Raw genomic sequence first — 72,089 nt, 5'->3', positions numbered from 1 at the left:
ACAAAACTTATTTTTCACCTCTAATTGGAAGCCTTTGTGGCTATTTTTAGCTTATTTTTATTCTTTTCTATTGGCCCACTCATCGTTCTATGTCCTCTGCTCACTCTGCAACAACCCATTATTCTACTCCACAACATTCACTAATACACATTCCACTCAACATTCTATGTCCTCTACTCACTCTAAACCAACCCATTGTTCTAGGCAACATCATTCACTAATATACAACCCACTCAACACCTTGTGTTGACTGCAACTTCATACTTATTCTCTTGGCCCACTTCTATCAACAACATAAATTCAACACTCAACTCCTTCTATTCCATAGGATCTCTCCGCATCTCACATAGTAGCACTGACTTACTCTCGATCTTTTTCCTCTGCATAAGCACTCTGAGCCTCTCTTTATATATTTCGTGGGCTTGGCCTCTCCGCATCCATGCACACATGCCAATAGAGCTCTCCACATAGCTCACTAGAAGCAATGTTGCTTCCCCCATGTAGGAATTTACAAGGTAAGTTCCTCAGAAAGAACACCAAAAGGACACCGCTCACAACCAGATCTCAAATCAATACACCAGTATTTTTGACGTGGTTAAAACCCTCAAAGTGCAAGGAGGGAAACAGTCCACGGCCTATCCCAACGTGGGTACTACAGGAAATTTATTAATCAAAGAATGAAAATTTACATAAGCTTCTCTCATGCACGGATTACCCGAACAATGACCCTCCATGCGCTTTAAATAGAACTCATGGACCAATCGGGTGTCAAGCCACGGATCAAGTGTCGGTAATACCGAGGAGAGAATGAACCGTCGGATCACTACATATCGTGACCGTCGGATTGTAAGTTACAATATGTACAACGGTAAAGAAACACACTTTACCTAACTCTATACCTAACTCTAAACTAGACCAAGTTGAACTTAACTATATCCTATGTGTCGGAATATCCTAACACCCCCCCTTAAGAACAACTTGGGATAGGATTGAAGGATTTACAAAAATGACACAATAGGAGAAGGAAGGAGGCACTAGAGCCTATCCCCCCTTAGTGACAACTTCCTGAACTCCAAGCATATATCGAAGTTTAGTGAACTTCGCCTCTGTGAGAGCCTTTGTGAAGATGTCTGCAACCTGATCATCTGTTGGACAATATTGCACTTCAAGAACATGGTCATGAATGAGCTTTCTGATGAAGTGCATGTGTAGTTCAATGTGTTTTCTGCGCTGATGCTGGACTGGATCTTTGCATAGCTGAATGGCACTTTGATTATCACACCAAAGTGTGGTTGGATGCTGCTGCTCAAAGCCAAACTCTGATAGGATCTGACGAAGCCACAAGGCTTCCTTACTAGCTTCCATGGCACCACGATACTCTGCTTCTGCTGACGAAAGAGAAATGGCAGCCTGTTTCTTACAAGCCCATGTAATAGGTCCTGAACCAAGAGTGAAGACATAACCGGCAGTAGACTTCCAATCATCAGGGTCACCAGCCCAATCAGAATCAGTGAAACCAACCAATAGAGGAGCTGCTTCGGCACTGTAATGAATCCCAAACTGAACTGTACCTCGAACATAACGAAGTATTCTTTTAGCTGCTTTCCAATGACTTTCACGGGGGTTTTGCATAAAACGAGCAACAAGGCCAACAGCAAAGGAAAGATCAGGACGAGTATGGGTTAAATACAAGAGTTTTCCTACAAGTTGACGGTATAAGGTAGCATCAACTTCAGGAGAAATACAAGAGACTGAAAGTTTGACTCCAGACTGAAAGGGAGAAGGGGCGGGCTTACAGTCTTCCATGTGAAAATGACGAAGAATATCACAAGCATACTTGGACTGGGAAAGGAAAATACCCTCCTTGGATTGCAAGACTTGAAGACCGAGAAAATAGTGTAAGTGTCCTAAGTCTGTCATTTCAAATTTCTTTTTAAGGCTGGACTTCACATGGTTTATAAGGTTGGGATCACTACCAGTAAGAATAAGATCATCAACATAAAGAACAAGGATGATAAGAGAGTTGCCCACTTTCTTGGTGTAGACAGTATTGTCAGAATGACACCTAGAAAAGCCAGATTCTAAAAGAAAGCTATCCATTTTGGCATACCAAGCCCGAGGAGCTTGCTTGAGGCCATAAAGGGATTTCTTAAGTCGACAAACAAGGCTGGAGTCTGTTTGTATGAAGCCAATGGGTTGTTCCATATAGATTTCTTCCTGCAAGTCCCCATGCAAGAAGGCAGATTTAACATCCATCTGATGGACTTCCCATTTTAAAGAGGCAGCAAGGGAAAGAACAAGGCGGATAGAGTTCATTTTGGCAACAGGGGAGAAGGTTTCAGTGTAGTCAATGCCTTCAACCTGTGAAAAGCCCTTAGCAACGAGACGAGCTTTATGTTTATCAATTTTCCCATCTGGTCCATACTTGGTTCTGTAAACCCATTTACATCTAACAAGTTTGCGTCCCTTTGGTAGAGGAACAAGATCCCATGTATCATTTGTCATCAATGAATGATATTCTTCATTCATAGCTGCTTCCCAATGTGGATGGCCTGAAGCTTCTGCAAAAGTGTCAGGATCATGATTTACTGGAGCTTGAGCCAGTAAAGAAGAGGCTCTTTCAAACTGAGAACGTGTACGTCGCTGATCTGTAGGATCACCGGCAAGATCACCTGCTGCATCCCGAGTAGCACGGACCCATCTTGGAAGTTGAGGATCCTGAGAAGGTGGGGGAGGATTATCATCCTCGCTTTCATCATCTGAAGAAGAAATGTTTTCAAAAGTAGAAGAGATAGGAAGAGGTGGCACATCCGCCGGACTAGGCTCGCAGGCCGATTTATTTTCATCAAATTTTACATCTCTTCTAATGATAACATTTTTGGACTTAAATGGAATAAGTCTATAACCTTTTACATCTTCAGAATATCCAACAAAAGTACATTTCTCACTCTTAGGTTCTAAAGCTTTATGCTTTTCATCTGGAATATGGGCCCATGCTTCACTTCCAAACACACGAAAGTGACTTACATCTGGTTTAATGGAACTCCAAGCTTCTTCTGGAGTGATATTCTCTAGAACCTTAGTAGGAGTGCGATTGATTATATAATTTGCACAATTAATTGCTTCGGCCCAAAAACTAAGACTGAGTCCTTTAGATTGCAGCATACAATTAGCCATTTCCTTTAAGGTGCGATTTTTCCTTTCAGCTACACCATTTTGTTGTGGAGTGTATGGAACAGTATGTTGCATTTGAATTCCATTTTCGGTGCAAAAGTTGATGAATGTGTTTTTAACATATTCTCCACCATTATCAGTTCTTAGCTTAAGAATTTGATGTCCAGATTGTTTTTCAACAAAGGCTTTGAAGGCCAAAAAAGTGTTAAATACTTCGCTCTTGAGTTTTAAGAAGTATACCCAAGTGCGTCTGGAGAAATCATCAATGAAAGTTAAGAAGTACTTGCAGCCAGAGAATGAAGCAACAGGAAGAGGACCACATAAATCACTGTGCACAAGCTGTAAAGGGGCTGAGGCGTGCCAAGAGGCACGTTTGTCAAAACTGTCCCGATGATGTTTTCCGAGTACACATCCGGAACAAACACCATCTCTGCAAGATACCATAGGAAGACCTGTCACCATATTTTCTTTACATAGATGCTGAAGGGAGCGATAGTTTAAGTGACCAAATCGCTCATGCCAAAGTTTGCTCACTTCATCATTATGAGCAACAAATACTGAGGGAAGATTTGATGACCCAAAGTTGTGAAACTTATACAACCTTGTGGAATCATCAGCAAGACCAGTAGCTAGAATCTGTTTAGGATCTTTTAGATCCTTGATTACAACATCATGAGGTGAAAATTCAACAATTTTACCTTCACCTGAATGAGTTATCTGATAGACAGATAGAAGGTTGCAGGATAAGGTTGGAACACATAATACATCATTAAACTGACCATTGTCTAGATGAACAGTTCCAGTCCCTACAACATTAAGAGATCTATCATCACCAACATATATATTTTTGGTGTTACAATCATTTAAAGAAGAAAACATGGCTTGGTTTTTGGCCATGTGATAAGAGGCTCCAGAATCAATGAGCCACTCATGAGAATGAGAAGAAGAAGAAGATACATTTAATGCATAACCAGACTGAGATGATTGACAACGACATGCAGAAAGTGCCATTCCGGAAGTTGAAGTTGAAGTAGGCTCCACATGGATGTTATGTTTCTTCATTGCGGCTTCCAAGGCTTCCATCTTCTTAAAGCATTTAGATTCTAAGTGGCCATCTCGATTACAAAAGTTACAATGTCTATCAGTCTTCTTCCATTTGTTTTTATTGGTCTTATCATTTTGCTGAAATGATCTTTCATTTTGAGGCTGAGTTGGTTTAGGACCATTCTTTTGAGGATATGACTTCTTAGGATTCTTTGAATTTGGTTGCTGCTGGGCGGCTAACGCTTTCGTGGAAGAGTTTCCAAGATTAAGAAGACCAAGGTGTAAGAGTTTTTCTTGTTCTCTTATTAAGGAATCACAAAAGGAGTCAAAGGAAGGGGCCTTGTAGTCTTTTCCTTGACAAATGAAAGCTTCCCTTGTAGAATGGAAAGTGGAAACAAATACAGAGTAGGCTGGTCCCAACTTAGTAAGGATGGAATAAATAAGGTTACCATCTTCTTTCTTAACTTTAACACCTTCCAAGAGATATCTAAGGGTCTTGAACTTTGACAAGAAATCTTCAATGCAAGAAAAATTATTAGGATCCAAAGTAAGCAACTCATTTTCAAGTTGATGGGCTCTAATTTCATTTTTAATGCCAAAAACTTTAGCGAGTTTTTCTAATGCTTCATGAGGAGTTTCAAGTTCTGCAATGTGGAATCTAAGATCAAGAGAAATAGACATCCCTATCAAACCACGTGTTTGATCTTGTCTGTTTTCCCATTTTGCAGCCTTGTCTTCATCTTTTGGTTTCTTCTCTTGGTCTGTGGCTATTCTGAAGAGACCTTTACTTCTAAGTAAATCTTCCATGTAGGCTACCCATTGGAAGTAGTTAGTGCTGTCAAGAATGACTTGGCATGGACTTTCCATTTAAAAAAAACTGAAGCTGACGATGCTGAAAGTAAGTGGTCCAATGGATAGATCTCGAAAAAATAGGCGGTTTTAAAAAAAACGGCTCTGAAAAAGGCTTCCGGATGAAGAAGTTATGGCTTTTTGAAAAAAAATTGTTGACATTGCCGGCAAAGTGCGCGAATGTGCGGGAATGAAAAAATCCGCCCCCACAAAATGGAGACTTGAACCCAAGACCTCTACTCTCTTAAAATAACTTTGAACCAATTGATCTATACAAAAAATTTGAGAGAGAGAGAGAGAGAGAGAGAGAGAGGGGGGGGGGGCCTTGGTTTGCGTGCTTGCCTTGAGAAAGCTCTTTTTCCCTACAAAACACAAAACACAAAACCCAACACGAATATGAAAAGAAAAACGAACCTTGCGGCTCGAAGTTAGCTTTAGCCAAAAAACTAGAAATTTAAAAAAAAATCTCAAAGTTAGCTTTAGCCGAAAAACTAAATATTTTTCTCAATGTTTCTGATTTTCCGAGATCACACTAAGGTGCAGGGAAAAGAGCATACGCATGAGAAAAATCCTTCCTTTCTGTTTCTGATTTGCCCAGATCGCACAGAGTCGCAGGGCAAAGAGCATACGCAGAAATGAAAGGTATAGATCCGGTTAAAAGAAAAGGCTAAATAAACCGAAACCGAAATAAGCAGAGAGAAAATAACAGTAAACTGCAAAAAACACTGTATACCTCCCGATCTGAAAAATGACGCAGCTATGGCTACCGGAAACCTTTTCGCGTGAAACGAAAGGGGTTCCTCACTGGAACAGATGCTTTGAACGCAACAGAGCAGTCCTCTCGGCCCGAAAGCAGTCAGAAACAACAGATCTAGGAAACGACAGCCGCATGCAGTTCTACCGGCTTCAGATTTGGATCACCAACGGACGCGGCCCTCAAATAGCTCTGATACCATGTAGGAATTTACAGGGTAAGTTCCTCAGAAAGAACACCAAAAGGACACTGCTCACAACCAGATCTCAAATCAATACACCAGTATTTTTGACGTGGTTAAAACCCTCAAAGTGCAAGGAGGGAAACAGTCCACGACCTGTCCCAACATGGGTACTACAGGCAATTTATTAATCAAAGAATGAAAATTTACATAAGCTTCTCTCATGCACGGATTACCTGAACAATGACCCTCCATGCGCTTTAAATAGAACTCATGGACCAATTGGGTGTCAAGCCACGGATCAAGTGTCGGTAATACCGAGGAGAAAATGAACCGTCGGATCACTACATATCGTGACCGTCGGATTGTAAGTTACAATATGTACAACGGTAAAGAAACACACTTTACCTAACTCTATACCTAACTCTAAACTAGACCAAGTTGAACTTAACTATATCCTATGTGTCGGAATATCCTAACACCCCACTCTTGCTCAATTGTAATCTTTGGCTTTGTTTCATTGAAACAAAATGACCGATGTTCTATCTCTGAGCGATCATTTTTCCATTCATGCTACTGAAGTGTACTTTTGCACTTAGCACTCCTTCCTATTGTTGTGTATAATACATGGTCACTACAGCCTCATTAACTACTAGTAATGGACTTTGTTCTCTCACTCATTATTGTCACATTGAACATGAGAATGTGCACCTTTGCGTTCCCATGCTAAGACATAAATCCTCAGTCAACTTGCACCCTCCAACAATGTTGTTGTTTTTTCTCTGAATAAATCTCTTTTCCCTCAAGATATGATATTATTTAAATTCCTCATAACCTGGAAGCAAGCTCAGGGTTGGCTTGTCTCAGCTCATGAAAAATTCCATTATTTCATCTTGTTCAACCATGGACCTATCTGTTCTTCAAGTCGGAAGTTTCTGCAGTTGTCATTATTCCAACGACCAACTCTTTTGTGCCCATTTAATCTTAGTTGTTGACTAATTCATCCTTGAGACACCTCTGTGCTACAATTTAGTAGCCCCACATATCATAGCTTTATTAATATGATGTTATAAAAATGCGAGATTTTGAAATTCTGATCATGGCCTTTAGCCCCTTTTCTTTGCCTCTTATTGTTTTTCCACCATAGGACCAGGTGTTGTGGCCAACGACATAAAACTTAGGTGTTAGGTCATTTAGGATACTATCAAGGGCTTATCTCCTTTTGTTCTTTCTCTATGCCCTTGGTTTTTTGGTCTCCACAACTGAGTGCCAACAACATTGTAAGCTCCCCATATCAAAGATTTTTCAAATTTAAATTAGAGAGGAGTTACAAAAATATGACCTCTAAAATAACTTCCCATGTGGCATCTCCATAACACTTAGGTGCTAAGCCTTGCAATACATCATCTGTTCTTTGTGCTCAATGACCAAATGCAAACAACATCAGAAGCTCTTTGTTTTAGAGATTTCTCATATTTCAATTAGAGAGGAGTTACGAAAACTCCAACCTCAAAAATATACTTCACACATGGCATCTCTATAGAATTTAGGTGCTAAGACTTGTTCTATGCCCTTGATTCTTTGTACTTCATGACCAAGCACCAACAAAATCACAGCTCCATGTATTGAAACTTTCTAAAAAATGCAATTATGAAGGAGTTATGAAATCTTTGATCTCCAATATACTTCGAGGGTGACATCATTCTCATGTCATCAACCCCATGTGGCATCTCCTTAGTGGTGAAACATTTCACCAATATTTTTTGTGTTAGTCCATTCAATAATGTTGAAATTCACTATCATGTGTCCTCCATAGATCCATGTCATGCTCATGTCATCTGCCACCATGAGCTCTTGAGGGCCAATCAACCACTGCCATGTATCATCTATGATGGGAGAGAAAAGGGTCCCTTGAACCTTTATTTTTCAAATGATTTCCTTTATAAATCCCTGCTCCCCGAAACCCTCCATGATTTTCAAAAAAATCAATTTATAAGAAGTTATGAAATTTTGAAATTCTGAAGTTCCAAAATTTCAAGCCTCTAAAATTCCTACCTTCCTTGGTTTTAAGGTTCCAAAGTGTGGGGTTTGAAATTCAACATGCCTCCTTTGTTTAATGTTATCTCAAGTTTCTTTTAAATAAAAATTCGAAGCTCCATTGTTCCAACCTTCTGATATCAAATTTTTCTTACCTTCTCACATCATGAAATTCCATCATCATGAGACTCTGATCCTCTGAAGCTCTGACACTCAGAAGTATCGAGGTTTCGGAATTCAAGGATATTATATTTAGCATGCTTCTCATTTACTAATACTTTGACCCTCTCACATTTCAACCCTCTGATGTTCCAAGGTTCCAAGATTTGGGGATATGATATTCGGCCTGCTTCCAATTGACTAAGACTCTGACCCTCCAAAGTTCCTAAGTTCTGAAATTTCATCTTGCTTCACTAGTTATGAGGCTATAAAATTGAGCCTGCTCCCAAGGACTTCAATATCCTTACTTCGGTTATCAATAAATTTTGATCCCGAGATCCATTTATGGACTTCCATGTACCATTAGGAATTTGTTTCTGAGCATTAACCACCTATATTGTCTCAAAGAGTATCTAGTTTTATCTCGAGAGATAGAGTTTCTTCTAAAGCATGGGACTCCGAACCACCATAGTCATAATTTTGTGGATACTCCAATAGGCCTCTCACAATGATGTCTCTACATAGCACTGCACCAACCATCGAACTCCCCATGAGCTTGATAGACCAAGCACATATATGCTAGCATCTACTACTATCATAGCTCACATAGTAGAAATCAATGTTGTTTTTCCTAACATCATGCTAGCACAAAAATCCATGCTAATCTCATTGACATCAATGCCAAAAAACTTGCTAATTTTTAGGAAATTCCAAATGTAAACTTCCCAACTTCAACTCCCAACATGATTGTTGACATCAATGACAACACACTTACTACCACTAGCCAAATAGGCAATACCAACTATCCAAAATCTCGCCATTTGGAATTGATGGAAACACCTCTTCAGTTCTCCACATTGATTGCCAATCCTCATTTTACTTCCACATATCTGCTTGCATGAGACACCAATGGATTTTATCCTCTTTTGGGCAATCAAAACTTGTTCTCCAATAATATTCTCTCCCCTTTTAACATTAATGGAAAAGGGATACATGATACTTCTTCTCCCCCATCTAATCAATGACTATAGATGACGAGGGTCTATCTTCTATTGTGAATTCTGCTCTATAGACTTCTCTTCAATGGTTAATAGTTCTTATTGTTCTATAAACTCGAAATATGTGATATGCTCCCACTAAACATATACGTCTTCTGCTTTGAATTCCTCTAGTTTTTGACACCTTATGGTTGGTGGCTAAATACTATTGTTTTCAGTCCATCTTTTTCACCAATTAAAGAGAAATTGATACCAACTAAAATTACTCTTACTATGGTTTTTGTTGCAAATTCCAATCATTAGTGATGATTTGAGATTGTTTTTCATTGCCACTACTACTTCATCAACTATCGTTCCTTCCCATAAGCATCTACATAGGGACTGATCTTGTGGGCATGTCTTGTTTGAGTGATTCTTTTCATGCCACCCTTATGTTGTAGTTGATTGTCTTTACACTACATAAAATGTTGTTGTCTACTCCCCCTCAAATCTAGTTAGCTTCACTCCTCCTCTATCTTTCAATGTTTATACTTTTGAAATAAACAAGTACATTATTGTAATCAGCAAGGAAACTTGAACATACCTTAAATAAGCAGATGCACCTTTATGTCTATTCTTTCTAGCATCCTGCATGTGACTTATTCGACCTCCCTTGAGGCCCTTCTCTTTCTTTACTCAAGAAAAATAGAGGATCTACTCCCCCTGAGAAGATCATCTTCCTCCTTCTTCCAAACCTTCAATGGTCAAGTCTTGAGAGGAGACTTACTTTTCAGCTTCCTCTTTTCCCATGTTTGGGATTTCACTTGGCTACACATGGCTAGAGGAAAATTCTCCTTCAATTCATCTTTCTTAACCCATATCTTCTTGCTTCCTTTTTTTCTTACACATGGTTCTACTACAAGAGTAAGAGGATCACTCTTCCTAGTTTTCTTATTATTCATCTTTCTCTTTTGATATTGAGCACTAGAGATAAACTTGTATTCCTCTACTCCACTATTTCTTCTTGTCTTCAAATCCTGAGCTATTACGCTTGCATGCATATGTTGAGAATAATTATTTTTCTCCCCATATATGAAGCCTGTTGCCTCATGCCCAAGGTTACCACATCTGTAGTGTTCGATTTGGCTTAATAATAGGGAAGAGTAGTTACTATTCTTGACAACACTCTTTTCAAGACTTCTATTACTGTTAACACGCATTCTCCTAGCCTCTTTATGCATTGTTAGGTTGATTCTAGCCAAGGAATCACACTTTCTTCCATGTCATCTAAAGTCTATGGCTTATGCCCAAAATTATTGCAATAAAAACAATACCCATAAAAGGGATTTTTAGCACTGAAGAAACATTTTTTTTTATAGCATTTTCCTTGAATGGGAAAGGATCTCTATTGGTTTCTCACGTGCCTTCTATGGCAGTTTTCATTACTTCCTTTCATTACCCCTTGTTCTTGCGGTTGGAATTTCTAAGTCTCACACGTTAGAAACTCTTCATGCACTTTACTAATTTATTCCTAGCTATTTGTTTTGTTAATTAACAAGTTATTTACCATGTAAATACTGGAAATAAATACAAGTACATGCTCAACACATTATAGATCATCAGCTGAAGGAAATAGAAACAAGCACACAAGTGAGACCATTGTTTTTTGACTAATTTCCCTGAAAAAACAAAATGCAGGAAAACTAGTGCAACTATCTGAGGGTTTGATTTATTAAGCAGTTTTAGCATACAATATGGGTGCCAAATCGAGCTCACCCAACAAAGAAAAAAACTCAACAGTAGCACCTCTATACGTGGAAGTAGATATTCCGAATGAAACCCTCAATAAACACTTTAGATTGGCCTGCATCAACCTTTCGAGGCACTACATGAGTCCTCTTGCCCTCTATGGCACTCACGTTGTCCCTCTAAGCACTACATAGCTCCTGGCTGCCTCTGCATTAGCCATGGCAGGCTCTGTGTGAACCCTTGGCTGGTTCTACATCCCTCTCTCTAGATACTGCACTGATCCTCCCGGTGCTATCTTTGCCTCTCTGCTTCTGTATTCACTGCCCCTCAACCGCAAATCTAATCACTCTCTCAACTTTCTCACCAAACCGACCCCAAAAAGTCAAAATATTGATCTCTTGGTGTGTTCCCCAAGTCACCCTCAACCCTCCTCTTATACTTTTCCCATTTACAAATCAACGGTCGAGATTAAGTCCCTAATAAATGACTTAGATTTGATCTCACTTGATGCCTGAATATTTGACCAATCTAACAAATTTTTATATTAATTCACATTAACAATTTATTTTCCCTATGTTTAGACTTACGAACTCCATTAAAAATATTAAGAATTTTAATATCTCCCAAACTTTTTAGAATCTTCCCAAACCCTTTCTGGGTATTAGAGATCTCATGTGTATTAGCCTCTCCACAAATTTATGTGGCTAGAGCACATCTGAGGCTACCCTAAATCAACACTTTCTTGGTTATCTTCCACTGCTCTTATTGTTTTTTCTTGCCAATTTTTGTTTCCCTATCTTCCCTTGTCATTTCTAGACAACAACTTCTTTCGATTTGTTGTTGTTGGAACCTCGAATTTCCTTTTCTTGGGAAGTTGACCCTTCAGCCTTCACAACATTGGAGCTTTTGTTTCTTTGTAACCTAATCTAGCTTTAATGAGAGAATATCTATACTTCACAAACATATTTTCCAAAGCCTTTCTGCTCTCCTCAAGCTTATGGTATTGAGACAACTCTTTATTTGACTTTTCTAAGTCATGTCTCAATGATACTACAACAACTTGTAGTCTCTTACAGTGAGCTTCTCTTTCATATAGCTGAATGGTTAGCCTTCCATTAAATATGCTAGCCTCTTCTTGTTGACCATTTAGATCAACTTTTGTTGGGAACGGGATCCTCCAAGGGTAGTTTTGGGGCTAAGATCCCATATTTTGGTCCAATTTTGTAATCAAAATGTAAAGACTCTGCATTTTGTTGTCATAGAGTGCGTATTTGTTAAAGAGTCATAAGGTTGTCTACCCTTATTTTGGAAATGTAATGTCAGCTATAGAAGATCTACCCATGCTCCGCAGGCCATGGGATTGTATAAAAAAATCTAAGCTCTAAGTATTTAAAAAAAACTAATCAATGATGAAGAATTGAGTCATATCTTTGGAACAAAAGTCTAGGTTGGGTTGTAGCATAGGTGGAGCCTCTATCTCTAAGTGCGCAGAGGCCTAGAAGTCCACACCTTAGTGCATGGACCTCAACATCTCACGGCACAGGGCGAGTTGAGTCTGTAATCATCTTGAATTAGCAATAAAGAGAAGTATTCTATAATTTATGCATCTTTATTTCATGTTTATGAATATGTTATATTGGGTATGAATTTCACTTCTAATTCTTATATGATGCGCAAATTTGTATAACTGTATTGGGTAAGTGAACGCAAGTAAGAACATTTGTTTATGCGAAAGGACTTCATGCCTTGGTTAGGGCTGTGCAGAAGTCGATTGTAACAATTCACAAAGGTACTGAAGGATAGAGAAGATGGATAAGAAACCTACACGAAGGCAGGTACAATTGTAATAAACTGACATGAAAACCATCTCAAGGCTGCAGAAACTTGGTTCCAACATCCCCCCATACTGCTTCGGGTGAGACTTCAGTTTGTGCTCTGTGGGCTGATGCCAAAAGGGCCAGTAGTGTAGGGATTTGTTTGGCTAACTAATACTGAACCTAGGCGAGGCCCCCACAAGCTAAAAAATGCTTCCGTTGCCGGGAACAGAATCTACATAAGAGATGTGTAATGTCGTATCATTGGAATCCAACTAAGAAAGAAGTCAAAGGTTGGTTGGACAGAAGGATTCACAAGTTCACAACACAAGAAAACATAAACCCGCGACTGTTAAAAGAATAGTGGCTAGACAGGTACCTGTATATGGAGATCCATGAAATATTTTTCGTGTCCTTCCATACTGACCTATACGAGTAGATCACAAAGCTAGCATATAGCCAAGGAAGGTGGAAACTTGATGGTCCTATTGTGTGGACCCCAGAGCTAGTGCGAAGGATGCAAGCATCGGAGGATAAGATTGTGCATGTCGTCGATCATTGGCTTGATCGCATTATAGGAGGATTTGTTATTGAGTTTGTGGTTGACACCTCAGTGAGCTATAGCAAGGCAGAGCAACGCTTTTTCAATGGACCGCGAGGTAAGTACGTAAAATATTTGAATACTTGGATTAAAATGTTTTTGTGTGAAAAGTGGGTTATGTAGCTACCTTTATTTTCAGGTCTACGAGAAGTGGAAGAATTTACAAAAATGAAGGAAATAAGGCTCCAGAGCATAGCCCCTTGATTTTACCTCCACGAGGGGACAAAGAAGGGATCACGAAGGTCTCTCCATGAAGTGATATTCAATTGATAAGAAAAGGATTTCTGCAAATTCCACCTCTGCCCACACCACTAATGGCTTCAACTCTATCACCTCCAACTTCACCCATAGCACTTCTGCCTCCACCACAAAGAAAACTTTAAGAACCCCCCCAAATTTATATGTATAATAAATGGGTGAATCTCCATGGTATATAGGAAAAATGGAAGGAAATTTTATCAATAATATAATATGTATATATAATTTTTTGGCGAATCTTTCACCAGGCATGGCAAATATTTTACTCAATTATAAAATCTTGTAATATCTTGGTGAGTCTTTCACTAAATAATAAAACTTTGTAAGGTCCTAGTGAATCTTAGCATTGTGAACTCTTAGAGAATTTTTTGAAAATGTATAAAACCATATATGAGAAGAGCCACATGGTGGAAATATCACTGTTTTTTTCACATTTCCATGAAATGAAACTTGTTTATAAAATTATAGAAAAGCCAACCAAGTACCTTATAATATGCAGGTAAGCTTATAACAGAGTCTGATACATCTACTATGCTTGTCTTCATTCAAGTTTCATAGCTACTATACTTAACACTATGAATCACAACTCTCTCATAACTCAACTCTATAGTGTAATTAAAACCTTTGGAAATTGAATCTGACAGCTCTATAAAAAAGATTAGTGAAATAGAAGATTTTTTGAATGAGTCCACTAATTATCACTGCTAAACAATCAATCCAGACTATGAAGTCTTCCATCTTGATCACAATCGTGCTCACAATCAAGGGAGTGCGACCACCTAGCCTGACATAATGGCCATCATAGGTTCCAATAATCAACAACCACCTTGCGAGGACATCCTAGCTCATGTCTTATGAATTTTATTCATTAATCTTAACTAATATAAATCTTATAAAGATAATATTAGAATCCTCTCCGGATTCACTGTTAATACAAGGGTAAAGGAAATTTTGTAGCTCAAGGCACTAGCCAATACCAACTTTGGTATTTTTGACCCCTTTGTGGGGATGCACCTACCCTGCCCCGTAGGGTTTCTGCCTTGTAACATAGTTCAAGGATCACAAGACTTTCCAATCTTCCTACTCCATTAGACACACTTTATATGCTATACATAGTGAATGGAATAGAAGCATTATAGGACACAAAATTTCACAGAAGGAAGAAAAATCTTAGCCAGTTCAATATCAAAATCTTAACCACTCATTAATAAAGAATAACAAGTAGTGTAATGAATTGTTCCGAGTTATTTATTTACAAGCTATAAAGAATGTAGTGGAATGGAAAATATTACTTAGGCAACCCTTCAATATTTTCTACTAATATGTCTGTGCATGTACATATGAAATTAAGAGCATTGTTGAATACAAAGTTTCCTTTTCTCTTGCCTCCATTTTGACAAATCAGTGTGAAATCAGTGTCACTTTGAATCTCCTTTCCTGTGTGGATGTTTTGACAATGAATGTGAAATCAAAGTCACTTTGAATTTCCTTTCCTGTGAGGGATCACATCCACAGTTGATTAGTAAAATATAATCTACTATATATTATGTTCAAGAAACTGACTGTAATCTACAGTGGAAACGAGACCTCAATTCGTATTCTGAATTTGAATATCTCAGGACAACATAAGATATAAAAATGCATATGGCCTTAGTAGCTAGAAAACAATCACTCCATCATTACAAGACCACCTAGATTTCAGCACTTAATCTAAATAATCGCACTAGTTGTAGTGCTTATTTGCATTAACACCATGGAGAAGCAACAACAATGTTTCAAAGTACACTTACTAGAAAATTTGTAACATCCTGAGAATATTTAATGATAGCATCTGAACCTCATAGCTATGGTGGGGAAACTAGGGAACCCAAATATTGGAAGATATCTCATATCAAATCTGAGAAAAAAAAAAAAAGGGAAAAAATCAAAATCTATAAATTAAGCAATGAATTGTTTACAAATAAAATACAATTCCTTTAACTAACAGTTAAATTGTGGTGATATATTTAAATATTTAGTAAGAGGGTAACTTCAAACCATGGAATATTACCTTTTTCATTACTGTCATCCCTTAGTGACTGAGATTACAAATCAATACTTATGGAAAGATTGTAAGAAATTCTGTGAAATAGTAAAGCGTGACCTCTATTTTCAAGCAACAAAATCAAGATAATGTTACATCAAGAGCCATAATTGATACATAATCAATGAATCAAGTCCTTGTATGGCACAAGCTTGTTTCACAACCTCTATTTTCTAAATAAAAAAATCAAGACATTGTATGTGGTTATTTCCAAAAGGAAACTGTGTTCTAATTTGGAAGGGGATCTTATCAAAAGACATGGATTTATTCAAAGCTACAAAGCCTAATGGGTTACTAAAAAATAAGTTGGAATATGGGATCATGATACTTAAATTGAAAAAATATGCTTTCCTTTTAGAAACATTATAGTTATACAATGTTTTTTGAAAGCATTAGAATTTGAAATTGGGCCTTTCTATCAAGACAAATTTTCATTAGCAAAATGTACTTTCCTACTTGAAATGTTGTAGATATCCAAGAAAAACTTGAAAAGCATAAGAGAACTTAGCATAATGTACTTTCTTTCCTTCCTTAACATTCTTAAAGAGTTGAGGTTCCCCAAGTCATCAGGTAACTTTCGAAGGAAATGACAATTAGTAATAGTCCAATTCACAGCTGAAGATGTGTCACAAATACGAGGGGGCATCTCCTCCAAATCACAAAAGTGCTCCAGGTTAAAATCTAGCATTATTGGAAGCTTAACGCTTGACTGGTTGTTATTGAACCCAGACATTTTTCCATTCTTCACTAAAATCTTAAAGATAGCTTCTCTAAGTTCTACATGACTTTACTATGCTCTTGAAGTGGGGGCACATGCAGGCTCTCCAAGTGAATAGTCTTAAACTAAGTGAAGATAAGGCCGATAGATCATTCAGTGTGGATCTCTTTAACCCATAATGGAATACTATGTATCTCTTGAAACCATAATTGAATACTATTAGGACTTTCGAATTTTTCATGGAACTCAAAAATATTGGAAGAAAGTATTTGCTTCCAAAAAGAGTAAAACTAAAGCCTCTGCTTGAGGAAAATTGATGTCACACCACTAACACTTCTCCATGGAATCTATACAGGTAAACCACAAATGCAGAATTCCATTAGAATATTGTGTTTACTGAATACACAAATGAGATCATTGCATTTCTTTAAAATATCTTTTGAAATCAAAATTACTGAAATTACATATCGATAATCTAGTGGGTGTAGGATAAAATTCACCCATGTCATTCACAGAAAGCATGAGAAAAAACATAATACTATATATAAAACCAAGAAAAATTCAAATTCATCACTTCTAGGGACCTCGTAACCACCCTGCCAATACACAAGTATGTTCCTATTTGCAGTTAGAGAAATTACCCAAATTACAATTTGTTTACTCCAACATATGTTGGAAATTTATATAAGGATGACTAGTGCAATAAATCCATTCCTTTTAGCCCTGGATTTATTTCAATGTAAAACAGAAGTATACAAATATACTTGTCCAATGTCTATGCTTTAACCACTAATTTCCTAAGTCTATTTAATATCTTCATTATCATAAAAACCAACCTATATCCATCTTAACTCCACATCTACCACTCTTAGGGGGATGAAATCTATTTATCCCTCTGAGCACTTGGTAGACCCAGAATTAAGATGGATCTAAGATGATAGAATTTCCCCTTTAAATAGTCTATGCTCACATGAATACCATTGTATTACCATGAGCCAATACCATGGGTTATCATAAACCTGGAGCTTAAAAATTACTATTAGTAATTTATAAAAATTAATAAAATTAATAGTTGAATTTTATTTTATTTTTTATTTTAACCAAGCTAAAATGTTTGACATACATTAACTTACAACATCCATTTTTACTCTTGATCCACCAAGCCCCGAGACGGATCAAATATTTTTTCACTCTATGCTAGTTTGCATATCACGATATTTGATACCTCTCGGGGGTTAGTAGATCTAGAGTAAATATGGATCTATGCTCATTTAATTCCCCCATTTAAATAGGCTACATTCCAGGTGAATACCATGGGTCAATACCATGTGCCATTTTTATTTTTATTAATACTAATATTAGGGTTAATAATGTTTTTTTGCATGGTATTAATAACAATCTAGTACATGGTATTTGTCCCATAGTATTTTGCCCATAGGTTTCACCTAAATATAACGCATTTTTTGAGTGTTCGTAAATATAAGGTGAGTTATGGAGTAAATATAAAAAATGTTTTATTTGTTTACCATACCTCTCGTTTATTTATATTTTTATTAATTTACCATACCTCTTTTACAAATATGGTATTTGGCCCATAGGATTCACTTAAATAAAACCTCTTTCTTGAGCCTTCATAAATAGAACGAGGGTTATGGACTAAATATAAAAGGAGGTTTTATTTATTTACCATACATCTAGTTTATTTATATTTTTATTTATTTACCATACCTTTTGAGTAAGTATAAAAAGATGTTTTATTTATTTACCATACCTCCACTTTACTTATATTTTTATTTGTTTACACCCTTGCATGTATATAAGGTGACTTATGGAGTAAATATAAAAAATGTTTTATTTATTTACCATACCTCTCATTTATTTATATTTTTATTAATTTACCATACCTCTTTTATAAATATGGTATTTGGCCCATAGGATTCACTTAAATAAAACCTATTCTTGAAAATGGGCGAATGGATTCACTTAAATAAAACCTATTTTTGAAAATGGGCGAATGGAAGGTTGTAACTCCTAGTTTCAAGGGCTAAATTTACATTTTTTAACCTCTCCCTTAAAATAAGGTGGGCTATTTGAGGTGATTTGTAAAAATGTGCTATGATACAAAATATTCGCCCACTAAAAATTTAAAACTCCTTAATTTCGCCAAAGCGAAAACATTCACCCCTAAAATTTTCTATGCTCCACCATGACTCAGTATGGCAAACACAGTGAAGTTGCCTTTGTTCGAAGGCTTGGAAAATGAGGACCCGACCAATTCTGTTTCGTTGTGAGGGTTTTATAGGAAGCTCAAGGTGTTACAGATGACCATATAAAGAAAGAGACACTGGTTAGTGCTCTGGAATATTGCGCGTTAACCTGGGATATTAAGTACTCTAGCGATAACCCAAATTCTAAAGTAGCGGACATCCAAGCAACACTGAATAGGGAATTTAGCAGGCCCAAATCTAAAGTGCAGTTGATTGTTGGATTCAAAGAGATCACGATGCTACGAGGTGAGACGCCTTCGGAACTAGTTTAGAGGCTAAAATGTATGATCCACGAAGCCAACATAAATTTGACAGATGGAAAGCATCACGAGTGGTTTTTGTCTTCGCTACTACCACACCTAAGAAGTGCATTTTCATAGTAGAAGATAACGACTCAGGCAGAGGCCCTCGAGATTTCCATGAGACTACACGAGACTCCGATGCAGAATCCTAATCTAGGAGTTCAATAGATCCACGTGTAGGTGAAGAACCTGTGCCTTGAGATGCAAAGCTTGAAGCAGGATAGGACAGTCTGGCCAGAGGTACACAAAGAAGTATGGTGTGTAAAATGAAAGAGTCACTGTCATGAAAAAGACCACTGCCCGGTCTTTGCAAATTACCTTGCAGGAGGAGGACTGATGCCTTTAAGGCCAGAAGCTCAAGAAAGACCTAGCACGACGGTTCCTTTGTGGTGCACTATCTTTCAAATAATCAGAAAGCATGCCACAGATAACTACCACTTGTTACAAAAGTATATGCAAACTCCACAACAGTTATTCTGCAACTTTTGTAGATCGGTGGGACATGATAAGCGTACTTGTAGCAACTATGAATTCATGATGGACATAACTCCCGCCTATAGGGTTTAGGCCAAAAGATGGCCCCTTGACCAGAATGCAGGGATGGCACAAATAAGATTTCAGGGGTGTGGGTGAGGCTGAGGTGAAGGAGAACCTTGTAGAGGTCGACGACAGTTGATTTGGTACAATTGTGTAGGACCACGACACTATGCCCGTGATTGAACTAATCCAACGCATTCATTATGCAAGTATTGCACACTATTTGATCATGAAACATAAGATTGTCCTACACTAATATCTAGAATACGTTTCAAAGGGTCGCTACCACCTCCCTCGACTCAAAACCTATAGATGATGAGGTCTGAGCCACGTGAGGAAGATCTGAACATAAATATAGTGCTCCGAAGTGGAATCGCGACAGAAGATGTCAAGGGGAAACAACCAGAAGACAGTACCTAGGTTCGCAAAGCCCCGACAAAAGAGGCTGAGTTTGATTTGGAGCGCGCTCGAGAAACCTTCATGGAAGCTAAGAAGAGATTCACTGAACCCTCCACTTCGGGAAGCAAAGATAATCCTGAGTCGTAGATGGACCCCTCTATGCTCACTACTTTCCTCGAAACCTGTATGAAGTTACTGCGCAACAGTAAGGCTATGAAAGGGTTACAGGAACTCATCAACAGATGTGCTAGGACTATGCCAGGAGAACCATGCGTACTCTAAAAGATCGGAAAGCATAAAATAAGGACAAGGAGTGAAATGAGACTCACCACCCAAATTGGAGAATACAAGATGGATCAAGTCATTCTGGATTTGGGATCAAATGCGAATGTTTTACGGAAAGAGACATGGGAGCGAATGGGGAGATTTGTGCTGCAATGGTATCCAATTCAGCTAAGGATAGAAAATAAAAAAAAATCATACCCATGGGGTGACTATAAGGAGTAACCATTGATATTGAGGGAGCGAATGAGCTGGAATATTTTGAAGTAATAAAGATTGTTGATGACAGCAACCCCTACCCTGCGCTCTTCGGAATTGACTGGGCTACTAACATGAACGATGTAAGCAATTTGAGGAAGCGAAAGATGATATTTGAGAAGAAATAATTGTGTGTGATAATACCCTTGGATCCTGCTGAAGGATGGCACTATAAGGAACGAGTCCGCGACTATGAGAGTGATGATGATCTGGACTGCATCTATAAGATAAAAGTAGGAGACAAAGATTGGTTGAATGATAGCGTAGATGGGTGGATTACATGGAAGCGCGAGAGTTCTTGCACTTCAGATTCCGACGAAGAAATAGAACGCTGACAGAATTGGTTACATAAATTAACTACATTGAATTGTAGTATGATGACCCGATCGTTACAGTATTTATCGTTACAAGAAAGGAATCTGCCTACTTATGATGGTCTGAATGAGGTAGATACCTGCTTGGATGCATTTGAGAGGGAGGTTCCAGAAAAGCAATGCTTCCATGCCTTGGACTGGGTCCTGTGCACAATGCCCACAAGATGGTGGGGTACGCACAAAGGAAGCTTTGATGATTAGCACGAATGTAGGAGAATGATGTGAGAACGATTTTAGAAACCTAAGATGTGACTTACAGACAAGTATGATGGATCGAATGATCCATGCATGTGGACACAAGCCTATGGAGAAAAGCCCCAACCTGAGGAAATGCACATCTACTCCACGTTGCACTACCTACTCAATAAGACTGTGTTGGCAGGAGGGGGGATTTGCAGATGGCTCTTATTATTCCAGGAGTACAATTTTGAAGTTTTCATGAAGCCTGGATGATTGAATGTGGGACTAGACCACCTGTCGCACATCGACAGTGGGGAACCTACTAATTTGGATGAAGGATTACCTCACGCAGAACTCTTTGTCATGCGCATCATAGATGGACATTTTGAATATATAATACACTTTCTAATAACTCAAACTACACTGAAAGGATACTCTATCTAGCAAAAGAAGGAATTAGTGGTGTGCGTGACAGATTTCTTTGTCATTGCTTGGCATCTATACAAGGTAGGGAATGATGAAATACTGTGAAGGTATGTCCCCGAGTTTGAACGAAGCAACATCCTCGCATATTCTCATGGGGGCGCCGCGGGAGGAAATTATGCAGGAAGAGCAACCGCATAGAAGATTTTATGTGTCGAGTTGTTGTGGCCAACCCTTCATCAGGATTCAAAAGCATATTGTAAGGCACGTGATGTATGTCAGCAGACAAGTAGGGCATCGTGGAGGGATGAAATGCCTTTGAATCCACAAATGATGTTGTAACCCTTCGAAAAGTGGGTAATAGATTTTCTAGGACCTATTCCACCCCAAGGAAAGACATGCGCGAGGCACATTATCACTGCGATGGAGTACTTGAATCGTTGGGTAGAACCGTAGATGGTGAAGGATTGCACAGGTGCAACTACCATGAAGTTTCTATTTGAACATGTACTCACGTGATTTGGCTGTCCAAAGATCTTAATGAGCGATCAGGGTATGCACTTCTTGAATGAGACAATCAGTGCACTAACGGTGGAATTTCAAGTGTATCACGAGAAGATTACACCTTATCACCCATAGGCTAACGGGATAGTGGAGGCATTCAACAAAGTGTTTGAGACTGCACTGACCAAGGTTTGCAATGCTCAGCGAAGTGATTGGGACCTACGAATACCTGTTGTATTTTGGGCTTATCGAACAACATGGAAGAAATTAATGGGACAGACACTCTTTAGGATTATATATGGGGTTGAAGCGGTGATGCCTATAGAATACATCATGCCTAGTCTGCGCATAGCAGTGATCATAGGTATGACCGAGTGCGGAGCCCTGAAAGAGAGGGTCGCAGAGTTGGACGAGCTAGAAGAAGAGATATATTTGGTTGGATTTCACAAGCATGTCCAAAAGCAACATGAAAAGGCCTTGCACGACCGACATATTAAGTTGCACACCTTTAAGGTGAATGACTTGGTGCTGTTGTATGACAGTAAGTTTGATAAATTTCCAAGGAAACTCAAGATGCACTTGTTAGGGCCATATGTTATTAAGGAGATTACCGAGGGTGGCACGGTCCAGTTGGTTAAGTTGAATGGAGATCACTTCTGAGGAAAAGTGAATGACATTCATATGAATCCATACAAAAGTGGCCCAACCATTTGACTATCTGACAAAAGAACAGCCTTAGAATTCCAGGCAGCTGAAAGGAGGCGCGAGACTATGAACTACCCTACTAAGGAACTACATGATTTCAAGACTGTGTGAAGCAACGAAGTGTCACAAGGTCCGCGACAGCGTGAAGATAGTTGTGCTAGCGCATATGTCAGCCAAAAAGTGACTATTAAAGTCACTATTCATGATTTGATGGTTGGGTTGAGGCCCGTTACATAGTAATTTGTCACTGTCTTCATCTCAGTCCCTCTATTATGTCATACATAGAATGAATATGCCCATACCTTTCCACTCATGCAAGAATATTAAGCAAATGCTCTCTAATGCTAAAGATTGATCCTTTTTTACTAAGTTCCCACATCATCACTAGTAAACCCTTAACAAACGTGACGGTCCACTCTCATGAGCTATATGGTTGCGACGTCGTCACAGGTGTACACGTGTTTCTTGTGACGGTCAAATTTTAGGGCTCGACACGAGTATTTCGCGTACCTATTGTGATGATTGGTCCATATGCATTACCTCCTTGAGATGACGTCGCTAGTTCCCAATTCATGACCTGTGATGATCCATATTTGGCGAATTAGTTCAAATAGTCAGCCTTCTGGGTGATTCTAGAACTAGTTGTTGTGTCAAATTGGTTCACCTTTCCTCCTCTGGGATGGTAGTTCCACCTTTTATGAAACCTCCCTTGAGGATAAGCTCCCTCTCCCTCAATTCATGGAGGATCCTCCTCCTATAAAAGCACTCACCATTGCTATGATCATCTAGTTCCTAATTCTTGGTTGCTAGTTGCTAGTTCTTGTTTTTAGCAGATTAGATAGCTTTGGTGTGAGTGTGTCAAGTGTGGAATTGCTAATAGTTTGGTAAGAGGTTGTTGAGTGCCTTAGCTTTTCATTAGATCTTGTGAGTGAGAGAGAGATATTATCCATTTGGGAGACCCATTCTTGAGAGTGAATGTTTGAAGGAACATACCGGCTAGATCCTCTGAGAAGGCTTGCGACGTTAAGGCTTGGTTGTAAGCTTTGTTCTTGATTTATTTTAATGCAATAAATAACTATTTCCTGTATCTTGTGTACAATTTACCTGATATCTTGTGACTCCTTGACTTTATGAGTAAGTAGATCATTGTTGTTCTCAGTTACGTGCTCTGTTGTTTTGTTGTGGTGTTTTAGGTAAATTACTCTTTAAAGAGAAGGAAACAAAAGCTAGAGCAATGCAACAGAAGCTTCACCAAACACCGGTTTTGAGGTATGCCTCCAACAATGGCTATTTAAGGAAATTGATTGTTGTTTTGTTTTGCTCGACTAGACCCACTATAGGGCTAGAGGGGTTCCCCTGTCTGTAGAGGGAACACTTTCCTACTTCACAAGTTGGCAACTCCACTGGGGAGTCCTTTGTATGTTTTCTTCTTGTTTACTTTTGGTTTGTTTTTTGATTTAGTGTCTCTTGAATTTTGGGGGTTGCACTTTCAGTTTTTGGATTACCTCGATCAATCTGGGAATTCCCCTTACTGTTTGGAAGGATAGCCTGGTGTTTTTTTGGGAGTTATCACTTGTTTTTCCTTGTTTTTAAGCTCGTCGCCGAAGTTATCTTGACAGCTGCGATGACATCGCCCTGTCCTCTTTAGTAAATTAGTGTGTTGGTGATTCCCGTCATACAGTCATGATGATTCCCGAAATCGGATCGTCACAGAAGATAGGTGTACCCCTGCGACGACGTAGCTCTATTGCTTTCTTTATCCTTGCAACGATTGGCTCATCGTCACATGTTGTTGGTTAAAGGCTCACAAAGATTCTTGTGCAAGTTGTTTTTCACAACTTTGCCTCCTGAAACCATTAGTCTTGCTTATCGCTTTCTGTTTCCTCTGTCCCATCGCCTTGTTTTGATTATTTTGGTTAAGGCCTGATTCTCTTTGAATTCATTTGAGTGAATCTTGTCTCTTTAACCCTACAACCTAGCTCTTTTCAGTATTTCAAACTGTTTGCTTGGATTACTTGTCTATCCAAGGTTTAGCCATACCATCTTATTGATTTCTTTGAGGCTTTTTGTTGCTTCTTCTCTTACTGATTAATTTTTGGTGTGGATTATTGAATCGATCCCTCATAACCGATTTGATTTCTCCAATACCAATCATAGATCACAATTGTTTGGATCGACCATCTTTACACTTGCTTGTTTGTCTCTCTAAATTCTAAAACAAAAAAAAAATATCAAGAGATTGCATTCATTTAGTATATGGAAGTGAAAGTACATTTGCATTACGAATTTTCATGTGTGATTAATTTGAAAGTGAATCTTAAATATTTCATTTGTAGTATCGATGCACTGTAGGATTGGTGTGCTGATGCATTGTGTTTCTTAGCACTTGCATTTGCTTGTCTTGGTTTTGTGTTGATTTGGGAATGAACTCTCTACCTTTCTTTAAGTAGGTCTTCATCAAAACAATTGATGCTTTACTCATTCTTGTTGCATCTTAGGTATTTCTTATATACATACGGTAGGGCCTGAAAACTGGAACCTAAGCCAAGATCAACTCTAAAATTAACTAAATGAACTTAACAACACATTGGAACTTAACGCACATTGTTTAGAGGTCTAGGCTAGAGACGTGCTCTAGCATCATTAAACCTAGTCACTATTGTCTTCACTTAAGGTTGGGTGATTCCTCCTTCTGTGACTCAATAGCTACTAGTATGGACTTGTGCTCCCCATACTATAGAGTATATATCGGGAGACTCCACTAGATTATCATCCTACGTCCATAGGAAGCCATGTCTGCCACCTTACGAACTGTAACACACCGAACACAACATTCGAGAAGATTGACTGCCGTACGGAATGTCCTTGGTCATTTCTCTTTCATTTGATCACCAAGGTGTATATGTAGTTTTGTGGTTTGTCATTTCACCAAGGATCATCTGAGCACTTGTCATTTCAGGCTCATTAAATATTTTAAGGTGACTAGAGTCATCTTTTGTCCTTTTCTCGACTCTTTAAACATGAAAAGGTCAAGTTTTGTTCCTACGCCATAAAATTTATTCAACCATGATCACATTTTCCTTGTTAACTCTTGAGTGTGTTTCAGTTTGCATAGGATTGTTTTCCCTGCTTGTGTCTCCTTTTCCTAGAACTTTTGAGTTAAAGCATCCTGGCAGAATCACTGATCCCGTCTCCTGTACCAAGTGACCAAGGCTTTGCATCTCCTATCATTTTTGAGGTATCAGCTGTTAGTGATACCCTTCCTGTTATCCCAAGTATCCAGCCGCTTAGCTCTCGTGCCCCAGAAGAGGACTTGTATGATATTAATTGGAACCCTATTTGGGAACCTCCCGAAGAGGACTATCCTATTACTCCTCTTGGTGTTTTGGTCCCAATGTCTTCTTCTGACATGGATGAGATGACCCCCGTCTCTCGTAAAGAAACTTTCATGGCAAGCGGCGAAATCCCTATACCTCTGAAAACTTCGCCCTTCCATGTCACCCCTCTTGGTATCAGATTGCCTTTAAGTTACAATGATTTGGCTGATATCATGAGTTCCAGGTCTCTCCAGACAAGTTCCATGTGGTCTCGTACCATTGCTCCGACCTCGGGAGCATTTATACCCCAGATTCACAATGTGAGTGTCACATCTGTCCCGACTATACCTATTGTTTTTGTGGCTTCTTCAGCTCCCGCTGTTAGTGCTGTCACTGTATCCTCAGTGGTGACCACTGTTTCCGGACCTTCGGTTGTTCCTCCTAGTAGTGGTCCTTTGGTATCAGCATCTGGAATTGTTAATCCCACCAATAGTGTTCCATCTTCTTCTGGTTCCATTCTGGTAGGGTGGATGTATGACCAGTATATGCAAGCTTTTCAGAATCCAGATCCGTAGAATCCGTTCCATTATTATGATCCTCGAGGAGCTCATATTTATTACCTTAGATCTATTCCCTCTCATCCTGCGGTTGAGGTCTCCATTCTGTTATCTGTTTCTTAGGGCCCTACCAGTTATCATGGTGGCCAAGCACAACCTTCAACTTTTCAAAATCCACCCTATCAAGGTCAGTCGTCTTACGGGCAACCTCAAGGCCAGCTTTACCCAGGGCAACCTACTGACGCACAAGGACAACCCTTACAGGGACAACCTTTGGCCTTCACTCGTTCCTCTTTTACTTACTTTAGGAAACCTTTTGGTCAACTGGGCTAGCCTTATATCCAACAACGCCAACCTAGTATCCAGTAAGGTCACCCCTCTAGACAACCAGGTCAGCCTTATATCCAACAAGGCCAACCTAGTGTCTAGCTTGGTCAACCCTTTGGGCAAGTAGGTCAGCCTCAAATTCAGCAAGGCCAACCTTCTACCCAACCTTGTCAACCCTCTGGACAAGTAGGCCAACCTCAAATCCAACAAGTCCAGCCTACTATTCAGTTAGCTCAACCCTCTGGTAAGTTGCGCCAGCCTTCAGTTCAACAAGGTCAACCCATTACTCAGCAAGCTCAACCTTCTAGGCAAATGGGTCAGCCTTAGTCTCAACCAGGCCAACCATCTAGCTAGATGGGTCAACCTCAGTTTCTACAAGGACATCTGTTTGGTCCCTCGCAACCGGGCACTCAAAAACTCGTTGTTTCTCAAGCTCTACCCAGTTACCAGATGCAGTCTAGATTTCAGGCCCAACCTAGTCTCCAAACGCAAGTTGGTTTTCAAACCCAACCTGTTTATCAAACACAGTCTGGACACGAGGCCCAGCTTGGAGCTTAGTCGCTTTATAGTTTCCAGAAACCCCAAGGGCAGCCTCAAATTTCCCCGTATCAAAATTATCAACAGTTGTAGGTTAATCCCTATCAAAATTTTCAACAGCCGTATGCTACTCCTATTGGTTATGTTGGTAATCAATGGGCTACTAGTGGTCCAAACCCGGGTCAGCCATCCAGTTATACTTACAATCCCTATGGACAAAACCCTTACATACAAAACCCTTATGGGCAAAATATGTCCAGGTAAAATCAATGGGGGCAATAAGGAGCTGGATGGAACCCTAATGCCATTACTTATCCATGGCCTCATATGTCCTTCAATCCTCAATTACCTTTCTTGGAAAATTTGGAACTGCCTAATGTGTCCAAATTGACAAATGATCCCATTCTCCATAATCCATATTGGCCACCAATTCCGACTAAAATTCCCAGTGACTGTCCCAAGTTCGATAGTAAGTCTGGAGAAGACCCCAAAGCTCACGTCATGACCTATCACATATGGTGTTCATCTAATTCATCGCTTCACGATTCTATCCGGTTCCATATATTCCAACAGACTCTCACTAGTTCGGCTACCAAATGGTATATTGAGTTAGCTCGTGGATCCTTTTAGGACTTTAACTCACTTGCTATGGTATTTTTAACTCACTTTCAGTTGAAGATTCGATATGAAATGCACACACACCTCTTAATATCTTTGAAACAGGACATAGCAACGCATATCTCCAATCATATTCATGAGTGGAGGAGGCGTTGTTTGATTAAGTTCTAGGTCACCGACCAGCTTCTGACCTACTGGTTCATGACTTATTTCATCGGTCTGATAGCCCGGGACATTGCTATCTGGGCATGTGTTATGGAAGAGCAAGCTATCGCGAGTGATCAGTGTCTTGACTTGATCTATTCCTAGTCCGATACGTTATATGATTATTTTTCTGATGCTTCATGACCAGGAACTTCCAAAGCTCCGTCAACACCATCTGTTGATGGTGTCATTGGTTCTGTTAACTCGTCGTCCAAGAAATATTTTGCAAACCCTGCGAAGCAAAAATCTATTGCTCCAACTGAAAATGCTTCTGAGGCCCCATCCAATTACGGTAAAACTTCTGAAGTTAATGACGTCCAGTCCACCATGGCAGACAAAACTGTGAAAGGTAACAAAGAGGGTAAAGGGAAGAATAAAGTTGATCAACTGAAGTAGGATCCTCCTAAGCCTCCAGCTGAGGACGGTGCCAAGTGCAAACCGAAGTACCCTTGCCTTATCTATGACGAGGATCACCATACTAAAGACTATCCTAGATGGTCTTAGGTTAGTTGTTTGCTCAAAGGCAGCCCTGGAACTCCTGCTATGCTCAAAGATCCTTTTCCCTCACAACAGACTCAAATGGTGGCTGATCAATCTCCATCTTCTTCCACTTTTATCTCTCAAGTCTTTATGGCTAGGACGATCCCTATCCATATCAGTACTCAGACAAAAGAATATCCTCCACCCGCTGGTAAGGAAACTGAAAACCCTTCCAGTGTTCCTTCGTCTAGTACTGGTCCCCTCCATATCTAGCGGCCTAGTGCAAAAGTAGTCGTTCGACCTTGTCCCAAACGAGTGCTTTGAAAGTCTTCTTACAACCCTAATGCTCGTGCTGCACAACACTATAGCATCGTTGAGGACCTAGCCAAAGCTCCTTCAGCTATTTCCACATTAGAAGTCCATGAGAGTTGTCCCTCCCAGTGGAAGTCTCAGCTATCATCCATTAGGGGCATTGACCCAGCTAATTCGGACTTGATCACTTTTGATCTTGATAATAAGGTACCGAGATTGCCTCAACAGATCGCTTTTCTCATTCACGTCATCATTAACTCTAATAATATCCATCGCACCATTATTGATGAGGGAGCCTCCACTTGCATCATGTATGTTTCTTGTTGGAAGGCTATTGGGTCCCCGACCTTGAGTCAGTCTCTGAATACCTTGGAAGCTTTCGATGGAAGAGATTCCCATCCTTTTGGTATCCTCCCGTGCTTGCCTATTACTTTGGAAGGGAAGACATTTGAAGTTGAGGTCAAAGTTGTCGATGATAATTTGACTTACAACCTCCTCTTAGGTCAAATTTGGACATAGTCCATGCGAGTTGTGGCTTCATCTTTATTTCATGTCCTCCGTTTCCAAAAATTGTCACGATTGACCAATTGTCCTTCTTCATCTCTTCCTCTTCTGATGGTAATGTGCCTTTTGTGGAGCACACCTCCATTCTTTATGAGAGTGTGGGTGTGAGGATTTTTAAAGATCCGACCCTTATGGGTGTTTTTTCACTCCCACCTCCCAACATTGCTCCCATCAATATGAGTTTTGTCCATTAAAATCCTTGGGTTCTTCCTCCTATCGATTAGGTAGAATCCTCGAGTGATGTCATGTTGTTGAGTCCTGTTGAGCTCAACTATGTTGAAATTGTTTCTGCATTGGCTTCATCTTCTTTACTTGCTTTTTTGAGTAGGGCTCTCGATGCATATGTACAATCCCCTTGGCTTGGACATAGTGCTTCTTCGGATTCATTACAGGAAATATATCCTTCTGATGAAGCAATTATCGAGACTATGTCTTTCGAGGAACCTCCTTGGTTTGATCAACACCATCGCTCCTCGTTCCTCCCTAGCCACAGGGCCATGACTACTTTTCGTGAGCGGTTTTCTTCTTGTGTCCCCTCTCAACCCCTTCAGATGCCTATTCAAGTCCATGAAGTCTTCTCTGAAGGTAATATGGGGAACATTATGCAGACGATGCCTATTGATATCTATGTCAAACCAAGGATTGTCGAGAATATTGACATTGGGGTAACCTGTACTCCTGAGGAGATTCGACCTTATACTACTCTATTTAGAGAATTTAATGATGTTTTTACTTGGACATATGAAGAGATTCCTGGTATTTATCCTAGTATCATGGTACATGATATCCCTACATATCTAGGTGCCAAACCTGTTCGACAGTGTTTGCACCCCATGCACCCCCGGAAGGCTGCAGCTATTAAAGCAGAGGTTGAAAAACTTCTTAAAGCTGTATTTATTTACCCTATCCTGCTCACTGATTGGGTCTCTAATATTGTCCCTGTCACCAAGAAATAGGGCACTATGAGGGTTTGTGTTGACTACCACGACATTAATCATGCTTGTCCCAAAGATAATTATCCTATACCTTTCATTGACTAGCTCATCGATGATTCTGCAGGAAGTGAAATCTATTCATTTATGGATGGCTTTTTTGGTTACAACTAGATCAATATATCGCCAACAGATCAACACAAAACCAACTTTATCTGTCCATGGGGTAACTTTGCTTATAAAACTCTCCCTTTTGGTCTCAAGAATGCTGGTGCCACCTTCCAACATGCAATTTCCTATACGTTTCATGATATTCGTCATACTGTATAACCATATCTAGATGACCTTCCTGCTCATTCAACAAAGTTCCATGACAATCTGAATCATCTTTGCGAAATCTTTCTTCATTTTTGACACTATCATATCCACCTCAATCTGCATAAATGTGTCTTCTGCGTCGAATCCGGTAAACTTCTTTGTTTTTCATCTCTAAGGAGGGCATCTGTCTGGATCCCCTCAAAGTTAAAGCCATTCTAAATCTCCCTCCCCCTACTTATTTGTAGCAGTTGCAAAGCCTGCAGGGTAAAGCCAAATTTTTATGTCATTTTATTCCAAACTACGCTAAAATTGCTAAAGGCTATACATGGTTGTTGAAGGAGGACAACTCCTTTCTTCGGGATGCCACCGTGCAAGAGTCATTTGAGCAACTCAAGGTGCTCCTTGTTTCTGCTCCTTTCTTGCATCCGCCTAATTATCACCGTGACTATACTCTTTACCTAGCCACCACCGATAGCACCATTGGCATGGTTTTGGTCCAAGACGATGATGATGGTGTCGAGCATGTTGTCTATTATCTTAGTCACAATTTACTTGACACAGAAACTTCATACGCTTATGTTGAGAAGCTTGCTTTGGTAGCCGTTCATGTAGTCCAACATCTCCGTCACTATATTTTATTACGCACGACGACAATGATTTTTGATTGCAACCCAATGATATACATCTTGTCACTTCAGTTGCTGGGGGGGAAATACTCAAAGTGGATTATTATCCTTCAAGAGTTTGATTTTGAGTTTACTACAGCCAAGTCAAAGAAATCGCTCGTTTTCGTTGAACTGCTTTGCTCGCTCCCATCTGCTACTGCACCCTCTCGGTTAGAGGATCGTATTCCAAATGATACTCTTTTCTTGATCAGCACCCTCGATCCCTGATATGGGGATATTATTTTCTACCTCTAAACATCCTCCTTCCATCTTAATCTATCCAAGGATGCTAGGTGATGTATTCACCATCATTCTCAGCCTTATCACATTATCGGGGACACCCTATGTCGTCTCAGCATTGATTCTATTCTTAACCATTGTTTAACATTCGAGGAAACTGAACGAGCCTTGAATGACTACCACTCTAGTGCCTATGGTGGTCGTATGTCTAGTTATGCTATTGCTCAAAAAATCCTCCATGCTGGTTATTTTTGGCCATCTATTTTTAAGGAATTCATTCTTGCCATCCGCTCTTGTCGTGTGTGCCAAATCTACCAATAGAAGATGCGTGTGCCTCCCTCTCCTCTGCACCCTGTCATTATCGTGGGCCCTTTTGCTAAATGGTGCATTGATTATATGACCTATGACCTTCACTCGGCCGGGGGACATGGGTATGTCATCGTTTTCATTGATTATTTTACTAAATGGGCCGAGGCAATGCCTACATTATCTAATGACGGTAAGAAAACGACTCTGTTTTTATTCAATCACGTAATTTCTCGATTCGGAGTCCCTCAGGCTATTGTCACTAATCAGGGCTCTCAATTCCATGGTCATATGATGGCTGAGTTAACAACCCAGGTAGGCTTGTGGCATGATAGTTCGACGCTGTATTATCCTTAAGCCAATGGCCAAGTATAAGTCGTCAACAAGGTGTTGGTCATGATGCTTCAACATACCATTGGTATGCACAAGTCTAACTGGGATTTGATTTTTTTCTCTGACTTATGGGCCTACTATACTTCAGTGAAGGATGCCACCAGATTCACCCCATTTCAACTTGTCTACGGTTTGGAGGCTACCCTTCCGATTGAGTGTGAGCTCCATTCTCTTAAGTTAGTTGTCGAATTACTCCCAAATAATACTCTGGTAGAAGAATGCCTTCTTTACCTAGAGCAACTAGACGAGACTCGTCAGCTAGCCTCTTTAGTCATTGAAGTATAGAAGAAGAGAGTGAAAAATCACTTCAATCAAACTGTCACATCGTTGTTTTGTTGACACACAAATTTGAGCCTATGTGGGATGTGCCTTATATTGTAAAATGCATTTTGCAAAAAGGAGCCTATGAGCTAATTGACTATGAAGGGAACCATCTAGATAAGCCCCACAATGGGCTTTATTTATGCATGAACTTCGTGCATCTGCTGTGTACATACATGTGTTTTTAGTGTGTGTGTGCATGTGTGGCTTGGTGTGTAGGCGTTATTGCCGCTTATTGTGTCTTTTTATTTCTTGTGCAGATGTCTAGTGCACCTTACGTTAGTTTCGCTGATGGTGCATGCCGTAGTACTCAGAATGTTTCCTCTACAGCATGGGTGATCTATGATCCTCATGGTGAGTTAGTAGACCTTCAAGGTGTTTTGTAGGTTGTACTACAAACAATGTCGTTGAATATAGCATTGTCATTGAACTATTGGTTGAGGCTATTAAAGACACATTTATGCACCAAAGCACTCAAAAAATAATGTGTATATCAAAAGAAATAATAGACCACCACCAGCACTACTCGTCTCAGGAGTCTGTGGATCCTAGGTGTCATGTCAACAATATGTCTCTGGTATTGTCGTGGGACCTCCTCGACCCGTGCATAATATGGGCCCCCCTCGGTCAAGCCCTCGAGGTTCTGGGTGATCTCCTCCTCTACATCACTGCCTAGGCGAGGTAGAGCCAACTCTCTATTGTCCTCCCTCCGTGCGGTAGGAGCAAGGCCCACAGGTCTCTCAAGTCCCACATCTTCGAATGACATGAACAAAATGATTAAGACATATACATATTAAAATCCAAAAACATTATAAAAAACAAAACACATAAGCAGTGTGGTGTTTCCCCAAGTGTGTTACCTCCCTCGTCCCATTGTTCGCTAGGTAGGAGTAGCATGTCAGGGTCTCCTTGGAAGTCTGTACCCGCATAGGGCCAATCCTCGACGATGACCTTCTCTCGATGCAACCACTCCCGGAAAAGTACTCCCCATGACACTAGCCAACCGCCACCTCCTCGTGGCATCACATGTGCCCATATGGTAATGTGAGTCTCTCGTAGTCTTGGCACATACAGTTCCATATCTTGCAGCTGAGGTAATGGTACCCGCTCTAGCATGCGTTCTATGAGGATGGATCCATATCTAAATTGTTTGGTCTCTCCTCGTCGGCATTTGGTCAGTTGTCTCTTCATGTTGAGAGACACTGCCTCGGCCTAGTTATACATGGTCGGAGTAAGGCAGTCCAGAGCCAATCTCAGTTGGGTCTTCATTGCCTCATGTTGTGCTTGAGAGCCTGTTGCTCTCGTGATCATGAATAGTACTATTGGAAGGTTCATGTCCTCCACTGTCGAGATCTGTACTTTCCCACTAGTGGTCGATTTGTGTGCCCCTCGGCACACCCGTGCTATCAGAATGTCAAGAGTCTCACCAAAAACCTGCATGCCCTACATGATCAGTCTCTCGCCATGACAAGACAAACCTGTCAGAAAATATATGTCAGTCATGTCAAACTCAATATCCTGACCCCAAATGACAAACTTGCCCTCCGTCGGGTTCTATGAACGAATCAGAAACTCGAGCATGTTTAGCTTTGCTCGAAGGTGTAGTGTGATGAAGAATTTCAATAACCCACAGTCTCATAGGGCTCTTCGGCACTGAGGATCATTGAATGCTCATTCGTCATCAGCATCGTGGGTTCTCTTTTTCCATGCAAATGACATTTTTTCTCTCTGTGTTAAAGAAAAATGTCATTAGAATCGTTTTCATGGGCTAAAGTGATGTCTATATAAAAAATTCAAACTTTACGGTGTTGTTGCGGCTGTTTTAAAACAACGATGATGGCTTGATTTCAGAGTGCATTTTTCATCGAGTCATCATGGGAGTACACCTATCTCTAGCGATGATCCTGATGGTGGTCTGTGTAAATGTCCTCGACTGTCGCTAACACGTGAGGGATTCCTGCGACGACCGAGGAATGAATTCCAAACAAGAGATTCACCAAAACCTACTTAAAAAACACAAAATTGAACTTGAAAACAATAAAAATGTAGCACAGGGAGTGATGTACTTACTTGGCGAAAGTGTCAGGCGAAATGGTCGACCACAGTGCTGGAATCAAGCTCCAAAAATCACACAGGTATAAACATGAAAATTACCAAGGGTAAAAAACTAAAAATGCAATCTGAAAATGAATTACCATAGTCCTTTATATATCTTTTTCTAGAAATTTTAGGGTTTCTTGACTATAGGGTTTAGGGTTTTGCGATATGTTTTGGGTTTTTTATTATGATTTTAGGGTTTTTGACCTAATTTTTCAAGTTTACAGTGCATTTTTGTCGAATGGATCTTATACTTTGTGTTTTCTGTGCAAAAACAGGGGTGGTGGATACATTTAATGATTAATACATGGTTGGTCCATATTGTAAAATTTTTCATAAGTCTTCTTTAAGCTCTTTTCATACTTTTAAAAGAAAAAAGATTGCTGAGTTTTCCATTTTAACTCGTTAAGAAGAATAAAAAGGTGGTCCACTTTCAGCTCTTTTCTAACCGTATAAACACGAAATGATGGCTGGACTTTTGTCATTTCAAGTTCGATTTTGGTTGTGAAACGATGTGCTTTTGATCGCTTTTTTACATTTTTAGATTGAGACCACTACTTATGAAAAGTACTCCTTGGTTGTAATGGTTAAGCGATTCTCTCAAGTATTGTTTTCTACTTTTTTGGGCTCGAGGGACACCAATTTACAAAAAAGACCCCCCTAGAGTTTTCTTTTTTGTGTCTTTTTCAAACTCTCTAAACATGAAAAAGACTTCATGTTTTACCCATGTCAGACTCGTTAAACCCTGATGACATTGGGCTCGTCACCATTACGAGACTCGAGCTTCTCCTTCCTAGGGCTCGTTAAACTATTACTAGGTTGGATTCTTCTGAAGGTAAAACTTATATCACAAGCATATGCTATCCCCTTCAATCTTTTTTTCAAAAATAATTGGGGTACTCGCGAGCAATGGTTGGGGGAAATTTGGGATTCGTTATTGGTTACCTACAGTATCTAGTCACTCTTGAACATCGACACTTTTTCTTCTTGTCAGGTCGGGATATCCAAACATCATCATTGGCCTTTCGGGTTTTGGTTTCCATTTTTCCTCATTCTATCTGATCCATGTTGTCTCCATCAGACCTCTGATCCCTTGGTCCGCAATGCTGCTACCTTTCGAGTCGTGTCTCCGATATGTTCATGAGTAGAACCTTTCTGTAGTTCACGTGCTTACCTCCTCCTCTGATTCTTATTTTCACCATCTACCACTCTTTCCTTGTCTCGCATCATTGATGAGGGAAACATTATGGCCCTCCTGCTATGGATCGCCTCCTATCGACACCAGCTCATTATCTAGGAGGTTGATCTAGAGACCCCCTTCAATACCTTGGATCTTGCATGCCTCAATGGCAAGTTCTCCGCACCTCACGATAAACTTTCATCATTGGTCTTTGATTGGGTGATTCAACGAGTGTTCGACCTTGGATCACTTTTTCACACTCAATGGATTGTACTGATAGTACCTTGAGAAACATTTGCATTATTGGTGGTCTCTCTCGTGCTTGTTAACAGATTTCATTATCGATCGGTAATCAAGCGATTTTCTATCATGCTTGACTTCAACACATCTATTTGAATGCTAGAATTTGTACTATGATTGGTTATGGTTTCAAGACCCCAGACATAGATTACATATGTTCGGGTTGCATGGATTGGTTCATGATTATATGCATGACTCTTTGATTAGATGGCTGTGACCATACCTGAGTCTTTATGGATGGCTGTGACCATACCTTTATCTTTAAAATGGTCTTGTCAACTGGGCGACTGCATCCATACCATAGACCACATTTCATATGTCTTTTGGATGGCTCTGCCCATCCCTCGACTACATGTATTTCACTATTAGAGATATGAGTTGTAATTGCGCCTGCACGTTCTTCATGGTGGTGTTCCAGTCTGGTTATGGTTTCGTAAAGAATTTCACCCCTTCCACTCTCTCGGCTTCATGCTTTAGCGGGCATCTATTACGCAATAATTTGTCATTGTCTTCATCTCAGTCCCTCTATTGTGTCATACATCGAATTAGCATGCCCATATCTTTCTACTCATGCAAGAAGATTAACCATTTTTGACTAAGTTCCTGCATCATCTCTAGTAAGCCCTTAACAAATGCAACGATCCACTATCATGAGATGTATGGTTGCGAAATCGTCACAGGTGTACACACGTTTCCTATGACGGTCGAATTTTATGGCTTGGCATGAGTATTCTGGGTGCCTATTGCGAAGATTGGTCCAAATGCATTGCCTCCTTGCGATGCCGTTACTAGTCCCTAATTCATGACCTGCGATGATCCAGATTTGGCGAATTAGTTCAAACAATCGGCCTTCTAGGTGATTCTAGAACTCGTTTTTGGGTCAGATTGCTTCACCTTTCCTCCTCTTGGATGGTATTTCCACCTTTTATGAAACCTGCCTTGAGGATAAGCTCCCTCTTCCTCATTTCATGGAGGCTCCTCCTCCTATAAAGGCACTCACCATTGATATGATTAGCTAGTTTCTAATTCTTGGTTGCTAGTTGCTAGTTCTTGTTTTGAGCAGATTAGATAGCTTTGGTGTGAGTGTGACAAGTGTGGAATTGCTAATAGTTTTGTAAGAGGTTGTGGATTGCCTTAGCTTTTCATTAGAGCTTGTGAGTGAGAGAGAGATATTATCCATTTTGGAGACCCATTCTTGAGAGTGAATGCTTGAAGGAACATACTGGCTGGACCCTCTAAGAAGGCTTGCGACATCAAGGCTTGGTTGTAAGCTTTGCTCTTTATTTATTTTAATGAAATCAATAATGATTTCCTATATCTTGTGTACAATTTACTTGATAGCTTGTGACTCCTTGACTTTATGAGTAAATAGATCATTGTTTCTCTTGGTTACGTGCTCTGTTTCTTTCTTGTAGTGTTTCATGTAAATTACTCTTTAAAGAGAAGGAAATGAAAGCTGGAGCAGCGCAATGGAAGCTTCACCAAACACCGGTTTTGAGGTAGCCCTCCAACGATGACTATTTAAGGAAATTGATTGTTGTTTTGTTTTGTTGTGACTAGACCCACTATAGGGCTAGAGGGGTTGCCTCTGTCCACAGAGGGAACACTTCCCTACTTCACAAGGCCAAATGGAGTAGGCGGAAGGTATTTAAGGCAAACTTTATGGGTTAGAAAATCCTGAAAAAAAATTAAAATTCTAGATGAATTTTAATTAGGGCCTTATTATTAAATTTTGTCTTGACTCAATGGGTGATGAAGGTGAAAATTATGATGTTATGACACTACTTGAAATCTTAATGAACTAAAAAATACACTAAAAACTTTCAAATTCGATGAAATCCTATTTAGAGAAGAGAAAGAGTTTCTTTGATTTTTTAGAAATGAAATGTAAAAAAATCACAAATTTTCCAATTTTTCTAAAGCAACCAATTTCACTATAATGTAATGAAAATGCAGTCAACAAACCAAATTCCATATTTTCCGAAACATCAAATAAGCCAAATACTCTTTATCTCTGATAACCCAAAACTTTCAAGCACACAAAAATGAATCAAGAGAGTTGGAGAAAACACATTTTTCCCTATGAATGCTTTGATTTAGTGATAATAAAAGTGTAATTGCAAGATTTTTCTAAGATGAAAGCAACAATTTCCTTTATCAAGAAAAAATGACCACAATTCCTTCACAAAATTGCTAGGTCTCAAGAAACCCTAATTTGCAATTCAAAATGAGTTTCAATACAAATAAGGAACAACTAAGGCTTAACTCGTATATTTGAGAGAACAAAATAAGAATATCATAATAAAAAGGATAATCTATCTTGTTTTGATCAATCAACGAATTAATGAGGCAAAACCAAAAGTCATTTCTTCAAAAATACATAATTCTCAAAAATCATTAACAAAGCAATCAATTGAGTTCAAAAGAGACACAACACAATCGAAACAAAGATATTGACACTTCTAGAAAAATAAAGTGACGTCCAGGTTGAAGAAAAAGCTATATTTTTAAAAAGTTCTCAAGGCCTCCATGGGTTTATAGTGGCGAACAGAGCGTATGCGCTCTGTTGCTAAGGAAAAACATGCACAAAACTATGCTTTGTTAGCAAAGAGAATCTGCACAATGGTAAAAAGATTAAGAAAAAATAAAACTTCGAAGAATCAACCACACAAATCTAAGAGGTCATGAATTTATAAAGACTGAAGTCTCGATCAATGAGATAAATTAGAAAGAAAAAATAAAGAAAAAGATGAGAAGAGAGATGCTCCCAAGTATGGTTGCCAATTCTTACACTGGAAAAGTCCCTCTTGCACACAAGAGCGATCTCCCTAGATCCTTGATGAAAACAAGAAACAAGCAAGATAATTGAACTCACACTTTCTCTGAGTTGAACTTGTTTGAATTATAAGAATTTTCGCTAATGGATACACCTCTTACCTATTTCACGAAATGCTTGATGATGATTGCTTGTTGTGATTCGATGTAGCGCTTCAATGCTTTATAAAACCTACAAACATCAACCATAAAAGGATCAAAAGCACATGTGATATAATAATCCAAAGAACTTAACCTAATGATCAAGGAAAGTATGAATTTAATTTGACTTAATAAACATTATAAACAATTTTAAACCATTCATTATTTCAATAAGAAAAATCAATTGGAGAAAGTGTTCATTTGTATTAATCAAAGATTAAGAGCCTTACAACTTTCACCTTAATGCCATGAGGGCCCTCTCAAATGCCTTCAATCTCCGCCATAGATGACAAGATTTCTAATCTCAAACCAAGAGCATAAGTTTGTCTTCTCTGAATTTTGACCTCCTCAATCCCTCTACCCTCTTGTCATTTTACACACGACGAGGAAGAAGTTTTAAATCCAAAAGAGGATGATGAGATTGCTTCATTGAGGGATGGGGTTACCATGAGAAAATGGATGGCTATGCATGATTTGAGGGTTATAGTTTTAATAATCATCACATGGAAGCTTTAAGTTGGGAAATATTCGACCAACTATGTTTCTAGAATGTACTTTTTATTTTTACTTTTTGAATTCACCTGCGTGGGTTTATAGTGGCACAAAACGCTCTTCTCTATTCTCAGAGTTAATTCCAGCGAATGCGCTCGAAATGATAGAAAAATTAGCGCAGGTGGAACTTAACAAGTCGTGACAGTTATTTTCCCCAAATTCCTCATCTACTTCAATATATTTCCAGTTGTTTGACTTCTCATGGATTTGGTTCAAACATGTTCACGGAAGGGAAAAAAACCCATAAACTAATCAAGTGTCATGGTGAAAAAATGACATGTAACACTAAGGGGGAGGTAAGAAAAAACAACCCTTAGGAAATTGATCAAATAAACTTGATAATCATGTCTACTCACAACTTATAATGTTGAAAAATGTAGTTCAACGCCTTCAAAATTTTAGTCATTTCTTGAATTTTAAAATTGAATTTGGGACACCATCAATGTCATATTGGGATAGCTACTTGGAAAATAAAGCACGCCTTCAAAATTTCACATCCCAGTTTTCTTTCATTGCAAGAAAAATCTATGACACCTATTTATCTCTATTACGATGAATAGGTTCACAGAGAGGTTGAATAATTTTTTTCATCCATTGTTACCATGTGGATATTTTGTTATGTCAAAATTATGACTAGTTGCTACAAGTTTTAGAGTTGTAACAATGTGGAGGTGAGTATGGAAAAGTAGAAGAAACTTAAACTTTTGTGTGGTTTTTTTTCATTGAAGTTGTTTTCACACTAGAGTTAATCAAAATAGTGAGTGAAACTTTGATTTGACTCAATCACTCCAAAATTACCATTAGACCATTTCGTGAATAGTACATATGAAAATAAGACACCATAGTCAATCACTAGTTAGAAACATTTTCAACAAGAACTAGCATTTGATAAAGTTCACATAGAGTCATAGAAATCTTATTAGAACTAGTCAAACTTTATATCATGTGCACAAGTTACTTAAAAAAAATCATGCAAATCTCAATGGAGAGTAGTAGATTTTTTTTATTTTATTTTTTTTTTTCATTTTTTTTTGCATTTTTTATTTTATTTATTATTATTATTATTATTATTTTATTTATTTTATTTTATTTTATTTTTTATTTTTTATTTTATTTTATTTATTTATTTATTTTATTTTATTTTATTTTATTTATTTATTTATTTTTATTTTTATTTTTATTTATTTATTTATTTATTTATTTTATTTTATTTATTTATTTATTTATTTATTTATTTCTGAATATGGCTACTTCTATATTAATACAAAAATATTTTACACCGAGGTCATGGCCTCTTGAAAGCTAGCCTGGAGAATCGGCATGTTTACAAGCAATACTTATCAGTATTCAGTGAAAAACCAGTTAAGTGTTGCTATGAAGAACTACCAAGAACTTGACCATGACTTGTGCAAAAAATAAAAAAGAACCCCAATGTTGTACATGGAACTGAAACTTGAAGAGGGGCCTTATGACAACAGTAATTGGAAAATCCAAACCATAACGAATAAGCCGAGAGACACTGCTTGAAACATAAATCTGAGTACTAACTTCAAAAGCAGCTGAGTCTGCAAATGAGGCCAGAGACCAAAGGCTAGCAGAGTGCCTTCTCTGCGGTATAAACTAGCTATTATGATTGGAGCACTTATCGTGTCTGTGAGGTAGGTGATAAGTAAAAAACCTCGAGCACACTGAATTTCCAAAAAACCAAAGAGCACCGACCTGTTTAAACACCATGGGAGGGATTAGGCTTCTCTTTGATGATGTAGCAACCAAACTAGTTATCGTCTTCGTCCTCAGAGGGGTGTGTCACACGGAATGAGTCGATCTTGTGGACAAGATAGACCTTCCTAGAATCTAAAGAAGACCTAATGACAAGAAAACCAACCAGACACTATCTTTCTCTAAATATGCTTTTGTAAAAAATGGTAAACAAGTGTTTTTAGGGCCTACCTCAGGTCCAAAGCAAGTTTGTGGATGCCCTCGCTCCTTCGATCCAAATGCTCCTTTTCGCGAATCTGCAAACACAAACAAGGCAAACAAATTAAATAGCACCTTAAAAACCAATTGCATAAAACATATTTAACATGAAAGTCAAGGAGTCCATGAAACAAATAACATAAGATACTTGTTGAGAAAAAAGAGTTTGATTGTATTAATTCAAAAGAAGAAGAACTTTACAACCTTTGCCTTGACGCTGTACAAGCTCCTCCCAGGGTCCAACAAGATGTCTCCTCTATTGTTGAATTGAGACTTCTGTGATCCATACTAGTTATAAGAAGAGCTTCGGTGTAAATCACATATAGAAAGACCCTTGTCGACGCGTTTCGAGCCAGCAAGTGTGGCTCATTGTCACGACAAGTTGTCCTGACGATGAGCCACACTTGCTGGCTCGAAACGCATCGACAAGGGTCTTTCTTTATGTGATTTACACCGAAGCTCTTCTTATGTCTCCTCTACTTTGACAAGTTTCACTCACTCTCCAATGGAACCAAGAGGTATGTGATCTCTCCTCTCAAGCTCAACCAAAGAGTCTTAATTTCACCAGCATTTACCCTCAAAATGTTCAGCTTCTAACCTCCCTAGTCCTCACCCCAATGCCTGTATTTATAGTGCAATGGAGGGAGGTTACTAGTTCCTCCTTTAGAGGGATAAATCCCTCCTTCAAAGGGATAGCTCCTTTAGCCAAGGGATTAGCTCCTTCTCTTTTGGGATGCATGAACCACGTCAGAGCGAACAATCCACGTCAAAATTCCTTCTAGAAAACTCTAGAATTAACCCAAAGTGAGTTTTTTAAGATAAACTTTGCGCCTTTTGACTTTCACAGGGGTACGCACCCACCCCTTTATAGACAGAGCGTGCAGATACGCAGTTGACACAAACAAAGGGTGCGGGCCCGCAGGTGACAGTAGGAGAAAGTGCGGAACTAGAGTTACTTTGATTTTTAAAGTCTTTCTCTCAATTTCAAGGCTTGACTTAAAGAGCTGAGGTCTTAGACTTGCTTAGGAGGACAGTATAAGTGTTGATAGACCCATACTGACTGCAGATAATCATGATGACGATATTTTTGTGTAACAGATTGCCCCCTAATGTGCGAAGTCTGTAGTGGATGAGGATTTTCAATTATCATATAGGAAGAGTGAAGTACTTTATCATTTCGAGGATTGTCTTGTGGAAAGCCCAGTCGGAACTTGTAAAAACATTCAATGCAAGATATATATATGAGATCATATCATCGCTGAGGTAGGCATTCCCATACTCAGATTAAAACTAACTAGCAACTATCTACTGCTCTGATATAGGAACGATCTTGTAAGACATCACAAGTATATACTCATGTGAACACAGTATGGACGCAGCCATCTGTTTATGAATAGTCCACAATATAATGAATATAAAATTCCTCGCAGCCTGGATGGTGGAAACTAGATCCAGGGTCTTCATTTCTACTTCCCAAAATAGTACGATTCTATCCATGCAAATAAATGTGTTGAAGTCGAACATGGTAGAAACTACTTGATTACCAGTCAATGATGTAAACCGTTAACAAGTGTGAGAGAAACCACCAGTGATGTCAATGGCTCTCAAAGTACCCAGTACAATCCATGAGATGTGAATAGATGTGTTGATGTCGAACATATCACGGAATCCTTTGATCGAAATTCAATGATGTAAACTGTCGTCTAAGGCGAGAAACCTGCCATTGAGGCATGCAGATCCCAAGGTATTGACGATTCTTAGATCATCTTTCTAGATAAAGAGCTGATGTCGATAGAAAGCGATCCATCGTAGGCAAGCCCACAACACAAAATCATAGATCAAGTTGAAGAAATTTAGTTGCAAGGACTGACTCAGGTATAGTCAAGATGGATGACAAATATGTTGCAGATGAATGGATTATTGGCAATAACCTCTTGAACACATAACGACACGACAGATGGTTTGGTGACAATTGACCCAAAGTTAATACCCAGAAACCGGCTGAAGACTTTCAATGTTGTTTGATCAACTGTTAGGCAAAGGATTTCCCAACCCAGGTGAATAAAAGTGTCGTGTTCAAGAGTGGTTACAAAGTATGACAAAAAGACTCACTTTTCTCATTTTTCCCCCACCATTTCTGGCAAGTACCTCTTTATTTTTGACAAGCTTGAGGAGGATAACATTTGCTTGATTATAAGCTCATCCTTCGGATGAGTCCAACTTAGTTTAAATTCGAACCCTAAGAAGGAGTGGTTCATTCCTGTTTGTAATTGAACAGGTCCTTTACTGTGAAATTTTAACGAGTCCAGTATAGGAGAAACTCGGCGTTTTTCAATTTTAGAGAGTCTGAAAAAACTAAAGAAGACTCCAGAGTTGACCATTTTCATAAATTTGTGCCTCCCAAGCCCGAAAAAGTATAAAATAATACTTGAGAGAACCCCTTGATCTTTACGACCAAGGAGTACTTTTCGTAATTAGTGTCACTGATCCGAAAAAAGTAAAAAAGCGATCAACGACACGTCGTTTTATAACCAATATCGAATTTGAAACGACAAAAATCCGGCAATCTTTTTATGTTTTTACGGTTGGAAAAGAGCTGTAAGTGGACCGTCTTTTAATTCCGTTTTAACGAGTGTAAAAGAAACTCTCGGCAATATTTTCATGTTTTAGGAGTCAGAAAAGGGCTTAAAGATGACTCTACATGTTTTTCGTCGAAAATGATAGATTTCGCCTGAATAATCCTGTTATCTTCACAAAAACACAAACATTACTCATACCTATTTGAAATGGATAAAAATGTCGCAAAATACCTTTTCAAAGTGAAACATAAACAAATTTGCAATTTATTTACTCAAAAAACTTATAAAAAGGGGTTTTGACAATTCATTTTTACTGTTTGAGTTTGGGTGAGAAAATAGTGCTTTTGCTCAGAAAACTTCCCATGAAGATTGCGGAAAATCCAACTGTCGGAATCGAACGCCATCTTCTCTAGGTATTCCACATCAACTTACTCTTCATTTTTAATCGTTTCATTTCTTGTTTTAGTCTTTCATTTTATTTTTTGGAGGGTTTTTAGGCTAAAATTCCGCGCGCTGGGACCCGCAGGTGTGACACTGGTAACCCGCGGGCCGCGACTTTTTCTCCATTGGGAAAAAGCGAGGGGCCCACACCTTCCATGTAGACAGAGTGTGTACCCATGCACTGTGTCCAACAGGAGGGTGGATACCCCGCCGCGAGGGTTTTTAACCCAAAAACTCTCAAAATTGGACCAAACAAAAACATTTCTAGCAATTTAATTAATCTTTTTACTTGATGCAGAGAGTACATCATGCTAGATTGGCGCGAAAGAGAGCATGAGGACGTGGATTCTGCCGCATGGAATCATCAACCTTCACTTGATGCTTTGAGGGAGTGCGGCTTGTACAAATTCTGGACCATTCCTGGCATGAGGGCCCAAGTGGCATTCTTACAGTGGCTGGTTGACAGGTGGAGCGTACAGGACCAATGCTTCTTCATTGGTGGCCACCAGCTCGAGATTGAGTCGGCAGACATATATTTTTTGACTGGTTTGCCTAAGAGAGGCGAAGACTTGACTCTTTCCGGGACTAGGCCGGGTGGCCAGTCCGTCGATAGCCTCCAGCTAGAGTTCTGCAACAGCCAGGCTAGAGACAAAGGGATAGACATAAAGAACATATCCTGTCCTGAACTCATGGTGATTGCGTTTACTGTCACTAGACTTTGCGGAGCAGCTGCATTACATATTGCCACTAGATCCCAGATGTGTATGGCAGTTGATTGCTTTCGAGGCACCATCTTCAACTGGTGCGATGCTGTGTTGGCCAATCTAAAAGGCCAACTGACCAGGGCCAAAGAAGGATGACTAAAGACCTTTGGATATGGGGCTTTGGTCATGAGTTTTGGCCTGGAGAGGGTTCCTATGCTGATCCTACAACACCTTACTGTTGAAGCTGGGCTTCCTCGAGAGCCCAAATTGATGCGATGGGTCGCAGTTATGGCTCGTCATCCGGATGAGGGGACAGAGGTTTTTCGATTCAAACCTGAGTATTTCCAATGGCTGGAAAACCAGGTATTTTCTATTCAGGACTTCCCTTACGCTGGGATAGATTTTGGTGGTGACCCAGACATGGCTCTTCCACCAGGAGAGCAGTGGGATGACTCAGGTAAAATCCTTTTCAACATTTTTCCTATTAAATTTTCTTATTTTTTCCATCATCTCAAAACTGATAGTAAAAAATTTGAAATGCAGATGTGGGTCCACAACGACCAGTCGCTCTCCGGCCTTTCGAGAGGAAACAACCAGTTGCACCCTTGCCAGCCCCACAAGACGAATCAGCAGAGGTTTTGGCCGAGTTGGAGGGTCATTTAGAGCGTTTGACAGGAGATATTCCAGAGACTACTATAGATGACATTCCTCATCTACTTCAGTGCTATGTGATTGGAGTCCCAGGACCTTTTAGGAGGTTCCTTTGCAAGGTGGCCTGGGCAGTGGTTTCTTATAGAGATCATCACCAGTGATAGGATGATCGCCTATTGTGGGCACATATGACATTTTTGTTTTTTGTACTTATCATTTTTGCCGATCATAAGGTGTTTTTCAACCTATGATCGAGGACGATGTATTTTTGACACACTCCTATATATATATCACTATTACCGGCTTATCTTGTTAAACATGTGTGATGAAATGTTTTTAAATTTACATGTATGATTATTGCAAATGTCTACTTAACATTCGAGAAGCAATTGCATCTGCTAATGTATTTAAAGATCTTGGAATATGCTGATATTCAATATAATCAAACTCACGTTCCAAGAGACGCACTCTCAAAAACAATCTCAGTAACACTGGATTTCTAATGGCATACACTCTATTAAGCTGTAATACAACGAGTTTAGAATCTAACCTCACTATCAAACTCCGAATCCCAAATGAAATAGATTCAGATAATAACTCAATCACTGCACTATACTCTGCAATGTTGTTTGTTGTTTGACCGAGGCTTACCCCATGCATAGAGACTAACTGGTCAGAGGGCGAATAGATAACCCAAGCTGCGGAAGAAGTATTCCATGTATTACGACAAGCACCATCAACAAATCCAATGTATGTTTGGAGAGGGATCGACATCTGCAATATCAAGAGTAAAACCACGATAAGCCAGAATAATGACGAAAAACACTTTCTAAGATAAGCACACTTTTTAAACTAAAACACACCAGCTAGAAAGAAAAACTAACCTAACTAAAAAATATCTCCATACCCTTTCTTTTAAGCATAATACCTCTTCAAATAAAGACCATTTCTGGGTTTACCTAAAGAGTCCCCGTCAAAGTCTACCAATTCATAGGCCCCTTTTGCTAGCTTTCGGCTGACAATATAGGGCCCATGCCACATAGGAATGAATTTTCCAGCGCCTAATTTATCATTAGCTTGATCATACAATAACACTAGGTCTCCTTCAGAAAAATTTCGAGGGGTCACATTTCGATCATACTGGGCTTTCATACGTTTTGCGTGAGTCTCGATTGCCAATGCAGCATTGCGTCGATTCTCATCTAATTGAGCCAAGTATAACAAATGCTTTTCCTCTTTAGAAGTAGTTGGAAGTAACTCGATGGCCATTTGCAGTGACGAGATTTCGCATTCAATGGGTAACACAGCTTCCAGACCATAAACTAGCTGGAAAGGAGTGAACCCTGTTGATGTTTTCACTGAGGTTCGATACGTCCAAAGTGCTGAAAATAGCATGTTGTGCCAATTTGACAGATGAATCCCAATGATTCACCAGATCATGATGACTAGAACTTTGTTGATGGACTCAACCAGACCGTTAGCTTGTGGATAATAAGGAGTTGAGCTATCGCGACGCAAACCAAGCTGGCCTGTAAGTTCTGTCATCATAACGTTTTGAAAATGGTGCCCATGGTTAGTGATAATCGCTTGTGGGACACCAAACCTAGCAATTATATGATTGAACACGAAAATTGCAGCTATCTTGCCGTCTGCCTCGAATGTAGGCATCGCCTCAGCCCACTTAGTAAAATAATCTACCGCAAGGATGATATACGCATGCCCCCTGGCCGAGTGAGGGTTACATGTAATAAAATCAATATCCCTTTTGGTAAAAGGACCAACGACAATTATAGGGTGGAGAGGAGCAGGTGGAGCGCACATATTTCGATCAAACACTTGACAGTTGTGGCATTTTCAGACCGCGCTAATACAATCTTTAAATAAGGACAGCCAGAAGTAGCCAGCGCACAATATCTTTTGGGTTGTGGCATACCTAGACATATGACCGCCACACGGTCCAGAGTGACAGTCATTTAGAACCCTTTCAGCTTCCTCATGAGTTAAGCAATGTCGAAAAACTGAGTCCGCCCCATGGCGATAAAGAGTATCTCCAATAATTTTGTATTGTTGGGACTGGAATCTAATTTTTCGACGTTCCGACCTTGAAATTTCTGGCCGAAAGGATTGGGTCTGGAGATAGACGATGATATTCCCATACCATGGATCTAAAGTGCTGATTGGAAACAAGGATTGGTCCGCAATGGGCTCCTCTGCCACAGTTTCCGTGTCAGCACGCGGGAAGTCACACATTAATTCCGCAAAAACTAAAGATTTCTTAGACTTAGATTTCTCGAATTCCAAGTCGAACTCCTGCAGGATAACAATACATTTAGAGTAATTTCCCCCTAGCAATTGCTTGGTCAAAATGTAGATCATAGGGTTGCAATCAGAAATTACTGTAGTTTTACGTAGTAAAATGTAGTGACGAAAACGTTGGACAGCTTGAACGGCTGCCAGTGCCAATTTCTCCACATGTGAGTATTTTAGCTCAGTTGGATTTAACGTGCGACTAAGGTAATATATCACATGTTCACTTGCGAATTCATCTTCCTGAACTAACACCATTCCAATGGTGGAATGCGAAGCTGCGAGGTATAAGAAGTAGTCCTGGTTGTAGTTGGGAGGATGCAACAACGGTGCATGGGTCAACGCATGTTTGAGTGCATCAAAAGATTTCTGAGCTATCTCATCCCAATAGAATGAAGCGTTCTGTTTCAACAACCGGGTAAAACCCTTTGTAACCTCGGCGTAGTTAGGAATTAATCATTGTAAAAAGTTTGCTTTCCCCTGCAAACTTTGGAGTTGGCGAAGACTCAAAGGAGGAGGAAAATTGATGATGGCTTCGACCTTCGAGGGATCAACGCGAATGCCGGCTTTTGAAACTAAAAATCCCAGCAATCGACCCGTTTCTATACAGAAGACACATTTGTGTGGGTTCAACCGAATCCGATAATGCCTACACCTCATAAAGATTGCTCGTAAATGGACAAGGTGATCATCTCGATGTAAGGAATGAGCAGGCAAGTCATCAAGATAAGGTTGCACAATGTGCTTGATTTCATGAAACGCATAAGACATTGCCCTTTGAAAAGTTGCTCCAGCATTCTTGAGCCCAAAAGGTAATTTTCAATAAGCAAATGTCCCCCATGGACAAATGAAAGCTGTTTTTGGTTGATCGGCAAGTAGAATATCGATTTGATTGTAACTGGAAAAATCGTCCAGTTTTTGGTTGATCGGCAGGTAGAATATTGATTTGATTGTAACTGGAAAAACTGTCCATAAAGGAAACTATTTCGCTGTCGGCACAATCATCAATGATTTGATCGATATAGGGCATAGGGTAATTGTCCTTTGGACAGGCTCAATTAATATCCCTATAGTTGATGCATATTCTTATTGTTCCCTGCTTTTTGTTAACCGGAACAATATTCGATACCCAATCCGTTAACGGGATCGGATAAATGAAACCTGCTTTCAACAGTTTTTCAACTTCTGCTTTAATTGCAGTCGCTTTTCGTGGGTGAATCTAACGCAAACGTTTCCGGACGGGTTTAGCATCCGGGTAAGTCTTGATCTCATGAACAACAATCGTGGGATCAATTCCTGGCATTTCGTCATAGGACCAGGCAAACACGTCGCAGAATTCTTGAAATAGGGCCTTATATGTTTGAATTTCGTCATCTGTACACGAGGCTCCTATATGAATGTTCTCAACAATTCCGGGCTTAACCGAAATGTCAATAGGAACAGTTCGAGAGATGTTTTTAAAATTCAACTCTGAATCAGGATGTTTCATTGGATTCTGAGGTTCCTTGACATATTCAATCGTAAAAATTGATGAGAAATCATTTTCAAAATGATCATTCTCGGGCAAGAATGAAGATCTATGATGGAGATCTTCCCATGGTAAATCATTTACACATAGGATTTAGCGAATTTGCTCATCAGAATGAACAAGTTCATGAAACGTAGTCGAGTCCGAGCTTGATGTGAAAAGTGATTCCTCACGGACCACATTCATTAAGTCGATTTCGGTTGAATATGGTTCGGCAAAAGACTACACGGCTTCATAGGCAATTTCATATGGACTCAAAGGCATAGCATCACCAAATGAGTCTATCTCAGATTCAGAAGGAATGATCCAAGGATCATCATAAACAATGGTGTCTGATGTAATCATATGAATGGAAGCAAATGAAGACGATGCGTTGATAGGAGGAAAAGGAAAAGTTCCCAGTAAACCGACATCTTTAACTAATCCTACTCCAACATCCTTATACGGGATAGTCGTTTTACCGACATGCTGTATACTCTCAGAATAGTTTGGGTCAGATGAAAAGTAAGCCAGCTGGTCTATTGTTACGATCTTTCCATTATGTGGAAACTTTATAACCCGAAAGACTGACGAGATGACAACTGTCATAGCGTAAGACCAACTTCGACCCAAGAGAAGGTTGTAGTCTAGAGGGGCATTAACCACCTCCACATCTAGACTAACGGTTTTTCCTTCAACCCCTATAGGCAAATCCTGTAGAATGCCAAAAGGATGAAACCCACGGCCATCAAAGGCCTTAAGAATTGTCGGGGATTGATTTAGTGAAGGAGAACCAAGCGACCTCCAACACTGTATCGACATAATACATGTTGAGGCTCCCTCATCAATTACAGTCCGATGAATAGGTCTGTTTTTGACTATCACTGGGATCTGGAAAGCCATTTGATGAGGGAGACGCGGTGTACTATTTTCTAGATCGAAAATTATTAGATTCGGGTCCTGAACGTCAACAGCTCCTATAGCTGACAAAAGTAATTTACGCTGTCCTAGGCATGATTGCAGCACTTCCAAAGCCGACATTGCTGAGGGTGAAACAACTAAATCCTCAACAATGTTATAATTCTGGGCCGCTCTCGCATGTGGATTGAAAGCAGACTTTCGAAGTATACCCTTGGCGGGAAGTTTGATTACTAAGTCTGGGTTAGGTTTCTCGATCTGTAGTGGATCGAAACCGGGAGCTGAGGTTGATGGCTTAGAATGAGAAGATTATGCTTCTTTACCATCAACAGGACTTTTACTTCCATAATCTTGCAATCGAGTCGCAATCCTTACATGGGACATCATCAATATGGGTTCCTTATTGGCATTCGAGGATGAACCTATCATCTTACTGTCCTGACTTGGAAATGGATCCTTCAAGACAACAGGAGTTTGGGAACCTTTGACGATCTTCGCAACCTCTGCACGATGAGGGCGGTCTCTTGTGAAATGATCTTTGTCACAAATGAGACACGGATAACGAGGTTTGCGTTTTTCATCTTTGGATTCCGCTTTTTCAGGTTTCTCCTTTGAATCTTTGTCTGTTTTATTCTTCTTCTTTCTTTTCTTCTTTCCACCGTTTTCTGATTTGGCTGTAGATGACTCTACAACATGAAATCGGCGGAAATTTCTGCAGAAGAATCTCCTGTCAGGGAATCAGGAAAGGTTATTATAGGAGAAGAATTCTTGGAAGACTTCTTCTTACTTTTAGTGTTAACCATACCAATCATACCGTCAGTGGCATGAGATCCCGAAGGAGCTGCAGCGATTTGATTTGACTTGGGAATATCGGGGATCTTTTCGTGTAACATACCTGACTGAGTATAGACCAAATCAAGGTAATGTGCTTGAGCAATCACTTGCTCCTCAGTAACAACTCCGGCTTTAGCAGCATCTTCAGTGATCTTTGGCAACAAAGATTTTACAAGCCACTCAGCCAAAATCTGATCCGGAATAAATACCTTCACTAAACGCCGTCAACGTCTCCATTCATGAATATGATCGGAAATGTAAGTGGACGTCGATTGATTTAACGAAGTTAGTAATTCCATGCCATTGTCATATCTGATTGGCAACTGAATGTGTGTTAAAAACGAAGTATCTAACTGACTAAAATTATAAAAAGTGCCTCGCGGTAACTCAATGTACCACTTGGCCGCGAGACCAATCAGAGTGCGCTGGAAAAGTCTAAGACAGATCGAATCATCTGAAATGGAGTTAGACGCACACCAGAGGTGATAAGTCATCACATGATTCGACGGGTCCTCTCCTGATTTACCTTCGAACTTGGGAATGTCACTGGGCAACTTATTCGGCATTGGCGGCCAAAACGAAAGATAGTTAATTGGATCGTTCGTTAGGTGCGACAAGTTAGGCAAGTCCAAAGTTGCGATAAAAGGTAACTGCCGGTTAGGATCCCTAAAACTCTGGGTCATAAGACCAGCCCCGGGAGGAGGATATCCAGGATAACTAGGAATAGGAATCGCGTCCGCGATATTGTATCCTCCCGGAAAACCAGGATTAACCGGACTGTACTGGGGTTGTTGAGGTTGTTGATAAGTGTACCGAGGGTACGGTTGATACTGATAGACTGGCTGCTCCACAACAGGACCGAATTGGTACTATCCCTGGTACGGTTGATAAGTGAATTTTGGTTGACTTGTGACAATCGTACTTAAACCAGGTTGTCCTACAGGCATCTGAACCGTAGTTTGAATCGTAGATCCAGACGGTGGCAAAGAAGTGTGAGCAGTAGATACAGGAACAGTAGAAACCGGAGCTGTCGATACTCCAGAAGTAGGCGGGTTAGATTGAATAGATGTTGCGATAGTTGTAGCAGTCGTTTGAGATGGAGTAGAAGGCGCAATAGGCCCAGACTGAGAAACTACCGAAGGTATAGAAGTTTGAATGTTAGACTGAACTGGTTGCTGGGGTGTACCAGAAACTAAGGGTTGTCCAGTTTGAGATGACATCTGTACATTTGGCTGCAACACTTGTTTAGCTTGCGATGGATCCCACACTAAATTCACTCCGGGGTACGGACCCATTACAGGTTGAGGATATGGAGGACCATAACCAGGTTGAGGGTAGGATTGATAATTGAAAGGTACATTTCCCGTTCCTTGAACATAAGATTGACCTTGGGGTGGTTGGAAACCTTGGTTCGAGTACTGACCTTGGGGTTGATACCCTGGAGGCATGTACTGATACTGGGGTTGACCTTGAGCTATAAATTGATACTGGGGTTGACCTTGGGGTACATATTGAGTCTGGGGTTGACCTTGAGGAACATATTCTACCGTAGGTAGGTACTGTTCTTGAGGTTGCCCCCCAGATGCAAATTGTGTACCTTGAGGTTGCCCCCCAGGCGGTAACTGGCCACCTTGAGGTTGAGAATTGGGAATTGAACCTGACATCATGAGAATGTATTCTACACTCAACTCTTTATTACCATTGTTTCCAGTTAATAACCCATGTTCAATGGGTTGAGGAGATGCTCCCGCAAAAGTACCAGAAAGTGACTGATACCCAGAGGGAACAGAAGGACCGCCGTACAAAAAAGATTTAGGTGATTGAGTAAACATGGACAACTGACTAGACATATTTACAGGAGTATAAAAACCTCTAGGATGATAAGGAGCACGAGGTGGTGAAAAACTTAACCCTGGGTTTTCCAAATAATTAGTTAAAGAAAGATACCAAGTAGTACTCCTTGGTGGACTGTAAAAAATTGATTCACGCTCCCTTAGATCAATAACAGGTTGATTTTCAAGGATAGGGATGCCTACTTCTTCTTCCGGAGCAAGTCCTTCAATAGCTATCAAACCAGAAGGAAGATTTTTGGTGATGACTCTTTCTACCCTAGGTGAATTAGGACCACTAAAAGTTGGAGAGACAAACCCTGATGTTGGAGTAACAGGTTCAGATATCTCAGGTTCTTCACCTATATCACTGGCAGATGAAAAGCTACCAGCAAGTTCGAAAACTGAAATAGACTCAGGATTATAGCCTGTTACTAGAGCTTGGTAATCAGGATGTACAACCAATGAAGACTCTCCTTCTTCAGGTGACCCAACTTTACTGCCACTAGGAGTTACGAGGACTTTCAAGCCTTCAAAGTGGCCCGGGACTTCTTCAGGAGGTTGGCCCCGAAGTCTACGGGACTTTCTCAATAAATCAGCCACAGTTACAAACTCAGGAGACTGCCCCCGAAGTCTACGGGACTGTCTTGGTAATTCAGCCACAGTTAAAAACTTTAACTACTTCACACGAAAACAAAGTAAAATCTCAAAGAAAACCACCTAAAGTCTCTAAAGAACAAAACAAGTTTGAATCACATGCCTAAAGAATCTAGAGATCAAACACACACAAACAGTAACTTTCAGGAACGAAAACACTAGTTGGTGATGAAATCCAACATCGCAGAATTCAGTACAGAAATGGTGGTTGGAACAGTTACCCCGGCAACCTGCTTAATGAATAGACTGGACCAAGTTCCTCCACTTAACCGTCTCGAGTGAAGTGAACCCCCCAGAAAATCCAATTGAGTCTAGCCGACGTCTGCTCCAGGTACAGTGGGATCTTCCCACCACTGTCACCTTAGGAAGTATCCTAAAGAATATGGTCACTAAGGCTAGCAACTGAGACAAATACACCTGGGGGAACAGTCTACGATCCGGTATGCACGCAAGGGCAGAGTAGCAAGCTCAATCCCCTTGAAGGCTCCTTGACATAATCCAAGGTTTACCAAAAAGTGACCCCAGGCTCCTCGACAATGGTTAATCTGAGGTTTACCATTTTTAATACGTGAATATCTGGCGTCGTTCCCAATGAGGAAGGATTGATTCCCACACTAGTTCGGACACGATCTCGTGCTTCTCCTTTAAGAGGAGCTTTCCCAGAGCATAAATGTAACAATTGGATTTCTTCCTACCATAAGATTTAGCTACTTGTTTGTTTTACTTGTCTTGGAGAGTTAATTACTCTCCTACTCCAAGACACTAGCCTAAGCTAAATTGGTGTATCACAGCCCTAGAAATAAAAATGTTACTAGGTGAATTTTACTTTAAGTGTTAATTTTAGTGGTTGTTGTTTTAAGTCAAGAGGTGGCAGAGATGAAACTCGTGATGTAAGACTCGACTCGAAATCACTAAAAAGATGCACCTAAGATGATTTAACCTATCCTTTCTCTTCGATGAACTTCTAAACTAAGAAAGAATTTGAGAATGCAAATGCTTTGTAAACAAAGATCTTTCTCAATTAAACAAATTAAAAGAAGAGATTTTCCTTTCCAAAGCACTCAAAACGAGACAACTAGTTATTTCACAAAAATTTCCCTTTTCTTTTCAAAGCAATCAATCGCTACAAAAGCAAACTTCTTCCAAAAGAGATATTTTTTTATATTTTTGCAAAAAACACCTCAAAACTATTTTTCATAAAACATTAAAAAAAACTATGAAAATGACTAACTTTAAGATCTACAAACTATAAAAACCTATTTGAAGTCAAAGCTTACTAAAGCGTCTTTTTGAGGATGTTTTACTTAGCCAAATGTGAGCTAAGGACTAATTTATGCAGAATCACAATCATTCAAAAACACAACCAGATCTTTCGTTTTCTTTTTAAAAATGAAAATCCAAACTTTCAAATACAAGCCTTTCGAAATTTTGAAATGAGAAAACTCAAAGCGGATTCCTCAACAAGGGGAGATTTCATAAATGGTTAGACTCATAAGAAGGTTGATAGACACCAACGTGATCTAAGGTCCCTACAGCTTCTAAGCTCAGAGCCACTACACAACCAAGAATGAAAAACAAACCCAACAAGCAAAATTCCTAGGAATTTCACCTAAAACCCTAACACTAATGAAATTAAACCAAGGAAAGCTTTTGACAGGGAACAAGCAGGTCTGGGCAGTAGCTAAAACTTATAAACAAATACTAAACTGATAAAAAAGAGAAAAAATTAAAATTTTTCAAACTTTTGACAGGGTACGCAGGCAGCCTGTGTACATAGGTGCGTCCACGCTCTGTGAACAAAGCAAAAGTGCGTACAGGTACGCACTGTGCTTAACTTAGAGGGTGCGTACTTCTCCCAAAGGTATGAAAAATAAAAACTAATTCAAAAGCAAATAAGGCTACCCAATCCCACATTCATCAAGTCAAAAACAGAAACGAAAATCGCAGTTTCTCAGGTCAAAGTAAAAACAAGGAAAACAATCAAGTCCCCAGCGGAGTCGCCATTCTGTCACACGGAATGAGTCGATCTTGCAGACAAGATAAACCTTCCTAGAATATAAAGAAGACTAATGACAAGAAAACCAACCAGACACTATCTTTCTCTAAATATGCTTTTGTAAACAATGGTAAACAAGTGTTTTTAGGGCCTACCTCAGGTCCAAAGCAAGTTTGTGGATGCCCTCGCTCCTTCGATCCGAATGCTCCTTTTCGTGAATCTGCAAACACAGACAAGGCAAACAAATTAAATAGCACCTGAAAAACCAATTGCATAAAACATATTTAACATGAAAGTCAAGGAGTCCATGAAACAAATAACATAAGATACTTGTTGAGAAAAATGAGTTTGATTGTATTAATTCAAAAGAATAAGAACTTTACAACCTTTGCCTTGACGCTGTACAAGCTCCTCCCAGGGTCCAACAAGATGTCTCCTCTACTTTGACAAGTTTCACTCACTCTCCAATGGAACCAAGAGGTATGTGATCTCTCCTCTCAAGCTCAACCAAAGAGTCTTAATTTCACCAACATTTACCCTCAAAATGTTTAGCTTCTAACCTCCCTAGTCCTCACCCCAATGCCTATATTTATAGTGCAATGGAGGGAGGTTACTAGTTCCTCCTTCAAAGGGATAAAGCCCTCCTTCAAAGGGATAGCTCCTTTAGCCAAGGGATTAGCTCCTTCTCTTTTGGGATGCATGAACCACCTCAGAGCGAACAATCCACGTCAAAATTCCTTCTAGAAAACTCTAGAATTAACCCAAAGTGAGTTTTTTAAGATAAAATTTGCGCATTTTGACTTTCACAGGGGTACGCACCCACCCCTTTACAGACAGAGCGTGCAGATATGCAGTTGACACGAAAAAAGGGTGCGGGCCCGCAGGTGACAGTAGGAGAAAGTGCAGAACCAGAGTTACATTGATTTTTAAAGTCTTTCTCTCAATTTCAAGGCTTGACTTAAAGAGCTGAGTTCTTAGACTTGCTTAGGAGGACAATATAAGTGTTGATAGACCCATACTGACTACAGATAATCATGATGATGATATTTTTGTGTAACAGGGTGGCCCTCTCTACATGTAGATACGCTCAGGCCTACCTGATCTTTCATGATTTGGGAAGCCGTGCTTTTGCCTGAGCCTATAGCCTTGCTCAGCTCATAGTTCATCTAGACTGTGCCATGTTTATCTTTTGCCGACCTTTCCGTCATCGCCCCCAGGGAACCTACAACTTGACCAGAATTGATCTTCTTGAGCTCTTTGGTAACAGAGGCCATGAAGGAGAGATTGTCGTGATAGCAGGGGAGCTGAAGCTAAGTAGAGTTAGAGTAGAGGGAGCTCGCTGCCAAATTGTGCAGACCTCTACCCTTGCCCCATCCACTTCTTGTAGCAGGATATCGATCTATGCTGAAGTCCAAACAGAAAGTCGAAATCTGTCATGGAGGAGGATACCTGGTAGCCTGTTTGCCCCTTAGAGCTACCCCTCCTGCTGCTCATCCTCTCGCAAAGTTTCAGCATAGCCGACAGACCAGGATGTTCTGGGTAGTTTGAGAGACTAAAGAGGCAGAAAAGGTTTAGCACAGGCTTGGCCTCAGTGTCCAGAAATCCAAGATGAAGAGTGGAGACTAAGAGGCAGGGAGGGATCTGTAGGCACAGCCAGCAATTCACCCAACGAACCAGGGCCCAGAGTATCCCTAGAAAGGGTTGAGGATGAACCTCAGCTGTAGCAAAGGAGGGAATTGAGCAAAGAGGAGAAACACGAATGCCGCCAGTGGAGGGCGTCATGCTCAGGAGATAAACCAGCGTAGGAGGAGGGTCAAGCTACATTAATGTATCATTAAACTTGTATGCAGGGGAATTAAAAGTAAGTGTTGTGGGAGATCGAGAGGCAATGGAAAGGAGCCACGCGCCCACCCAAGCTACTTTCCACGCGCACAAACCTGTACCCTGATTAGACACCTGGATCCGGGAGGGATAGTTCTTGGTGCACCAGGAGTGTGTAGTCTCCTTTGAGTTGTGTATCATTGGAACTATTTAATGGACTAGAGAAGAATGGGAGCTGCTGATCAGCCCCTTGATTAGCGAGTCTATCTGCTACCTTATTAGCTGTTCGCCGAAAGTGCCTGAAGGAAATGCTCGGAGGAGTTTGGATCCATTATTCAATTTGTTCTAGTCTGCTTAGAAGCCTCCAACTTGAGGCGATCTTAGTAGCTGAGGTTCTTGATTGTATCTGGATGGCGGCCTCTATTAGGATTTATGAATCCCCTTCTACTTCTAGAGGGAGAAAGTTTTCTGATTCTACTATACCTAGACCTTGCTATAAGCTCTCAAGCTCTGCAGCATTTTTGGAATCTCTACCCAGCGATCCATGATAAATATGCATAATAGAGTCATCCGCATTCCTGAAGATGCTTCCATATCCAGCTGGTACAAGATTGCCTTTAGACGCTCCATCAAAGTTCAGCTTGTAAGGATGGATGGCAGGAGGAGACCAAAAATGTGTCGAATGAGAGTGAATAGAATTGTTAGACTTGATCTTATCTCCAGAGGTGATTTCTAGGTTCCAGTTAGCGAGAATGAGGCATTCATGGGGTAAGACTAGCATATCTGAGTCTTGCCATTGTCTGAGAGCTAGAGATTCTTTAAGATTCTACCTAAGGAGAGACCAAAGGGTATCAAGAGGCATACTGTGATTTTTGAAGATCCTATTATTTCTTTCTTTCCACATGATCCTCTAGACAAATCCCGGAAGGAGGCTCCAGAGAGCATTAAGTAGAGAACTTTGGAAAGGATTCTGAGGCCAGTTCCTGATGGTGTTTACAATTTCTCCCTCTCTTCTACCTGTTCTTCTGTTACATTGTGCTGTTCTCTCCCACATTTGAGCTGCTAATGGGCAAGTATCCAAGAGATGTTTGATGTTCTCGGAATGGAGATTACAGTTGGAGCATCTTGAAGGCCCAATAAATCCTCGTTTTTGAAGGTTATCCTGTTAACACCCAGGTTGTTCCCTATGACTCCCAAGGGAATACAGCCGGGGTAACCACTAACCAATCTTTGGACGACAGTTTCTAGCCAAACTGTAGTCAGAGAGGGCTCTCTCTTTATGATTTATCTTTGTTTGTAATGATTTTTAGGCTAGCTATAAGTTCAGGTCTGTTTTGGGTTTTTGCTTGGATGATAATTTCAATCAAGGTGCTTGTGTATTTTTCAAAGAGCTCTGGTCCATTGGGCTATGGAGTCATTGGTCCTTTAGATGCTTGATGTGATGCTGTGATACTGTAGTGATGTTGCAGAGCCAGATTAGTGCATGAGAAATAACGTTTGTAATAGTGATGGAATGGAGTGTATACAGTTAGTTCAAGGCACTTAAGAATCTTGCAGTTTAACTGTTGGAGTAAGGCAGTGAAAATATTGACCCAGGAGCATTTAAGAATTTCTAGGTGATATTCATATATATAGAATTAACAGACACATGAGCAATTAAGAATTCATGTACATATTTAACCCTGAGGACAAACATTTACAGCAGCAAAAATTGAGCACAAGGTGTAATAAAACAAATCTTGTACTATTCTTTCTTTCTTACTGCTAGCTTAGTGTGAGATAAGTATGATTTGATAAACGTAAGAAAACAAGAACAGAGTTTTGAAGAAAACTTGTTATCTCGTCAGACAACACAGGAATTCTGCATCAACACATGGAGTATCCTTCAGACATCAAATAATTTCAGGAAATCACTGAGCTCATCCAGCCCTTTGTATTAGATAATTGAAAGTGTACAATACAAGTGTTCTCATAGAGAAAATTACCAACCCCTTATGAGTTACTCAGGGGAGTTTATATACAAAATTTACATCAAAAATATCAATGAAATGAGTTATTATCTCATTTATGATATGCTAATCTCCGGAATGCAGTAGCTGAAGGAGTGAATGCAGCCGAAATTCCTTTATGCTTCAGCTGTCATATAGTCAGAAGATATTTCGTCTTTATGGCTGTTAGAGTCGGTTGGAGATGCGTTGTTCAAAACTTGGCTAGCTGTCATCGTCTTATGTGATGAGTCATTCTTTAGCGGTTCTTAAATGCTAACCCTTTTCTGCTGTTTGTCTTCTAGTGACCTGGAGCTGGCAGTGGCCGAATGACTGAAGCTATCGTGGCAAAATCTGAAGCATAAACTGCCACCAATCCTCCTTAGGCATTTGATGCCTGCGTATTTTTATCAATGTTTCCTCTACCTCTGTATGTTTGTAAATATTGGGAGGGGTTTCAAACAGGTGGTTCACCTCATTCTCAATGAAGAACAGGCCTTCAAGTTTCTCATATATGCTTCGTCCTGTAGGAGGTCCTGCTGGTTCAGATGTACTGCCAGATGCAATAATCTGATTTTCAATAGTGGTTGCCATTCTATTGGCCATTTGATCTAGGGAGATCAGCTTTCCTGCACCACTTAGCAAGCTGGGCAGGCCTTTTGCTTGCAGCACTCCCATTTTGGCCTTGTATTCCTCCACATCTGCTTGCATTTCAAAAAAAATCCTCTCTACTGTTTGTATATAGTTTCTTAGAGTTAGTGATTTCTTGGCAGAGAGGACAGCTTCTTTTCTGTTGGGAATGCCTATGGCTGCTAATTCTTCCCTTTCCTGTCTATTCAGGAAGTCTATCATCCTGTTTGCCTGTTCTGTTTTGTTACCTAGTACTGTCTTGGCCTTCTGAATTTCCACTTGTGCTTGGCCCATCAAATCCATCTGCTCATGTATTATTTTTATAGACCTCCACTACTGTTTGATGGATTGGCCAATTTTAGCCCATAGGATTCTATTTATGTCAGCCATAGCTGTCTCTAGATTCAGCTCCTTTTCTAAGGCCTTTATCTTGTCTCTTTGGGCCTTTATTTCTCTGCCCTATTCTGCTACAGTCATTTTGGAGTTGGTATACTTGGAGTCCAGTTCTGCCAATTTTTCCTTGGCCTTCTTTATTTCGTCTGCTTGGAGCTCCATTGCTTTGACGGCCTTGGTCAATTCTTCTACACTTGGACTGGCATCTGGTGCCACTGCTGTTCCTGCTGCTTCTGCTGTAGGGGGCACTGCTGCCCCTGAAGTTGTTGCTGTTGTTGATGTAGTTGGAGGAGCTTGGGAAGTGGAATCTGCTTGTTTTTCCTGTAATATTCCTTCCAGCTCTTTCTCCAGTTCCCTAATCCTTTGGTCTTGCTGCATTAGGAGGTCTAGCTGGTCCTCAACCCGTTTTTGCTTTTGGAGTTCTGTTGTTTGAGGGTGCTCTGTGGGCTGCAGCTTCAACCTCTTCCTCATTGCGTTCAAGTCATCATCTTTTTTCTTCAGGAGGGCCTTTACACCTGTTGGATCACTAGGATTATGTCCTAGATCGATGATGATCTCCTCCAGGGACTTTATTCTGTTGTCTTTGGCTTGGGATGACAATCTCTCAAAATCCAACTGGGTGTTGGTGTTTTTTAGGGACTCCTTCAGCTCATGGGCCAAGGTGGCCTTCTCTATTAGGGTCGTATAGACCATCTCTCCAGTTTGCCTGTGGAGTTCAATCTGGTCCATGGGATGTATATCCCTGGCTAGGACCTCCACCCTTGTCTTTATGAAATCTGCAGGTGTCTTAGGCTCCGACCCCATTGGCTTGAAGTGGCTCAGGAGCAGTCTCTCCTCCTGAATGTCGTATACTGACAATAGTCTCTCTTGCTGGGCTGGTGTTGCATCTAAAAATTGCTTGTAGACCTCGGCCCTTAGCAGCTCATTCTGAGCTTTTATCTGTTTGAAAGAAGCCTTGGTGCTTTTGGGCTTCTTGGTCAGCTGGGAAGAGGAGGACACCTCTAAGCCGTGTTGTAAAGTTTGCTCCTGCTAAAAGGAGCTTGTGCCTGTGTGTTGACTGCCCTCCTTGTCTTTTTTCTCACTCTCCAAGACATCATCAGTAATGTCTTCCACCTCTGGGGAGTCTGCTCTTTCTCTTTTGGCTTCTGGCTGGTGGGAGGATCCACTGAGAGGAGTGGACTCTTCTCTTTGTCTTTTAGTTCCCCTTTCCTCATGTACTGGGGTCTGTAAGATTGGGGCAGTTATTGGCTCTTTTTGTGGAGGTGGAATTTGCAGTGTTGGAGCTGCTGGTAGCTAAGTCTGTGGAGGGACATTTTGCCCTTGCTGCTGTTCTTGTTGCTGTTCTTTTTGCTGCCCTTGTTGCTGCCCTGTTTGCTGCTCTGTTTGCTGCTCTTCTTCAGGGGCAGGCTTTTCTTTTGTTACCTCCTCTTGTGTACCCATTATACCCTTGCCTTTATCTAACACTGGTGCTGATGTAGAAGGTGCCTGTGGTGCAGTCTTTGTAGCCGAGGTCCCTTCTCCTATTGAATAAGGCGGTCTGAAAGGTACCTGCTGCACATAGTCTAGGTCAATAGTCTTTTCAAGCTCCCTCCTACTCTTTAGCATTCTCTCTTCCTCAGTTAGATTTTCAACTAGAGTGTCCATCTGCCATTCTTGCAGGTTGGCATATTTTTCAATGTGAGGGTACTGGCAATGTTTAATGCCTATCAGCCTATACTTGTTTCTTCTATCAGTGATGAAACCTTGAGGGTCATAATGGACCCACCGAAAACTATAGGATAACTTGTATTTATCCTTGAGGATTAGGTCTGCCTCTTCCCACCCTTCTTTTTTGTTCATGATGAAGGGGCCCAACTCGTGTTTGAACTTGAGGTGGGCCTTCTTTTTGGCGCTGTGGAAATGGGTGAGGTCTGACTGAATCAACTGCCTGTAATATTCCAAGGCAAATAACCTCATCGGTACATATTTTGGGAGCCTGTATGGACAGAGCTCACAGCCATAAATCCTAATGACAGTATGGTTCTCATATAGGTACCAGTCACCTATTTTATATTTTCTAGAAAGCTGCAGGGCTTTCTTTATCTCATTTGATACTCTGGGAGGAGGGGACTTCATTAACAGGCAAGAGACTGGGTATACAAATTGGTCTACAAATTCACAATAAGTATAGGGTGAGTTTGTGACCTTATGAAAGACAGAGGTCCAGAAGATAACAGATCTTCTTTCCCCTTTCTGATCCAGCCTTCTGATGTAGCATGGGAAGGCTTCAGAGTGGTAGTACATGAATAGGTGGTAAATATAGGCTGAGTACCTGAAGACCCCCTGCCTGTCCACCTTGCTTAGCTGATCATGAATCTTATTGGCAATGAATTTAGCAAAGTTATATTTCCTGGCAGGGGGTTGGCGTGGGATATATACAGATAGCAATACCAGCATTGTTCTGTCCACATGCTCACTGTTTTTGTACCCCAGCACATAGGCAATCATGTCTAGTAAAAGCCTGCCTATGTCATTGAAATGGATACCCAGGTAGGGAGGTGGCTCTGTAGGCTGGCACTCAGGTCTCATGAAATCTCTGGTGACCTTTTGAATCTCCTCACTGGTCATATTTTCACCAGTCTTTATCAAATAGCTCAAGGAAAACGGGATCAGCAATTCTGTCTGATCAAAATGTAACATTTTGTTGATAGACTCAGCATTGATGTAGAAAAGGATTCTTCCAGATGGAGTGCTAACAGTTCTGTGCTGCCCATTATAGTTTTCAGCACATAGGTGAATGATCTCAGGGAAGACATTTACAGCTGGGAGACAATAATATGGTAGGTTTGACTCCCATATCCCATGTGTGCCATGACCATCTTTATAGTCCTCTCTCAACTGACTGAAAGTTTGCAAGAAGTCCCTGTTGCCCTCAAAGTCTTCAATAAGACAGTCCTTGTCAACTAATGGCAAGGCCTCCAGCTCTCTACTTGTTGGATTCAATGGAGCTACACTGAGGGATGAGGATGCAGAAGCAGCCATTGTAGAACTTGATTTGAAAATAAGGTGATGGCAATTGTTTACAAGGTCTTTTGAAAAGCTTGAGTAACTAGGACCAATACAGACCAAGTCTGAAGTGTTTTTCTCAGTGAAAATGCAAGCTGGCCTGTACTCGGCAAAAGGGAACAATGCCGAGCACCTCGAGGACAGTTTTATGGTTTCAGCCCGTGGAATGACCACTCTAATGCCGAATTATAGTTTAGGGGTGGTGCAGGTTGCTTGGGCTTACTTTAGGTAACAAGCAGAGTTGAATTTAGGATTTTTACCAGTCTTTTAATGGTGAATTTACAGAGAATTGGAATACATGGGCAAAAGTGGGGAAAACTGGTGAAATACCTGGAAAACTAGCTTGGAAGCCTGTGGGCTGGGCTGTGGAGGTTTAATGCCGTCGAATTCTGAACTTGTAGCGGTCGAAATGTCGAATTTGATGGCTGGGGACAAATTTCGCGGCAGCTGGTTGACAACGGCTACTTCTTTTGCGCGTGAAAATGACCCAAAACGGCTCATTTGGTCGTTTATAACGTTAAATTTGGAAAAAGTATGCATTTGGCACTTTCCACCGATGACGTCAGCATGACGTCATGGCAGGGCCCGGGTACGGAGGTGACGTGGCTGCTGAGGTGTGAGCCAGGGTGGCAGGACACGGTGGCGGGTGAACAAGGTGGCAGGAGCACGTGGAGGATCACATGGCGCGGGGTGGGCGAAAGGTGCTACGTCAGGATGACGCAATGATGACATAAGGGACGGCGGTATCGGAATGGCGGTAAGTGGGTTCCCCGCACCGCCTTTGCTGGTGAGTGGTATTGGGGAGGGGGGCTCCGAACAACCCCGGCGTTTGACACGCGTCCAGGGTACGGAGCAGGAAACCACTTTCCCCGGACGCTAAAGGTCGGCAGGTCGGGGGACGAAAATGACCGCCCACCGTTAGATCTGGGCGGCGGAGATCGGACGGCTGGCGGGTCCTCCGACGGATCGTGCAGGTTGGGGGGGGTCCCGCCGGCCCATTATAATATTCAATTTAATATTTCGGGCGGAGAACTATAGGAGAGTGGGTTTTTCATATGTTTTTGGATTTTTTCGGGTTTTCAAGGGTTTTTCTAAGAAAAAAGGGGTTTATAGGGGTGATTTAGCAAGGGAAACAGGGGTTTTTTGTTTTTTGAGCAGAGGGACGGTGAGGGCTGAGGGAAGAGGTTACTGCTCATAACCAGAGGTTAGAGCAGCTCCAAGATAGGGTTGACCACAGTCCCAGATGGACTAAAGTCTCCCTTGACCATTTATTTGGCTATAGTGCCAAGAGGAGGATATGTACATAGTGCTGGGATTTATACACCTTAGTGTTATTTATAGTAGGGAAAGGGGGACATAGGGGATTTAGATAGTAGAGTTAGTGGTTAAGATGTATGAGAGGGTAAATGAAGGGGAAACCACTAAGTTTATTTGAAATATACTTAGTTTAGGGAGTAGATCAAAATGAAAAGAATTTTACACAGGAAATGTGGCTTTTAAATGAACAAGAACCACCATAAAACCTTAGAAATTTCTCATCAATCTCCATGGATGAAGGGATGTTAGTAATAAGAGTGGAAGGGGAATTTGGGGAATTAGACATGCTGTTGTGCCTTGCTTTTTCTTATTTGAACCAGCAAGATTCAATCTAGAATGAACCATTTCTGCAACCCCATCTACTTACCCAGCTACTTTGCCTAGCATTTTTTATTTCTTCTTGGAGGGTGCACTTGGACTTGCAGACCCTTACTTGCCTTTTCTTTTATTTGGATTTTTCTTTTGTTTTTTCTATCTACTTCTACCCTTATTTCTTCCAAGGTCCCAGATTAAGCTGTTGGGAGCCTTTTTCCTCTACCTAAACTACTTGTCTGCCAAGATTAAACAGTTTGGACAGACTTCTTTCTCTAATCTACAACTGAAAATTTAAAACATGACATGATCCAGATTGGACTGTTGGACCATCCATCAAAATTTAAGTCCATACCAAGCTATAAGCACAGATTGGATTCTCTTGGAAATATGTGATCTTTGAATCATCAAAGCAGAGCATATTTGGACCTTTCATAGCCAATCATGAAATATGAAACCTATTGGTATAGGTAGCTAACAGTGGCTCCACATGGGGATGGTGTTTCATTTGAAAGACCAAGAACAACAGGTCAGATTGCCTTGCTCCTTGATTGCTCTTGCCAATCTTGAAGTTTGCTGCTTTGAAGTGCCAAAATTGTGTGCTTCTCTTCTTGGTAGACCTCTGATTCTATTTACCTTTTGCTGACAGTCAATAAACTAGGAAAACTGCATTTTTACAATCTAAACAGAAAATAATATATACATCTGCATATATACAAGGGAACCTCCGGCTATACTCATGGGTAATAGTCAAAATAATGCTTCAGCATCCTGCCATTCACAGGACCTTCATCCAAGTCAGTTTCATTGAGACTTTTTAGGAAGTAAGTGTTGTTACCTTGCACTGCTTGGACAACAAATGGTCCTCTCCATAAGGAATCAAATTTTCCATGTTTTCCTTTGTCTTCTCTTCTTGCATCCCACTTGAGGACTTTGTCTCCCACACTGAAATCTTCTGCCTTAGTTTTGCGGTCAAAAGCCTTCTTTAGCTTTTCTTGTAACACTTGAACTCTGCTGAAAACTTGATCTCTGGTTTGCTGCAGACATATGATTTGATTGATTCTTCTTTGCATATCATTTGGTTCAGCTTGGCTTTCTTGAAGAAGCTTCATAACAGGCACTCCTAGTGATGAGGGGAATTTGGCCTCTAATCCAGAAACCAACTCATATGGGCTGGTCCCAATTGATCTTTTGGTTGTTAGTCTATCTGCCCATAGGGCATTCACAAGCTTCTTATGCCAATTCTTTTTGTTCTCTTCAAGTACTTTCTTTATGATATTTACCAGACTTTTATTTGATGACTCTGCAAGGCCATTTCCTTGGGGATAGTATGCAGTGGAATGGCCCAGAGTGATGTGAAATTTATGGCAGAAATTCACCATTTTCTTGGATCTGAAAGCAGCAGCATTGTCTGTTATTATTTTGTCAGGACAGCCAAATCTAGCCAATATGTTGTTCTCCAAGAACTGAATAATTATTGAATCATTTGCTTGTCTGCATGGGGCAGCTTCAATCCACTTAGTGAAGTAGTCTGTGGCTGTTAAGATCCATCTGTGTTGGCCTGAAGATGAGGGATGAATTTCCCCAATGAAGTCCAATCCCCATTGTTGAAAAGGTCTCTCTGTTGCAATAGGCCTTAAAGGAAGTGGCAGCAACTGTCTCTTTCCCTCAAACACTTGACATTTATGACATGAGGTGATGAATTTCTTGACATCAGAGAACATGGTGGGCCAGTAATATCCAGCCCTTAGTATCTTGTCCACAGTGGACTTCCAGTACAAGTGTCCACCACAGTCACCTGCATGAAATTCTTTTATGATATTGTCAGTTTCATTTTCAATTAAACAGTGCAGCAATATACCTTCATGGTTTTTCCAAAGCAGATTGCCATCCATGACACAAAATCTTGAGGTTTTCATTTTTAAGAATCTACACTTAGTTCTGGACAGTCCTGGGGGAGCACACAGGTTTTGTAACACATAACAGATATCAGAATACCAGGGGGATTGTTCAAAGGCTACATTGATCTTTGGAGTCGCCAGCTCCGGTTCACTGTCCAGCTGATTGATGTCTAAGGCTTGGAAATTTGTTTCTGTCATTAATTTGGCCAAGCCTTGCCCTTTTATTAGTTTTGTAGGTTTTATCTCAATGTCAAATTCCAAGATGTTGGCAATCCATTTTCCTCTTCTGCCCTCTAAATTTTCTTGGGTGAGAATGTCTTTGACAATAGGACTTGGCACATATGCTATAACATGGGAATAAAGGATATAAATCCTAAAGTCTTTAATGGCTTTGACTAAAGCATAAGCTTGCTTTTCCATGATTTGATACTTTAAAGGTGCATCTCTAAGAGCTTTGCTAAAGAAAGCAATTGGCTTCTCATTTCCTTGGTCATCTTTTTGCATTAAAACAGCAGCAATAGTATGCTGGGAGGCAAAAGAGAAAATGATAAATTCTCTGTCAAACTGAGGATTGGTCAACACTGGGGTTTGGGTAAGGGCCAATTTTATACTTTCAAAGGCTTGATTGGCTTCAACAGTCCATTTGACTTTTGAATCTTTCTTTAGCATGTTATTTAATAATCTGATTAGTTCTGCTAAGTTTGGGATAAACCTTCTCAAGAAATTGATTTTTCCCAAGAATCCTTGCAACTCTTTGACATTTCTTGGGTGGGGCATTTGTAGGATAGCCTGGATCCTATCTGGGTCAATTCTAATGCCATCTTTAGAAATGATGTGGCCCAATAGCTTACCTTCCTCTAAACCAAACAGGGATTTCTTGGGATTCAAGGAGATTCCATATTTTCTGCATTTTAGGAAGATCTGTCTCAGATGTCTTATATGTTCTTGGTCTGATTTTGAGAAAGGTGTAAGGTCATCTAGGTAAATGACTAAAAAGTCATGAATCTCCTTGGCAAAGGCAATATCCATGGCTCTTTGAAAAGTTTCCCCTGCATTTTTCAATCCAAAAGGCATCTTTACATATTTGAAAGTTCCCCATGGGGTTGTAAATGCTGTTTTGTCCTGATCATCAGGGTGAACCAAGATCTGGTTGAAACCTGAGAATCCATCAAGTAGAGAAATTCTGGAAGCCCCCACTACTCTCTGCAAAATGTGATCCATCTTGGGTAAGGGGTAATTGTCTTTGAGGGATACTTGGTTCAGATTCCTCAAATCCACACACAGCCTAATTTCACCAGTCTTCTTTCTTGTAGGGACTAAGTTGGAGATCCACTCAGAGAATCTGATTGGTGCTATGATGCCTGCCTTGAACATTTTTTGTACCTCTTGTTCCATTGCTGGGAGAAACATAGGATTGATTCTCCTCAATTTTTGTTTAAAGGGCTTTTGATCAGGTTTGAGAGGGATAGTGTGCTGGATTACAGAGGTGTCATAGGACTTTAGGTCCTCATAGCTCCATGCAAAAAAATCCTGGAACTCTTTGAAGAGGTCAATGTATTTTGGCTTTTGGTCAGAAGGTAAGGAAGCAGATAATTTAATTATCTTGGGCTTGTCACTTGTACCTATGTTGCACTCTTCAATGGCTGCATTTAAGGGCTGCATTTTTGGTTTTCTGGGGATGTCATTTGAGTCAAAGATGTCTTCTAGTGGAGTTAGGCCCGTTGGAAGAAAATTGTCTTTCAGCTCTATGATTTCAGTTTCAGTATTGGCCACCTCTTAATAGTTAATTTGTTGAATTTGCTGAATGTTTTCCTTGTTGAAAATGGTTGGATTCAGCATTTGTTTTGCAGTTCTAGGTGATATTGGGTGAGCAATATGTTGAAACTGTATTTGTGATGGACTTGCTCCATCAAGTATTTGTGATTGACTTGCTGTCTCAAGTATTTGTGATTGACTTGCTCTATCAGTGTCAATATTTAATCCTGCAAATTCTTGTTGCAGAGTTAAAAAATGGTTTATTTGCTTGTCATCCTCAAATACTTGCCAATCATTGACATTGTTTGGAATGGAGGGTCTGTGTTTTACCTCAGCTGTAAAACAATGATGGGGCTCAAAAGGTAACTTGCAGGTACTTGCAAAGGTGGCTAAACTATGAGCATGTAGATTGTGGGTTCTGGGAATTTTAGTAATTTGGAATTCAGAGAAAAAGTTTAGTACCTCAGCAACAGCAGACCTATAAGTCCTTAGTCTTTTGTCATTGGTGACAAAGTTTCCCTTCACTTGTTGAATAACTAAATCTGAATCACCCATGATTGAAACCCTGACCTCTTGTAAGAACTTTACTAACTTGAGGCCTAGTAAAAGAGCTTCATATTCTGCCATGTTGTTAGTACATCTGAAATTCAATCTATAGGCTCTGCCTTCTGCATGACTATTTTCTTTATTGTGTACCCAAACTCCAGCTCCTGCCCCTAATTTGTTGACTGAGCCATCAAATTCAAGGAACCATAGAATATCCTGTTGGGAAGGAGATTTAATGATCTGTTCATGGGCTGGCAATGTGAGTAGAAGTTGTGGTTTTTCTTTTAGCTTGTCTTCTAAGACAGTCTCATCGTTTGATTGGATGTTCTTGACAACTAGGGCAGCAGCAACATCTAGTGTTTGATTGACTGTTTTTTCATGGGTGGTAATACTTTCATTTGAATCTTCCTCTGGTATGAATATCTTGGTTTCAACCTCACCTTTTGAGGGAGTTGTGGTGTCAGTGAAGAGAATGTATGAGTCTATGTCTGAATGGACAACATATATAGGAAAGTTTTGAGGCTTTTCTTCACTGCTGACCATGTATTTCATAAGTGTTTCTCTGTACAGTCTTTTTGGTTGCCCAAAAACAGAGATAGTGGCATATGACATGTCTAATTGCAGGGAACCTTGGAGTTTAGCTCCCCATGATCTTGATAACAACATCCCATACTTAGGTGGGATATCAGCAACTACCACATCCATTAGGATTGTCTTGTTTGGGTATTGAACCAGAGACACACATAAGTCTTTTATGAGACCTAAACACTTGACTTGGCTGGAGTCAAAGGAAAACAGGTCCTTGTATGGTCTTGTTATGTCTAAATTCAATCTCTCCATGACTGCTTTTGGCATGAGATTGTGAGAGGCACCTGAGTCAAACATTGCATTATGTAATATTTTATCATGAATATGTAAACTGACATAGAAAGGCAGTACCCCTGTGACTACTGTTTTTCCATCCACTTCTGGGCCAAACAGGAGTTCTGGGGTGTCATCCAGCACATTGACATCATCTTTGTTGCTAGTGAGTTGAAGGGACCTTTTGATCTGTAGTTTATAGATGTCATGCTTGGCTAGTTCCGAGAGAGGGATAGCTATCTTTATTTTGCCAATTTCAGTTTCTAAGTCAAAAGACTTTTCAGATTGGGTCTTGGGGTTATAGGTGACAGTCCTTTCCTTGTTCATTAAATCTCCTTCTTGATTTTTATCTTGACTTTGGGACTTATCTTTTTTACTCATCTCTTGAGGAGTACCATTTAAATTAGGATGAGAAAATGAAGTGGCCAGAGGCTGCTGTCTTAAAGACAGTGGTTCAGTGATCTCTTCAACAATCACTTCTTCTGTAGGTGAATTTATTTTGTCATTAGGTTCTGTGACTATGACTCTTTCAAGCTGCTGATTATCCTTTATCTTTTCAGGTTGGTTTACATTCACAGTTCTGCTCCTCAACTTGTATTGTTTATGGACTTCATAAACAGCAGTGTCATAGCCTTGTTTGAAGTCAAAGGATTCCCCTGATTTAGTTTGGAACAGTTTGATTTCATCATCCTCATGATCTTCTTGTGTTAGGAAAACTTGAATTTCACCATCTAGACCCAATAAATTAATCTCAGGATCTTCATTGGGCTCTATGGATGTGGAAGTTTCTGCATAATTTTCTTGGAAAGGGGGTCTTATGTCTTGATCAGCACTGGTTTTGCCAATGCCTGGGTTTTGAGTTCTCCTAAAATTTGGATTCCTAGGAGGGTTGTTTTGTGGTGCTTCCCATGATGATTTTCTCTCAACCGATTCCACTCTATCCCCTAATCTTTTCATTCCATTGAGTATTGCATCCAGCTTCTGATCAAAGGCAGAGGGCTCCTCTTTGAAAGCAGTCCTCTTTTCCAACCTTGCCCTGTTCCTTTTGGCAATTAGGTTGGCTTCCACTGTGACAGCAACCCTTTGGGCCTCTTCAAGGGATTGAGAGTCTCTCTCCTTCAACTGATAGGCCATGTCAGGGTCAAAACCATCAGGGAATTTGTACAAGGCCAAATCAGGAGGAGGTCTTAAATTTTGTGGAATTGAGTTATATACATTGTTAAATCTTGCACAATACTCCAAAACAGTCTCTTGGGGACCTCTTTTGATAGTGTCATATTCCCCAAGTATGTGCAGAG

The sequence above is a fragment of the Pinus tabuliformis genome, chromosome 7, assembly GCF_031772625.1.
Source record: "Pinus tabuliformis cultivar Carrire ecotype Pingquan chromosome 7, CPIR1, whole genome shotgun sequence".
NCBI classification, from domain to species: Eukaryota; Viridiplantae; Streptophyta; class Pinopsida; order Pinales; family Pinaceae; genus Pinus; species Pinus tabuliformis.
The sequence above is the reverse complement of the archived record's forward strand: the minus strand, read 5'-3'. Positions refer to the sequence as shown.